Source organism: Canis aureus, chromosome 25 (genome assembly GCF_053574225.1).
Source record: "Canis aureus isolate CA01 chromosome 25, VMU_Caureus_v.1.0, whole genome shotgun sequence".
In the NCBI taxonomy this organism is placed as follows: domain Eukaryota; kingdom Metazoa; phylum Chordata; class Mammalia; order Carnivora; family Canidae; genus Canis; species Canis aureus.
Genome location: NC_135635.1, coordinates 7,159,671 through 7,231,759, shown reverse-complemented (window position 1 = coordinate 7,231,759; position 72,089 = coordinate 7,159,671). Strand labels below are relative to the sequence as shown.

The window sequence follows — 72,089 nt, the reverse complement described above, 5'->3', positions numbered from 1 at the left end:
TAATGAATGCAGGAGGCTTCCCAGAGGACCCTTGGATTTTGCTCTACAGGAACCGTAAGTAAGAAAGGGGGGAAAATATACTTTTAGCAGAAAGCATGATTTATTTTTCCACCTGTCAGACTATTTCATAACCCAACCAATGCTTTCAAGAAATTGTTTACCATTGCCTATGCAGATGGGTTTGCATAACAAGGCTTCCACACTGGCAAATATTTATCATAAGATAAGAAAATACATCTGACTTCCACAGGCTATAATGTTTTCAAGCAGTTGTTCTTTAAAGAAATGTTTGACTCATGCATTTGCACTAACATGCCTTGATTGCAGCTAAAGAAATATGAAATGAAATGACAGGTACTTCAGCTGGGAAAAAAAATAGAAAAGCAGTCACCCCCAAGGGGCATCTTATATGTCAGTTCAGACTATGCAGCTTGAATGATGTAAAAAGTATTCTTCACCCTCTAAACAGATCCTTCATTCCACTGTTCGGTCCCACACCTCAGTTCAGGGAGAGGCATGATGATTTCAGGAGTGAACAGCTACCCAATGGTAAAAATGACTCACAAGGCAGCAACGTGGAGATGGGATTGTGAGAGCTACAGGATGGAAAAACTTGGTAAGAAGACACTAGAAAGATAGGGAGAAGGGAGAGCCACTGAAGAGCCCTGCAGGCAGTGTCGGTGGGCGGGGTGGGCTCGGGTGTCAGGGAAGAGCTGGGGAGGAAGTGGTTTTCTGTTTGTCTGCCAGCTGCCGGTTCTGACCGTTAGGCACCTGCTGATCAGTCCCCTTCTCCTGAAGTCTCTGAGGTCCCTGAAAAGCCAACCCTGATGGAGGAGGAGAAGCAGCGACACAAATGCTCATAGTTTTTAAACAAGCTCAAGATCTGTTTAAAACTGATCCCGTTGCCTCTACCCTATAGCTCCTATTTCTGCCTTTCCATGTGGTTACATCTTACTGTTTTCCTATATTAAAAGGTATTCAAGCCTCCCTTGAAACCCCCCCGATGAGCTCTGTTTGATTAATTCCCTTTTCTCCGTCTGTGCTCAGGGATCCGGATGCACCGGGGCAAGGCCAGCTCGCCATTTGCTAACTCAGTGACCCAAGTTGCCTCTGTTTCGTTTAATAAACAGGCAGCCTTTCAGCCTGGGGCCAGTGATACATCTAAGGCTGCAGCGCACCCCAGTTTGTTTATGAGGGATGTTTTTGCCTGCGGTAAAATGTAGGCATCAGCTATTGATTCCTTCTGAGTCTATTGAATGGACCGAGAATCAGGAAAATTTTTTAAGCTCTTCAAAAATGCTCATAGAGGTGTTCTCTCTGTGTCTTAACATACTCAAGGAAAGATAGAAATTTCTTCCCCTGCTATGCTTGCCAATTTCTGTCCCCTTCTGATTGCCAACTGGAAGGAGAAGATATTGCCCATCAGTGCTCAGCGCAGAGAGCGCACTCCGTATAGGGTCCTCATTTCAGTGACTCCTTTCCTAAGTCTTCATGATTTACCTTGAGAACTTTACATCATATTTGTACATCTGCAGTAGTAACTAAGTATTCTTTATCGAGCATCTGTAATGTATCATGCTCAGAGCTAAGCACTTGACATTCATTAACTCATTGATGCTTCGTAAGTACACCTTGAGGTAGATACCACTAATACTCCATATTATGGATATCCAAGAACACACGTCTATTAAGTAGAAGAATTAAAACCTAAATTTGTCCTACTTCGTACAGACTTAACCATTTAGAACCATTCTAGGAGTCTGTAGGACTATAGATTATAAATTACTCTAGCTGTTGTAATGATGGGGGTCCAGGATACGCTACCCTAAAATATGGCACCTTGGTATATCAAATATTTTAAGCTGAAGGGGTTTGAGAAAAGAGAAGAAGCAAGAAGGTCACTTTGATCTCTCTATCTTTCTCCCCTAAACAGATCATAAAACCCTCCTGTGAGATGTGCCCTCCCTATACGTGAAGGAAAAGAGTGTCCTTATCTCTCCAGACAAAGGGACATGGAGAAGGACCCTAGCACACAAGGCTTGCTGGTTTCCCCAGCTTCCTACACTTACTTCATATGCTTCCATCTATCAGGGCTCTCCATGACTATTCACTCCTCATCAAATCTGGTGTAAAAATACTCAGGTCTAGCTGATTCTTTGGGTCTTCACTTCTTAGGAAGGCTCCCATGTCACATGAAACTCACAATAAACAAATCTGGATGATTTTCTCCTCCTAATCTATCTTTGTTAGCTCAATTTTTGGACCCAGCCAGGGACCTTCAGAAGGTGGAGAAAAACTTTCCCCTCGCTGCAGTGACCCCATCTGATCCTAAGCACAGCACTCCAAAGTGGGTAGTATTGTGTCTATCTTTCAGGTGAGAAAATTGATGCTCCAAGAGTTTAAATGGCTTGCCCAAAGTAAGATTGCTAGACGTAAGGGGAAGAAACACAGGATCCCCAGTTAAATTTATTTCGGATAATAACAAATAATGTTTTAGTGAAAACACATCCCCAATACGATTCATTATCTGAAATTCACATTTTTCGGAATGTCCTGAATTTCCATGGCAACCTTAGCCCGAAGTCACGGTACTGATGCGAGGCACTATTGGACAGTAAGACAGGGCTTTTCACCTAAGCCCAGGGCTCTTTCCACCACCCTGAGGAAAAGGGTTTAAAATCCCTACCCAGATTTGCAAATCATTATAGAAAACTGCCACCATCAGATACTCAAACAGCCATGTCAACTGCTAGTTGTCACTATAGCGACATGGACTTTGTGGTAGGTATGCACCTCAATCCACACACCCTGAAATAAAAAAATTTTTTTCTTTACAACTCAACTTAGTTTCTATTTAAAATCGCCCTCCTGGGACAGTGGAAGCACTACTTCCTGACCCTCTCCCTGGGATGTGGCACTATGAGATAATAGAAAAAATATATATTGATTTCTGTTCCTGTTCTTGGCACGGAGCTCCTAAGTGGAAACTGAAGTGATAAAAGCACTTTTGTTCTAATGTTTGGTCTTTGACCCCAGTTCCTGACATGGAGTTCCTAAATTCCTTGAATTTTCTGAGTCATAGTGTCTTTTTGTTCTAATGAGGTGACTCTTGGTGGGCTACTGAATGGCTCCTGGGTGAGTCTGGTCACCAGCAAGACCAAGCCGTGATTAGAAGCTTGGAATTGGCAGCCTATCTCCCCCACCACCACTCCCTCCCATTCTCCAGAGAGGAGAGAGGGGCTGGACATGGGGCTAATCATTGAGCATGCCTATGCCCCCAAAGTATGAAATCAGGAGAGCTTCTGGGTTGGTGAACACATCCACATCACATACTAGGAGGGTGATACTCCCTGACTGCACTGAGACAGAAGTTTCTGTGCTCAGGATCCTCTCAGACCTCAGCCTACATACCTCTTCACCTGGCTGTTCCTCTGGGTCCTTTATTTATAAATAAACAATAAACAGGTAAAGGTAAGTAAGTGCTTTCCTGAGTTCTGTGAGCTGTTCTGGGAAACAATCAAATCCAAGGAGGAGGAGGTCATGGGAACCTCTTGATTTGTAGCCAAGTCAGACAGAAGTTGTGGGTCACCTGGAGACCTTCTACTTGTGATGTATCTGCAGTAGGCAGTCTCGTGCAACTGAGCCCTTAACCTGAGAGATAGGATACTATCTCCAGGTAGCAGGTGTCAGAACTGAGTTGAATCGTAGGACGCCCAGCTGACATCAGAGAATTGCTTGGTGTGGAAACCTGTCCACACCTGGTGTCAGAAGCGCTGAGTGCGAAGTGGTGTGAGAGTGAAGGAGCCATGCCGGAGGGCAAGTGCAGGCTTCCTGCTCAGCCACAGCTCTGGAATCTCACCAGTACCAGGTTGCTGTGGGCCAGGGCTCCCTCTGGTGACTGTCATCCGCTCACACAGGGTGCCGCCTATGCAACCCTTCAAGTCCCATGGCCCTGATGCTGCAATGACATGGAGGTGCAGGCCTTTGGGGAGTTGCTCTGGCAACTCTCTCTCTCCAGGAGACTGGCCACCCTGCGGAGCTCTGCCCGGGGAGCAGGCCACAGGCTCTCTGCTCCCATCACCTCTCACCCTCTCACAGGGAGTTTTCTTTTTCTGGTCTTTGAGAAATCACACCCCCCTTCAGTGTCTGGCCAGAAACTTTTACCCATCCTTCAGAAACTTCTCGCTGTTGCTTGAGGTTTAGACTTTTGAAAACCACATTCGAGAAGATTCCCACACCTTTGTATCTCTACCACATGCCCTTCCCTGTGGTATGGAGCTCAGGACCAACTCATTGCCTAAATGGGAAAGAGAAGTGAATTCCAGGAGAGAAAAATATCCTTTAGTATCTTACAATAATCTCCTGCCGTACATTACAACATAAGAGTTACGTTTCTGCAAATAAAATATTTATATGTTATGGTTTCTTTGTTCAATACGCTGCTGGCTGCAGCTCCATAATTAAAATTAATACAATCATCTTACACATTGCAGCCAGACCAATTTCCTAAAGGCAGAGCCATCAGATTACTTCAGAGCTCAAATTCCTCTAAAGGTTCCCCTTTGTCTCCAGAACACAGTCCAGGCTCCTGGGTGTGGTGCTTGAGCATGTTCACAACCTGCCCCCTTTTGTTTTCAACTCTAGCTTCCACAACTCGACACGGCCCCTCGCGATCCCACTACCACCTTACCCTGCCCCCCTGCTGCCTCCCCAAACTTGTCAAACATAACTCTGGGGTGCATATCCCACCACCCACAGCTACGCCAGCCTGGACCAACCAGTCGCAGTCCACGTCAACCAACTCTCCCTCCAACCGCATCACTCGGTGTCCCTTTAAAGCTTCTGAGAAGAACACTTTGCTATTTCAAAACATGGGGGATGGGAATCACACACACGCTGGCACACACAGTTGTTAAACACATGCAAGTTGCTTTGCTTTGGAATTATACTACCTCATGGTGGTAACACTCGTTATGCCATAAAAATGAATGTCTCACCAATCCTGGATCAAGAAAAAGTGAGAAAGTAAGGTTTGGTAGAAAAGACTGGAAAAGAAAGGCTCAAGCCTGAGATATAACAGGCACCTTTAAGACCATCCCACCCATCCAGCACACCCTTCATCTCACAGCTGAGGAAATAGCTTCCACCACCCCCACCGCACCCCCAGACAAGGTTCTTTCTGCCTAGTGAAAGGCGATACTCCATACAATGTGGACAACCCACCTGCTGAGAAGCCTATGGAAACTCCTAGGCATAATTAGTGACAATCCAGAAATGCACTAAATGGGTGGATGTGATGAATGACACCAGAACAGACACACTCTGAGGAAGGCATTGAGGAAGAGGGACAGTTTGCCCAACTGTGTCCTTCCAGGCCTTCACTCTTCAGATTTGCCCCCAGTCAAGCACCATTGACCAGAGACTTCCTCCACGAAGCTGTACGTGGGTAGTTCTTGAACAAATGCTTGCATTGATCATTTCCCCCCTGGACATGTTAAGAACAAACTGCTTTTTCTAAGCAGAGAAAAGGTCTCCCCTGAAATGCATCATCTTCTCAGGTGGCTGGAGAAACACCCATCTTTAGATCAGAATCTAAAACTCAGGGGAAAGGTCCCTACAAGAAAGGCAACACTTGCATTTTCCCTTGGCCTTGTCCTTGAAGAACTGAAAGTGTCAAGGAAACCTGGTGCTGACGTCTGGGAAACCAGAATGAGGCCTTGGGGAAGAAAGAAGGTGCCTTCCACATGGAGGCAGTCTCAGAGCTGGGACTAAGGGACTTGGGAGGGCCCAGCAGAATGTTGCAGGCTACCCAGGTGTCATGAGACCTGGACTGTGTGAGCTGAACTCTTTATACCTCTAATATCTGCTTCATTTATATTCGATATTTGCTCTTAGAGTTTGGCAAAGTCCTCTTGAAAATGCCAATTTGTCCAAGCTCTGCTGAGGGGAACCAAGGAAAGAGGTTTGCATCTGTTCATGGGTTCAAGTTTTCAAGCTTCATCCCTCCACCCTGGGAGCCAGGCCCAGGGGTGGCAGTGGCCATCCTAGAATGAGTGCTCCAAGGAAAAACCAAGTCACATCCCGTGGTCCCACCACATGTCCCCATCTGGCAAGTCCCTTCAGCTCTGTAAGAGAGACCCCCACATACCTGGCCCACAGGAGCATCCTCCCCACCCGCAGCTCTACCCACAGGTGTTGCGGAAAATAGCAACAGGTCCCAGCCCTGTTAACAGCTGGCCCTCAGCAATATTCTCAATCCTGTACGTAAATCTGAGCTCCCACACTCATTTCTTCCCCCTGTAAATCTCTAGCTGCTACTTATTACATGTCAGTCTTTGTTGAGAGTCTATCTACTCATGCAAAAAAAGAACCAGACAAGCATGAAAGGCAGAACTTCAACGCTGTCCTTGGAACTCTGGCTTCACAGCCTGCGGAGGGAGGTCCTGGAATTGCTGGTGGGCGAGGGCTTAGCTTCAACATTATCACTGGTGCCACTGGCTGAACAATATCCCAGTGGCAGGAAAAAGAGAAACACTAACCCTCAGACCCACAGAGCCTGGGGGAGCCCAGACCACAGCAGGAGCCCTAGAGCCTCCTTTTCTGGAGATCCAAGTCTTAACTACTATTCCAAAAATAGGAGCTAAAAAGCCAGAGGGCTCCCTAGTGGACTGGAGATTTAATTTAGATAGCACACGCAGAAGGAAGCATGAAATCTGAACCGACAGTAGATAAAGGGCTAGTATGTTTCTTCCAATACATGACCCAGGCTCTAAGTGAGTGAAAGTGATCTCAACCACCTCAGATTATTAAAGTCACTCACTGGCATCGTTAATCACAGTGTGCTTGCTGCTAGAGGGCTGTCGCCTCCCCTATAAGGAGGAACCTGATTCTTGGGCTGCAGGGAAGTTAGACAAGAGCTCCTGGGTGCACGGAGAACTTGGGTAACGTCCTTCTGGTACCACGATGCCAGTGAGGACCCTCACTAATGCCTCTCCTTCAACTTGGTCTGTTGATTTGGGTCATGGGCATAATCGCCTGGACATGGTTCGTTAATGAAACCTTCTGAAATAGGTCTCACCTGAGCTGTCATTGAGGCTGCCTGCCCTCCCCCTCCCCCTCATCCCTAACATTTTATTGCATTCTCATTAGAGTCACTCCCAGTAATAATAAAACACAGCCCTTGTTGCCACTAAGTCGCAAACCCAATGCCAAGCACTTTAGATGAGTTATTTTTATTTAATCCTCATATCAGCTCTGAAGTACATGCTATTATTATCTCCTCTTCACAGACGAAGAATCTGAACTTCGGAGACCTTGGGTCATCAACCCCACAGCTGGGATTCAAACTGCTAGCTTTTCTGACTCTCAAGTCTACATTCTGATGCAATACCGCCTCTCTAGACTACAAGCACAAATGCAGAAACATGCCATTCATTCATTCACTAATATTTATTGAACAACTACTCCAGACAAGTCTAAGATATTCTAAGGGCTAAGAGTACAGTAAACAGGCAAGGTCCCTGTTTGCAAGTAGTTAACATTCTAGAGTTAGAAAATAGAGAAGAAACAAATAACTGGTAAATAATAAGGGTCAATCGGGTGGTGATAAATACTGAGACTGTAACCAAAGAAGTGGATATACTGGCTAGAGAATGACTAGAGCCTGGGGGTGGCAGGGAGGGAGTTTGTTCACTTCAGTCTGAACGATTAGGGAAGACCTCTCTTAGGAGGTAACCCCTGAGCTGTGGCCTGCAAGGTGAGGAGGGAAGAGAGCCCCAGGCCAGGGCCCAAGGCATGTTTGAGAAACAGAACTGAGGCTCACGTGGCTGGTGTGAAATGAATATGGAGATTCTGATGCTGAGCGTGAGAATTTATGTTCAGTGTCAGGAGCCAACACCATCTCCTTGACCACTGAATCTACGGCCCTGATGTGTTCAAGATACGTGTCATGGTCACTGAACAAAATGCTTGTTGCTTGGGGGAGGGAAAGGGCGAACATCACCCAGCTTCCAGTTCAAAGGAAGAAGTTACACAATGGTCTATCCTGGAGTGGACTGTACCTGACACTGACCCGCGACGCAGAGTCCTACCTCCCAGCTCGTGGCACACTGGGAGCACCTGGCTGGCGGCTGGACTCCCTAGAGGCGCTGCAGAGGGCACACCAGAGCCCACTGGCGTGCATGCAACACAAGCAGTAGGAGACGGGCATGCTGCTGCTGGGGAGGGGGGGTGCACACGTGTGTGTGTGTGTGTGTGTGTGTGTGCGCACGCTGCCCCTCCTCATAAACTACACAATAGCTTCTTTGTTTGGCTGCACGTACAATCTCCTTTAATCTCTGGAGGACACATGTGTGTAACATACAGGAGGAGGCCAATTTCCTGTGGACTGTGGTCCTCATTTCCGGGTGACAGATCCCGAAAAGTCAAGGGATGAGCAGAAGGGAACTTGGCAGAGAATCACACCAGCCTCACAAAGGATGAGAGACCATGGGTTTAAGCCAGCCTGTACCTAACACCGTTTGCCGGACTCACGTGTTGCCTTCCCTCATACTGCTTTTCTCATCTGTGACACGACATCTGATGAAAAAGGTTTTCTGATTATCTCCAAGCCACAGATTCACTGGAGGAAGCAAGCCCACAGGCCACCTTAAAGGGTTATCAGGTACATTTTATTTTGCCAAGAATCTTATCAGCCTGTCCAGATAATGCTTCTACTCCTTCCACTGCTCTAATAGACAGCACATAAATAAGGTCAAAGAGACAACTCTTGGACTAGAGGGACAGCACCATCCTCAGGGTCAGCCCGAAGTGTGACTGTGACCTGAGTGAATTCTGGCCTCCATGCTCTACTTCCTTGCCATTTTTTTCCTACCACGCACACCATCACCGCTACCCCCATGTGACCATATGCTGTACACTATAAAAGGCGGGTGCAGAGAGGCAGTGCAGCTTTGGAAACAGATCTAGTTTTGAATTCCAGTTTTACTACTGTCAGCAGTGTGATCTTAGTCCAGCTATTCAACGTCTATGTGCCTCAGTGATCCAATCTGTAAAATTAAAAGAACAGTGTTGAGAAAATTAAAATTCCAAAGGCACCAGAACACCCAGCTCGGTATATCTTTGGCATAATTTGGCACTCATCCTTCTCCCTCTTGCCCTTCCGCTACAACCCAATGCCCATTCCCTTGGTTCCCTAAGGACACTGGCCAGAACAGAAGGAAGATGCTCACAATTTGTTCTCACGAAGATGTTAATATTCAGTAACAATTGTATATGTTTCTCTTCCCAGTAATATATTTTTTAAAGATTTTAGTCATTTATTAGAGAGAGAGAGAGCATAAGCAGGGAGGAGAGGCAGAGGGAGAGGGAGAAGCAGAGTCCTCACTGAGCAGGGACCCCGATCCAGGGCTCAATCTCAGGACCCCAGGATCATAATCTGAGCTGAAGGCAGACACTCAACTGAGCCACCCAGGCCCCTCTTTCCAACTGGCAAGATTGAAGCCACAGCCCAGAATTCCTAGCTCAGGAATTGCATGCTACACGGTCATGCTGGCTGAAGGTAAGAGAGCCTTCCCTACTATGATACATCACGCCACAAAAAGCCTACAGAAAAAGCAAACCAGGATATTTGTGAGTTTACCATGATCTTTTTTTTTTTAATTGGAGTTCAATTTGCCAACATACAGCATAACACCCAGTGCTCCTCCCATCAAGTGCCCATCACCCAGTCACCCCATCCCCCCACCCACCTCCCCTTCCACCACCTCTTGTTCGTTTCCCAGATTTAGGAGTCTCTCATGGTCTGTCACCCTCACTGATATTTCCCACCCCTTTGGGATTTTACCATGATCTTGTGCCCACTTCCACATGGTGCAGCTACAGTTCAAGGTGCAGCACCTTCATTCAAATAGAAGAGGCTGACTGAGGAAAGAAACCACATACAACTTTGGAAGCGAAATCTTAGACAAAGCAAACTTTTATTGACTCTTCGAGATAGATCAAAAATTCATTAACTCAGAAAAGAACGAAAGTCTCTTCACGCAGTTCTTGGGCCAGATTCACTTTACTGCTGACTTGAATAAATGTTGTGAAAGCTCAGCCTGCTCTCAAACAGCGAACTAGCCTCTCTGCTTTCACATCTCTCCCTCTTTCTGTCTGGAAAGCTCTTATCGCCCCTTCTGCAGCTGGCAAAATCCTATTCATCTTTGAAGGACTAGTTCAAATACCATATTCTCTGTAAAGCTTTTCAAAATCTTCATCCAACCATCCAGCAAAATTAGACACACAATTCTTTATCTCTTAGTGTTTTGTTCCTACCTTGAGAATAAGGCTTTACCGCAGTTTATTCACACATCACGTTGTAGTACAGTGAGTGGTTTGTGCTCTGTCCCCCATACCAGACTGTGAGAAATCAGAGGGCATGAGCCCTGCTTTACTCATGTTTGTGTTCCTGGGATCATATACTGTGCCTGGCATATAGTGGGCCCTCAGTAAATGATGATAGAATTGAATCCATTAAGTTTGGGGAAAGTACTGAATCGCCCCAGGCCTCAGTTTCCTCCTTTATAAAAGGTGACCAAGATAACTATAACAAAAGGTCATTGTTCAGATTCTGTATGTCAGATGTGAACAATTATCTTATGCCCAACGTGGACCGCTATACATAATTAGTTCGCTAGGAGTTGATTAAATTCATCCAATCGGTAAAAGTTATTTAGACACTGTCTCCAGTGCATTTCAGTAAACAAAACAGGCAATAACCCTGATCTCATGGAGTTTATATCTCATAGGGAGAAAACAACTAATGACTAGTAAACAAATATACAAGAAAATAGTAGGAGGAATAAATGTTTTGAAGAAAATTAAACAAGGTGTTGATACAGAAAGCTACTTAGGTAAGAGAGGTGGAAGGGAAAGCTTCTCAGAGAAAGTGAGGTTTTAGCTGGAATCCACATGAGCAAAGGAACCCTATGAAGATCTAGGAGAAGAGAACTCTGGGTTGTGCAACAGCAAGTGCAAAGGTACCTCAGGAGGCAGGTACAAGATAGAAATATTGAGGAGGAAAAATGAGGTATGATGGGATCATTTTGACTTAATGGAGGGATAGAAGGGATACAGTTAGAGAGGTAAGCAAGGGGTAGATCATTTGGACACTTAACAGACTAGGATACAGAATTCACATTTTATTCAAAATGAAATTTTAAAAAAAACATTTAGAGGTTCTTAATCAGGGTAGTGACATGAAGTGATTTGTTTTTTAAAGTTTACTATAATAATTGTGTAGAAATGGATTGTAGGGGCAAAAACAGAAGCAGTGAGACCTGTTACTCTTACATGTAGTAGTCTAAGAAGGAGATCCTGACTTGACCTTGGCTGATGAAAGTAAAGATGGAGAGGAGAGGATCTGAATATATTTCAGAGACAGAGCCAAGGGAACTCACCGATAGAAAATGAGGAAAAGTGAGGAACCAAGCATGATATAGAGGTGTTGACTTGAGATGCTTCTCGGAGAGATTAAGTTTGAGAGTACACAAAATATTTTAAAACGATTAGTAATAGGTGAACTTTTCCCTAGTTCTCCTGCTAAATACAAACAAAAATCCCTGGATATTACTCATAAATCAAATATAAGAAGATTGAAATGTAGAGATAATGAGGCAACCTCAGATCAACTAGGGAGACTGGGGCCCAAAGAACACAGTGGTAAATACCCTGGGCTTTCTTTTTGCATCATATACTCAAACATGTTGCTGAAAAGACCAGCAACCCAGAAACACCAATGGGCCCTGACCAAAATAAGGCCCCCAAAAGTTTGCCAAGAACCAAGAAAGGAGCAGCCAAACAAGGCAGAAACTTTCAGGTAGTAGCTATTCTTAACTCCAGACAAACACCATAGAAAAGTCTGTGACTTCACTCTCATTCATACCAGCAAAAGTCAAATAGGGAGCCTAGACTCCCACCCTCATGAGGCTCTAATGAGGAGCTCCAAACAAAAGGGGGCTGGTTTGACAGAAGGACAAGTAGGGAGTCAGGAATTTTATCCCCACTGGCCAGTAACAAGCATCCCAACCCCTCGTGGTATCAGTGGACACCACAGGGCAACTGGACTTCTACCTCCACCCAGCAATAATGAGGTGCCCACTCTCCTTCCCAGATGGGATGGTGTCAAAGGAGACCTAATAGAGAATCAGGACTTTGACCTCCACTCAGCAATAAGGAGACTGCCCCAGGGCACTTGGGTAGCTCAGTTGGTTGAGCTTCCCACTCTTGATTTCAGTTCAGGTCATGGTCTCAGGGTTTTGGAGTGGAGCCCCATGTCAGGCTCCATGCTCAATGGGGAATCTGCTTGAGATCTCTAGCCCTCTTCCTCTGCCCTTCCTCCCTGCACATGCTTTCTCATTCTCTAAAATAAATGAGTAAATCTTTAAAAAGAGAGTGAGAGACTGTCCCTATCACAGTATCAATGGAGACCACGTGAGGAAATGACACTCCCATCTCCACCCATCAGTAATAAGGAATCCCCACCCTCACCCAGGTGTCAGCAGAGGCTAAGTGGGAAACCCAGAATTCTATCTCCACCTGACAGTAATAGGGTGGTGGTGCCCCCCACACACATCTCTGTCAGAGAAGTGCCAGATTAAATCAGTTTGAAAAATATGATCCAAATAAGACCCAGACTTTCATACGTAATATGAATATCCCCAGGTTTCAATTAAAAATAACTTGGGTCCTCTTCCTCTAGCTGCAGGGCTAAAAACTAGTATTTATACAAGACAGAAGAAAAAGGTGTCATTCTGTAAAGTAAACATCATCATCCTGGTCCTGGCTGTTGCTCTCTTCTGACTGGTTTTTCACCATAACTTCCTGGGCCTGAGCAGTTTGCTAAGGAATGAGGTTTCAGATTCAGGAATTGTGGGGTTTCAGCCTATTGTCCCAAATGTTCCCCGACAAGCTGTAGATGGGAGAGAAGAGGAGATTCCTGTGGTCATTGCTGCATGTGAAGATAGGCTTGGAGGCGCCACTGCAGCTATGAACAGCATTCAGCACAACCCTCGCTCCAATGTGATGTTCTACATTGTACTCTCAATGGTACAGCAGACCATCTCTGGTGAGCTCTGCTTGCCTGACAATTCTGCTTTTAGAGGATGCTCTAGAATAGGCCAGCTGCCAATCCAGGAAATGTTTTTTTCTGTATGTATATACTTTTTTTTATTATTGGGACTATATCACATAAAAATTGCACGTTTTCCATGTGATTGTATCATAAACATGTTCCTAAGATGTAAATCAACTGTGCCATACACACATTGTTAACTCAAGCTGATACTGTTTTGGAAATAAGAGTTTCTCTGTGAAAGAAGCAATATGTTAATTTACATCCTGTTACAAGCTCCTTATCTCATGATATATACCTTGAGTAGGTCTAGAGTGGGATGGGATGGGGGAGCAGTGGCACAGTCATGTGGTGACGTGAGCACAGATACTAGATCCAAATCCTGGTCCAGAGTGATTACAGCCCATTTCCACATCTTTAAGTATGGAGTGAAAATATCCAACTTAAGGATTATTGTGTTGCAAATGAGAAAATATATAAAGAACACTAAGAACATAATCATTCAGCAGATGTTCCTTACTACAGTTGTGACTAATCATAGAATCCTAAAGTGAACAAGATCTTGAAAATGCTCTGAATTCAGATTTATGAAGTTTAGTCAAAGAAATATCTTGTCTAACAGGCCAATAGTTGTCAAAGTTCTAAAACATTTCTGTCCTTGTGGCTAGTTTCTCTACATGGTTCATGTTTAGTTTGTGAAAATTATTTTCCCCATAAAAACTCTGAAACCGGGATCCCTGGGTGGCGCAGCGGTTTAGCGCCTGCCTTTGGCCCAGGGTGTGATCCTGGAGACCCGGAATCGAATCCCACGTCGGGCTCCCGGTGCATGGAGCCTGCTTCTCCCTCTGCCTGTATCTCTGCCTCTCTCTCTCTCTGTGTGACTATCATAAATAAATAAAAAATTTAAAAACAAAAAAAAACAACTCTGAAACCATCTAAAATAATGTAAAAACAAGTAATGCATTTGAATAGCTACAGGAAAAATGTGCAGTACATTAGAGAAGATGGACTTTTACCTTAGATTCAGGTGGAAAATTAGTTATTACAGTGAATTAATGAGTGTAATAATGGGGCGATTAGCACTTTTTGTTGATAATTAGCTTTCACTACCATATTTTGACTTTTCTTCACCATGTATTTGGAGAGACAAGAGTTGGACCACATGTGGTGATAGGATATTCTCAACTACACAGGGTGCTTTTCTACCACATTGATCCCAAGCGTGAGCCTGGTGGGAGCACTAGCCATCACCACAGAATGTTGGTTCAGGCAGTGACTCTGATGGGCATACCCTCAACTGCAGATGAAAGAAAAGGCTGTAGTTTGGGGACATGGTTATATAAAACTGAAATTTGGTGCTTTATTTTCATCAGATCCTGGCTCAGCAGCAGTACCTTGAAAAGCATCAGGTACAAAATTGTGAATTTTGATATTAAACTTTTGGAAGGGAAAGTAAAGGAGGATCCTGACCAGGGATAATCCATAAAACCAGTGCGTTCCATGCATCCTTGTTTGTACTTGGGAGTACAGTTGACTCTAGAACAACACAGGTTTAAACTTCGAGGGTCCACTTACATGCAGTTTTCAATACAGTAGATTTTTTTTTGATACAGTACTGTAAATATTTTTCTTTATCTTAACATTTTCTCTAGCTCACGTTATTGTAATACAGTATATAATTTGTAACGTACAAAATGTGTGGACTGTTTATATTCTAGGTAAAGTTTCTGGTCAACAGTAAGCTATTAAGTTTTGGAGGGAGTGAAACTTTTTTTTGACTGTCCAGGGGGCCGAAGTCCCTAAATCCTGCATTGTTCAAGAGTCAACTGTATTAGGAAATGGATGGGTAACTGGGTACACTGTAAATAGCTCTTTGGGGACCAAGGCTGGGCAGTTCTAACATACCTACAGCTGTCTTCTCCTACATGGGTATGGAGAGCATTCTGGGAGTTTCTAATAAAGGCATAGCCACCGATGAATCCTTAAAAAAAAATTAAAATTAAATTAACATTTAAAAAGTAACTTGGTACACAAAGAAATAGGAAGTGCTCAAACTGAAAAGAAAAGGACAATAAATGCCAACACCAAAATGACAAAGATGTTGGAATGATATGACAAGGATTTTTAAGCAGCCACAATTAAATGCTTCAACAAGGAATTATAAACATACTTAAGGCAAAAAAAAAAAAAAGTGACAATCAGAACATGTAAAGAACCAGGTGGGAATCCGAGAACTGAAAAATATAATAACTGGGATAAAAATCTCAGCAGATGAGGTCAAAAGCAAGATGAAGCATAGGGGAGAAACCATGAACTGAAAGAACACTAGAAATTTCAGAATAAATGAATTAATAGATTGGAAACCTTGAAAGCAGCCAGAGAATAACGACAACTTACCTGTAGGAAAATTACAGTGACAGCGGATTTCATATCATAATCCATGGAGACCAGAAAGAAGAGGCACAGTACTTTTCAGTTCTGAACAAAAAAACTATCAACTAAGAATCCGAATCCAATAGACTCACTGGATTCCAGTGAAAATATCTTTCAGGAATGATGTGGAGATCAAAAAACTCTTACATAAAGGAAAACTGAGGTCTTACCAGGAGACCTGTCCAAAAAGAATGATTAAAGAAAGGTCTCTAAATAGAAAACAATAGGCTTTCCTTCATTATTTTCTTACATTTTTTCCTACATTCCTACATTTCCTACCATTATCTCCTGTAATAGGCTTTCTAAATGATGTTTGAAGATTGAAGCAGAAACTATAACATTGTCTAATATGGTTCTAAATATACATAGAGAAGACATATAAGATTGTTACAAATAGGGGAGGATAAAAGGAGGGAATATTTCCACACTTCACTCAAACTGGTAACATAACAATATAAGTAGACTGCAATTAGTTACATATATATAATGCAATACCTAAGGCAAGCAATAAAAGTGTTATTTTAAAACATACATTTAAACAAAATATAGAGATAAATCAAAATGGAATTTTAAAATACGTTCCAGTAACACACAAGGAGGCAAGAAAAAGAAAACAGAAATGAAAAACAGTAAGAACAGAAAACAAAAAACAAAATGGCAAACTTATATTCTAATATATCAATAATTACATTAAATACAAGTGGACATAAATATAAGTGTAATATAATCAATAATTACATTAAATATAAATATATAAATTAAAAGCCAGAAATCGACAAATTGGATTACAAAACATGACCTAGCCATAGTCTGTCTACAAGAAACTTACTTGGAATATAATGATATAAGAAGTTTGAAAGTAAAAGGATAGAAAAAGGCATATCATGCAAATATTAAAGGAAAGCAATCAAAGGAGTGCTTATATTAAACAAAGTGACTTCAAAATAAAGAAAATCACTAGAAACAAGGAGTGAGATTACATAATGACAAAAGGACCAATCTACTAAGAAGACACAGCAATTCTTTTTTTTAATATTTTATTTATTTATTCATGATAGACATAGAGAGGGAGAGAGGGAGAGACACAGCAGAGGGAGAAGCAGGCTCCATGCAGGGAGCCCGATGTGGGACTTGATCCCAGGACTCCAGGATCACGCCCTGGGCCAAAGGCAGGTGCCAAACTGCTGAGCCACCCAGGGATCCCCAAGACACAGCAATCCTAAATGTGTATGTATCAAATAGCACAGCTGCAAAGTATGTGAAGCAATAACTGATAGAATTGAAATAACAGACAAATCTGCAATTATAGTTGGAGACTTCAACACTCCTCTCTCAACAATTGACTAAATAACTAGACAAAAAATTACAAGATATAGAAGAATTCAACACCATCAACCAACAACTTGGGCATGTATAAAATACAAATCATTTTAATTTTCAGCAGAATCTATAGCTTTTTCAAATGCTCACAGATCATATACTGTATTCATAAAACAAATCTCAAGAAATTTAAAATAATTGAAATTATTTCAAGGATAATAAAAGAGTACTACAAACAACTCTACACATACAAATTTGACTACTTTTAAGAAATGGATACAAATACAAACCACCATTATCATTCAATATGAAATGATAATTTGAATAGCTCTATAGTTCAAAGGAAATTTAATTTGTTATCTAAAAACTCTCAAGAAATAGATAGACAGACCCAGATTTTTACTGGAGAATCTGATCTAATGTTTGAGGAAGAATCAGTACCAATTCTACATAATCCCTTCCAAAAAAATATAAGAAGAGAGATTATATCCCATTGTTTTATGAAATTAATATTACCTTGGTTCCAAAACCAAAGACAGTACAAAGACAGACCAAATACCCCTCCTGAATATAAATATAAACAATTCTTAACAAAATATTAGTAAATGGAATTCAGCATGATATCAAAGAATTCTATACCATGAATGGGCTTTAATCAAGGAATGTAAACCTAGTTCAATATATGAAAAACAATCAATGTAATCCACTGTATAAAAAGGCTAATAAAAAAATTTGCCTGGTCTTATCAATTAGTACAGAAAAAGCATTTCAAAAAATTTAACACCCATTCTTGACTTTAAAAAAACTACTGGCTTGTGCAGTCTGTTAAGCCTCAACTCTTGATTTCAGCTCAGGTATGATCTCAAGGTCATGAGATTGAGCCCCACCTGCCCCCAACTGGGCTCCACCTTCAGCATGGAGTCTGCTTGAGATGCTCTCTCCCTTTCTCTCTGCCTCTTGTGCCCTTCTTCTCTAAAATAAACAAATCTTTTAAAAAGTTAAAAATTTACAAAAATAGAAATAGGGGATGGAGGGGACTTCCCTCAGCTTGATAAAGACTATTTACAGGGCAGGATGGCTCAGTGGTTGAGCCTAGGTTTTGATCCTAGGGTCCTGGGATCAAGTCCCACATCGGGCTCCCCGCATGGAGCCTGCTTTTCCCTCTGCCTATGTCTCTGCTTCTCTGTCTGTGTCTCTCATGAATAAATAAAATCTTTAAAAATAAAACAATTTTAAAAAATAGTATGTACCAAAAAAAAATACATCTAGCATTAAACTTAATAATGAAAGACTGAATGTTTCCCCCCTAAAATCAGGATCAAGGCAAAATGTTCCCTTATACCACTCTTATTCAGTATAATGTGAGAAGATCTGACCAGTGCAATTAGCCAGTGAAACTTCCACAAAAACTTCTCAAGATGGATCATAGACCTGAATGTAGAACACAAAACTTCTAAAGCTGAAATGCAAAGAGAAAAAAACGAAAAAGAATATTCCAGAACTGTGGGACAATTACAGAAGGTGGTGTAGTATACACAACAGGAATACCAGAAGGAGAAGAAATATTTGAAGTGATAATGACTGTGAATTTCCCAAAATGAATGATAGACACCTACCCTACCCTTTCCCTGGTCCAGAGCTTCTGAAGCATTCTGGAATACATTCCAGAACACATTCTGATTAATTTGCTAGGGCTACCATAACAAACTACCACAGACTATGTGGCTTAAACAACAGAAATTTATTTTCTCACAATTCCGGAGGCTAGAAGTTGGAGCCTGTAGGGTTGATTTCTTCTGGAGGACTCTCTCCTTGGCTTGCAGAAAGTTGTTTCTTCCATGTATCTTCATATCATCTTCCCTCTGTGTGTCCTAATCTTTTTTTTTTTTCATAAAGACAACAATCATATTGGATTCGAGTCCACCCTAATGACTGCATTTTAACTTAACTATCTTTTTAAAGACCCTATCTCCAAAGACAGAACATGAAGGGGGTTAGGACTTCAACATATGAATTTTGGGAGAACGCAATTCAGCCATAACACCTTCTTCATGCCCCTTCACACAAATTCTTTCTATAACTCCTTTCACCTTCAGCTTTCCAAAATGTGTTGATATCTCATTTCCTAATGCCCTGCTGCCTTTCTTTTTGCTGTTTATGGTTTATTCATTTGTAATCCTTTACTAGTATTTTAGTAAGATCTGAGGAGAGAGGGGAGGAAAAATGAATGTGCTTAAGCCATCATCTTCATCCGGAAGTTCCCACCCATCCTCTTAATTACCTCTAAGAAGTCTTCTTGCTGATATCAGGCAACATCAATCTCTCCTTCCTCTTAACTCCTAATCCATTTAATACAAAACTGTCATCTGCTTCAGTTATTAGCCTTGTGAGTCCACATCTAGGTTTTTTTTTTTTTTTTTTTTTTTTTTTTTTATTTATGATAGTCACAGAGAGAGAGAGAGAGAGGCAGAGACACAGGCCAGAGGGAGAAGCAGGCTCCATGCACCGGGAGCCTGATGTGGGATTTGATCCCGGGTCTCCAGGATCACGCCCTGGGCCAAAGGCAGGCGCCAAACCGCTGTGCCACCCAGGGATCCCCACATCTAGGTTTTAAGCTTCTTACAGCGATGATGGCTTTTTATATTTCTATACTGAAAATCCTGCTCAGAGATTAAGTGTTCATTATTTGCCTGATTAAAAAAAGATTAATTTTATGAATTTAAAATATGACCCTATTCCTATGACTCAGATTCAGTGTTTTACTATTGTTTTAATGTAGTGAATCAATGAATACATTACATCATGGATTTCACAACGCACCATCCTATTATACACACCAGCTTAAGGGAGGAGGTCGAAGAGTTCAAATCCAAGTCCCCCAAAACAAAAAGCACACTGCCATCTCCTGGATCAAAGTTAATAATGCAGCTCTTTAAAAAATGACAATAATCCAGCTCCAGCTGAGCAGCAGATCTACAAAAAGTAATTATACATGAAAATGAGACTCTGCTTTCCTTCTAACAAACATTATGGGCAATGTCATTAAGATCAATATTGGTCACTATAGTAACAAAAATCTTAGTCCCTGAATTCAGATCATTTACATCTAGTTAAGTTGACCTGTTAATATTATCATCCAAGTTCATCTAAAGAGCCTTATTCCTTTGTATGATTTATTCTTTTCCTGAATTTCCACCAGGTCTAGTCTCAAAATTCACCATGTGTTCAGTTAATGACAGCTTTGTTCTGCTTTGCTGTCAAAAGCAATGACAAATCAAGTGTGATGAAGAAAAGTATGGCAAACAGGCACTGACTTTGAAGCATTGCAGACTGCCAAAGTCTCCAGTTTACCTGACAGACTATACACTCAATTTGAACATTCTGATTTACTCTGGTTACCCAAACCAGGCTTTCTTGGATGCAAAATAAGGTAAGGAACGGTGAGTAAAAAGGGCTAAGGAAAATCCCAGGTTTTCCAGGTTCCCACTGTAAGACACAAAACTAACTAAAGTCAATAGCAACATTTGGGGAATCACAAGCATTCTCTGCATCCCATGTATACTGGGTTTTTTAATTCCTATAGGAAGGTTCTTCTATTGCTCTGAGAAAGACAATTCGTGTTTTGGTCAAGCAAATCTAAGGTTAAGCACCTACACATTCTTCCTGGGAAGTCCTGAAAGCAGGTGTGATCCAAGCACAGGAGCAGAGGCTGCAGACTCTGAGGCTGAGCCTTCAAATGTAAAAGCCACCTTCATGGAGTGAACCTGTGCAGAGGCTATTACAGGAGGATACCTGGTTTTTGCTTCATCTGGCATAGGCCAGCTGGGAGAGGAGAATTCTGGATTGAGGAAGGGCTGCCATGTAAGGAAGCAATGGACTCCCAGAGCTGGGATGCTTGATTGAAAGTTCCCTCTCTGTCCTCTAATGCTCTGATGCCAGCCTCAAGTGTTCCCACCGGGTCTGGTTGAACTTTTGCCTTCTAGTACCACCTCCATTTGGGAGGTTAACAGAGAGGTCTGTGCCTACACTTGGGGTTGAGCAGGCTTCAGGAGGAGCGAAAGCCAGAAAAAGCTACTAGGAAGCCATGGCCAGAAAGCCTGCAGCAGCTGCCCACAAAAAGGATGAATTTGCACGTGTGTGCACACTCCCTGGGGTGGGCTCTGATGGGAACCAGTGGAAGAGGATGCCTTCCAGGGACACAAGTAGGAGGCTCAGGCTATTGTTTGGGGTGGGGGGGGGGGGTGGCAGGAATCAAAGAAATGGATGACCTACTAGAACTGGAGCCCTTGGAGGTCTTGTGGTGACAGTTACAGAAGTCTATCTGAAGCTGGATTCTGCAACTTGTGGGCTTCAGATGGCCTTGTGCTTTGGTTTGCAATAGGGCTGAAGGCAGATGGGGCCACTTACGGCATCCTACTGAACTTTACCTTCCACTAACCTCAATCTAGCTATTACTGGGGCAACAGAGTACCTAATATGGAACAGACTCAGGAGAATGCTTACCCTGGAGATCCATTATACGCACATCAAGGTTGTGAATCCACGACCTCAGTGTCCCCAGGCCCCAGGCAAAACTCTGAGCCTGAGGGAGGTGGACAGGATTCATTTGCCTTCCTCTTCTCCTCCTCCATTTCCCTAGTTAGATCACTCTCTTCACTTCTGGAACTTCACTTCGCTACTTGGAACTCCACCTGGGCTTTAGCCTCCCAAGCCTGTCTTTGGATTCCTTTAGCATCCTCTCTCCAAGGCCTGAGGGTAGTATGGATTTTATCAGTTAAAATCATCTCTGCCAAGGGACCAATTAGCTCTTTCATATTATAATGCCTGGGCCAAGAGGTCCAGGATAGGTTGTTCAAGCACTGCAGGAAGACAGTGGGGAGATGTATTTGGCAAAAGGGCCCCTCTGGTACTTGTTGGTGACTGTCTAGTCCAGGCCCAGGGCTGAGAACATGACCAAGCCTATAACCAAGCAGAGTTTGTACCACTTTTAGACTCTAGGGTTGATACTGCCCCAGGTCTTAGATGATAGGCTCTTAGGGCAAAAATCAGGTCAGTAGCAACTTCAACTGGAGAAATAGACTGGCACATCACTTAATTGCTAGGCAATAAATAGATGAGTCCTTCCTTCCCTTTGGTCCTCTTGCCATCCTAATAAGCTAATTCCTGCCCAGTGGACAGTGACTAATCACAAAGAACTCAAGGATGTTTAGCACTCACAAAAGGCTTGACACAAAGAGTAGAAAAGAGGATTGAACATGGTATAATCTTCAGGGTATTGAACCAATGACCACAAACTATGACAAGCTCTTCTCAACTTGGCCTTCTCCTGTGGCAAATGCACCACTTTACCACAAACTAAGATCTGCCCTGACTTCATAGTTATTATAGTTTTTGCTCTGATGTTCTAGAACATGCATATCCCAGTGCGAAATAAATACACAAATCATCATATATTTACTTACTTAAATGGACTCCTTAAAGCAAAAATCAAAACAATTCATTGGGGATCCCTGGGTGGCGCAGCGGTTTGGCGCCTGCCTTTGGCCCAGGGCGCGATCCTGGAGACCAGGGATCGAATCCCACATCGGGCTCCCGGTGCATGGAGCCTGCTTCTCCCTCTGCCTATGTCTCTGCCTCTCTCTCTCTCTCTCTCTCTCTCTCTCTCTCTCTCTGTGACTATCATAAATAAATAAAAATTTAAAAAAAAATTCATTGATGATGGAAAATGCGAGGCAAGGAAAGTAGAAGAGAAACGGACCTGAGTATCATATACAGCTCTTTAGCCATTTCCCACCACATGTACACACACATACATGCATGCACGCACATGTACCTCTCCCTTTTCTGTCCTAAGGACAAACATTTCTACACGCTCCTTTCTGATTGCGTTTTGTGACATCTCTTCCCTTCAAGTCTAGTCTGCTATTTATTTTAGATCCAGGTCCTGCGTGCTAAAGTATTGAAGGGGAGAATGCCCCCCTACACACACCCCACATCCTCCTAGTCCCTAGAAAGACTTCGTGACACTCTAGAAAAAAGGGACTCTACTTGGGATAGGAAAGATGGAAGTTCTGATGTGGCCACAGTTGGACACTGACTCTGACATGTGCTCCCTGGCTGGACATTTATTTGTCCAGGGGCCTCACAGGCTCCCTGCATGACCAGACCCAGGGATGCCAGACAACTATGGCCAGGACAGAATGAAACCAATGGCTCATAACAGAACCAAATAAACACTAACATTCTTTCCTGTGTGCCAACTACCCAAGCCAACCACTATGGTGCCCAGCACAGAGGAGGTCTGCAGGACCTGTGTGTTAGTCAACAGAATGAACTGGAGAATGCATGCAGGACCAGACTTAACAAATTGTTGGCCATACTCCATTCCTTCACCATATCCTCCTCCCAGGTTCCAATACTGGACAACACCATCAAAGGTCAGACCCTTACTTTCGCTAGAAGTGCTAGGAGGAGACTTCTACAGACACTGAAGAGTCAACATCTTGCTAAGAAATTAAAATTCATTCATTTGGATTCCTGTCAGAAGCTGTCTGTCATGTTTGTGCTATTTTCTGAAGATACAGTGGGTGGCAGTGATACCAAAGAAATGCCAGCTGCCAGCCTACTTCTCCAGCCACCCTGCTTTTTGTGTCATCGTGAAGATTGCGTGGCCTTGACTATAAAGTAGAAGGAAGTGTTCAAGTGTCTAGGTCAGACTAACCTCCATGTGACTCCCAGCTTCACAGGACAACCTCTTTCTGAGCCGGTTTCTGACTGCGATAATATGTGCAAAGCCCCCAGTACAGTGCCTAGCACACACGAGTGCATATAAATGGCAGCTAATCTTATCACAAAGCCTGTTGGAACTGTGAAGACCAGTAAAACAGAGTTCCACATGAGAAACAAAATTCCTATTCCCTTTCTACACTCATTTAGAATTCAAAGAACACTGGAGGGGGGTTGTGGAGTTCTCTGAACATAATCCTACGAAATAGAATTAAAATAATCCCCATTGATGATGATGAAAAGGTCTTTAATGCTGAGGCAAGTGCTTTGAGCCAGTTAAAAGGCTATTCACCTGGGCACTTCATCTCATTCCATAGTCCTTGAATTCATTCATTTATTCAGCAAATATTTACTAACTTCATATTATGTGCCAAGTAATGTGCTTTGGAAGCCAGCCTTTTGAAAACACACTGCATGTCTATAATCCCTCTGATATGCAGACTAACTCTAGTTCCCAGCGAGTCCACACTCCATGGTTTGTAGCACTAAAAGTTGAGTCATAACATCGTTACTGGATTCCATGAGAGGGGACCTGATAGAAATTTCTAGAACCACCACAGCAGTTACATTGCTATTTACATGACTTTGGGCAAGTAATCTGACCTAAGAGCTGCCCTACATATAGTTTCAAGGGTCACAGAGGATCAACGGATTGTCAAGAAAACTACACCGCACCAGAGCACAATGTGATAAAACCTCTATCCTCTACTATGGCCTGATTCTTCAGGACAGAGTTCCAGATGTGTTCTAAATGGTATTGCCAATTCCATCCCGGTTCCTTATCAGTAGGATGAGTCTGAGTCATCCATCCTGGTGTGTTTCCACCACTCTGGCTCCAGAATGGCTATTTTTACAATTCTCCTTTTGTAAGACCAAATGAACAGGTTGGCTTCTCCTTGGTGTTGGTGGACAAGTCAGAGCAACAACTATCTGGAGCTTTCCTCACCTTTCATTTGATCAACGTTAATTGAGTGCCCACTCTGAGCTCTGCTCCATGCAGGGCTGTCTCCATCCCGAGGGAGGAAGCAAGCCTGGGTAACCAGAGACTCATTACTAGAAGAGCTAGATCGGGTCAGAGAAGCATTTGTTACATTTCAGAGACCTATTAGCAGCTGAGAATCTTTTATTATTGATGACATTTTTACATATTTTTCACTATTTCTTACAGTCTCTACCTCACCTTTATTAATCTTCTCATTTTATCCTGTTCACCGGCCCCACACCACCCAAAGGACACCCTAGTTTTATGAAACGACTTTTCCCCCACCATGAGCCTCAGGGTCATCGTCTGTGTGTTCATCAGCTTTGGTGATTTTAAAGGTCAGTCGGTAAGAGCAGCAAGGAGTAGATTAAAACAGAACTCAGACATATCTTCCTCCCTGAAGAGATAATAAATCAAAGGAAGGGTTCTAATGAGGTAGATTTATAGTTTTATCCATGTCGTTGGCATGACTGTCTGCTTCCTTTGATTTTTCTTCTCGGACTCCTCAGGCTGGTATCTCAAAAACGTGAAGTTCAAATGCTACAGTGTCCTCATAGGAAATACAAGAGCTTCCAGGACAACTACCGGCTGACAACTCTACTACTTACTGTTCACCCAAGGTATCTCCAGAGGGAACAGGACTGGACCTTGTTGTGCTTTCCGGGAACTGTCACAGCAGTTTCCATTCCACCACTTTATCGTCCATCTGCAACCCCTGGCAGCTAGGATGCTGTCACCCAGGACGCTGTCACCCCTCTTCCACCCGACCAGATCCTCTGTGCCCTTCCAGGCTGCTCAGAGCCCACCTCCTCCACCCAGTCTTCCCTGCTTTGCCCTGTACCTCCAGCTCCGGAATCATCAGGTCCCTCCGCTGGGTCTCTCATCACACACAGCCTCACTGGCTTTGCGGCCAACAACACAGTACCGGTCACTGCAAAATCACAGTCCTGAATCCGTGAGCGACAGGGAATTGTGTTTGACCTCCCAGGTTTGCCTAACTGGCTGCAATCAGAGGTGAACAACAACTAAAGGAGTGTCTTCTTAGATATGCTCCCCTTGGATGTGTGCCTGGGGTGGGGGTGGGGGCGGGGGAGGCGGGCACGGCAGCCAGACACACAGAGATCAAGCCCTCTGCACCTCGGATCTGCAGTGCCCTCCACAGCTGCATCCAGTGAGACACCAGGACAGGGCTGTTCACACATACAAGCTTTATTTGTGTTGTTGGCAGGGTGCGTGTGTGTGTCTTTTTGTCTCTGTTATTAAATATAGATATTTTAAGATAAATACAGATGAGTAATACTTACTGAATAAAATTACCCAAAGGTCTTTTTTGCTTAATTTCAAATTCATAGTGAGCATCAGCTAAAGAAGGTTTCCAGATACTTGAGGTGCTCCTACTTTAGGAGCAGCCATTTCCACGACAGGGATGTAGAATTCAGACCCCTCGCTAGCAGGTTTGAAACAGGAATGCGCACAGCCTGCTGTATAAACCTAAAAGTGCTCCATCTTGTTAAAAGTCTATGGCTAGACAGGCTGTTGTTAGGGCTCATTTAACGTGAAGCTTTCCAATTCCCATGCTTCAGGGGAATATAATTGAATTTTTAAACCCGTATATAACTCAAACAATCATGTTAAAAAGGATTACTGATCAAGTCCTTTGGTTGCCCCAAATTATTACTTGACAAAATATAACCAAACTGATTTTGGAATCCTATGTACAGCTTCATTTTCCTTCTCCTTTTCAACTGATTCCTCTAAGAAGTTGTGAATAGTGTAATTATCTAGTGAATCAGAAGTTTTGCTTCATTTTTTAATGCCACCTGCTTCGTAACTTTAGAAAAACTGAATCTCTCACATCTTTTTCAAAAGCAAAGCTCCTGAAAGTCAACTTTCCACACCATTTCAGCTTTTTAAAAGAAAACAAGGTTTCTTTACCTCTGAAAGATTAGCTGTTGTGAAACATTTGCCACCCAAGCCATAGCAGCAGCAGCCCCAAGAGAAAGGAGGAGATGACATACAATAAAACAAATCAAAAATTTCTTCATGGAGTTGTTTCAGTATCACTGAATCTTACTGAGAAACCCACCGCTTAGCAAATGGTATGATACATCTGTAGCTCCCTAGACCCAGGATTTGTGTGATTTGTGGGTCCTACATTAAATAATCACAGTGAGAAGAAATGCACCAATAACAACATAGATCCATCAAAAACATGAACTCAGCCTCTGTCTTAAACAAGGCCAATGCTTGCACCAACAACATATAAGACAACATCAGGACTTTCATTTAGCTTAAAATCTAGTATGGAGTCAGGATATGCTTGCATGAAAAATGGGTGAAAAATGAAAGGAAAACGTAGTCAATCAACTCAGACTCTTTCTCCCACTTGTCACCTCCCATAATGTATGGAATTGCTTAAAACCCCCAGGGCAAATCAAGGTGCTCCTGACCACGTCACATGATCTTCAGCTATGCCAATCCCTCTGCCTAGACACTTGCCCTCCCAGCTGTGCACCTGGACCATCGTTCTCGTACATCAAGTCTCCTATCACCCTCTGCGCCTCCTCCTACCCTGTCCCACCCTGATTCAGAGCTGTCCCCTCTGTCCCCTCGATGCCCTCTCCGAACCTCTACCAGGACACTCAGAACACTGTACTACAGCTGCTGGTTCACGACTCCCTAGCTACTACACTGGGAGTTACCCGAGGGTAGAAGCTCCATCTCACTTTCCTTAGTGCTTAGTCCCGTCACCCTCTGTGGTCTCTACCCAGTAAATGAAACCACCATCCCCTGGGAAAAAATTCTGGGCATGGTCTTTAATGCTTCCTTCTGCTTCTCAACTTGTGTATCACCCAAATACCCAGTCCACACCAGGTCAAGATGTTGCATTCTCTGGAAGCATTCACACAGTATCCAGGTGTGCCATTCACTAGACAGTGTGAACAGGTGCTCCCTGGAGGTAAGCCCTCTCCCTCTTATGGCTAGGTTCAGAATACTCTAGTTCAGAATATCATAATCTCTTACCTTAATTACCCAAAAAGGCTTCCACAAGATCCCGATTCCAGTGTCCCCATGCAGCTGTTCTTCCCACAGCAGCCAAAGTAAACTTGACAAAAATCATATTTGAGACTCACTCCTCTGTATCAACCATCACTAGTTTGCCAGCTCCCTCATGATAAATCCAGATGTCTATCATCTTGGCTCTGCATTTCTTACAACTATCTAAGCTCCCACTCCATGCTCCAAATTAAAGCTTGTCAAACATGTCTTGTATTTGGCATTGGCCATTCCTGCTATTTCCCATGACCCGCTGGCACTACCTGTCATAGCATTTATCATACTGTTTCTTTGTATCCTCCAATGCCACTTTAAGCTTTGTGAAGGTAAAATCCATTTTTAGTGCCTGGCATTACAAGTGCACTCAATAAATACTTGTTAAATTAATAAATGAATGAAAGAATCAAACAAAAGTTTCATTAACATCAAATTTTTTTAATGTCACTTTAAACAGAATTCTGACAAAGGTCAAACATTAAGAAAATGTAAAAATGTAATCTGAGCCTTGGTACGGTGTTCAGAAATGCCTTCTGTTAACACAGATTATAGATTTGTAGGTCGGGAGAAAAATCCTTCTCAAATGCATCAGCACGAATTACTGATAGTGAGGACTTGGGTATACTTTACCCATTTGTCGAAAGTAAAGCAAATAAAACAAAAGACTGGGAGGAAGCCAATAAATGGTAGGCATGGTATTTCTGTCAATCATGCAATAATGATTTAAATGATGCTATCAAGTATTACAGTGAAGAACTACATTTTTAGAAAGAGATCACTTGGGAAAGTCCTGCTTTTGTATCTTTACGTCAATTAATGACATTACTATTAACCAAAGTAACTCAGCGCTATGTACCAGGCACTGTAATAAATGCTTATATGTATTAGCACTTTTATCTTTCCAAGAATCTTTGAAGTAGGCACTTACTATTTTTCTAATTTTATGTAAGAGGAAACTGAGGCTTAAGGAGGTTGAGCAATGTGTCCAAAGTCACAAGCTAGTTCAGTGCAAATAGGATGTACACTCAGGTCATGTGAGTATACAAAATGATTCTCTTTACCATAGTGCTATTTTGCAGTAAGGCTACAATATGATATTCCCTAAAGACTATACTTTATTTCAACAACTTTTAGGACAGGAGGGTAACTGTAGTAATAATAACAAGAGTAACTTAGTAAGTGCTTACTATGTATCTGAGCGCTGTTGCAAACACAAAGGTGTCCATTCCTTTAATCCTCCCAGTCATCTGATGAGGTAGAAAGGATCAGTATGCCAACTCCCAGCTTAGGAAACCAAAGCACAAAGAAGTGATTGGTCCAAGGCCTAAAGCTATTTGACGCCAGAATTCAAATATAAGAAGTCTGATTCCAAATCCTTTTGTGTCTTAACCACTAATGTGAAATTGTCTCTGGGGAAAAATAGGTTAACAAGAAAAAACAGTAATAATAATTAATGCAAATTCTAAAGTATATCTTGGGATCTATACTTCTGTCCAGTCTTCACAGAAGTAATAAATACTGCAGCTTGGAGTAGTTCAAAGAGCTGCAGACTACAAGTAGAAGACAGCACATTCTGAACCTGTCTTGCTGTTTTTTAGCTCTGTAATGACCCTCTGAATCTCTTATGTTAAAAATAGCAATCAGTCAGCAATAGATGAATGGATAAAGGAGAGGTGGTATATGTATACACTGGAATACTACTGTTCAGCCATCTAAAAGAATAAAATCTTGCCATTTGAAGTGACAGATGGAGACAGCATTGTGCTAATAATAATGAATCAGAGAAAGACAAATAACAAATGACATATCTGATTCATATGTGGAATTTAAGAAACAAAATAAATGAGCAAGAGAAAAAAAAAAAGAGAGAGAGAGACAAACCAAGAAACAGACTCTTAACTATAAAGAATAAACTGTTTACCAAAGGGGAGGTGGGTAGGAGGATGGGGGAGACAGGTAAAGGGAATCAAGAGTACACTAATCATGATGAGCACTGAGTAATGTACAGAAAAGCTGAACCTCTATATTATACTCCTGAAACTAATATAATACTATATGACGACTATACTGGAATTAAAACTAAAAACTTAAAAAAAATGGCAATCACACTACCTGCCCTGACTACTTTGTAAGTTTCTTCTAAGGATCACATAAGAAAATAGATGAAAGAACTTTCTTGCCTTTGGAAAGTTTTTCTGTATAAAATCAACTTAATGACTTGGGAAAAATTCAAGTCATTCAAAATTCAATACTTATAGCTCATGTATAAGCTATAGATAAAAGGCTCAATTTTATTACCTTTTCATATGCCATGATACATTTAGCAAAGCATAACACTAATAAACTCTATGCTAAGTGCATTGTAAAATACTAAAGCTATACAAGTTATGATCATTTCAATAATTTATACCATGAATTAGGGAAATTTTCTTTGTAAATAGATTATTACTCAAGCAATTCTAAGCATACATATGATGCAACAAAAATAACCAAGAGAATAAAATAAAAGTCTTAAATTTGACAGTCTTATTGATGCTGATAACAGCTAGAGGATTGTGACCTAATATTTTAACAACCTGGTAGCCTCTAAAATTAGCTTGGTTTTAACGACATTTACAGCAGCCCCAAAATTTGCAATGTGCTATTTTAGACATTTACTGAAGTTGATTCCTAAGGTAAAATTCAATTAAATTATATAAATATCAATTGAGCACCTAACTATGTGCAAAAAAGGGCTGTGCCAGGTACTATGCAAAACAAGAATGAGAAGAATTTTAGTTCTGCTTTCAAAAGTTTACACACACCACACTCATACACAATATATATCCATAAGCTATATGCTAATTACTACTTTAGACAGTCCTAGATTTAAAATTTTTTCCACTTTGCTTTAGATTATTATATGCCTTTAGATGACATATAATGTGAATATCATGAGGGAAAAAAACTGCAGGATGAAAATATAAGGATGCTATGACTCTTGAAGTAAGCCAATTTAAAGAGTATAGTTAGGTCTCCATTCAATGTAAATACTAAAAATACACATCCTGCAACTAAATAGTTCTATGTTAGTAAACTAGCCCAATGATATTATTTTTTAAAAAATCTGTTTATCTACTTAACAATCGCTATACAACTATAACTTTATTCATATGCTAATGAAGCAACCTTGTCCTGTGGCTACAAAAACTTATGAAAATATAAAAATAATGTTAAGATTACAGACACTGAAGAATGCATCTAGATTTAAAATTTGAAATGACATAAAATACTGAACGTTACAAGTATACATCATTATATTTTTATTTTTGGAAAATGACTTATAAATAGTTCACTTGAGTACATTTCTCATGACTTGACTCACTGTACAGTTAATTAAACTGTGCCTAAAGATAATCTTTTCCTGTATGATTCATTTTCTTAAAAAGCAAAATACTTTATTTTCAATTAAAAAATTTACATGAAAGTCAAAGACAGTAATTTCACAGTAAAAATGAAAATCAACCACCATATCTTTTCTTGAGTTCTTCAATAGATTTATCCTTCAATCCTGATTTGTCTATGTGATTGAACAATACATGTGCAACTGAAAAAAGAAAAAAATGTTATTTTAATCTTCATTTTATAAAAACTAAGTGAATCGAAATTTAAAGAGAGTAATCTGACTTGTCAAATAAAACCTTCTATATTAAAAAAAAAACTTTTATATTTTAAAGCAATAACCATTAGGATTATTTATAAATTCTACTTCAGATATTTATTTATGTATTTATGTATTTATGTATTTATGTATTTATTTATTTACTTCAGATATTTAAATAGCTAATCTGAGAAAATTATACAGAAATCTAATGTTTCTTACCAAAATATTTTGTAAAAACATTTCCCCTACTTTCTCAATAACATTAATCTTGCAGATTAAACTTAATTCATTCTATACTACCTTAAACATTTTTGCCCTTTGTAACAGCTATATTTACTTAATATTTTAATTAACTGTTTTTCAAACTGAAACCATTTTATCTTAGAAGAAAATTTTGTACCCACTACTGTAAATGGAAACTTAGTAATAACATTTACAAAATCATGTTAGCTATACATTTTTATAATATCCAATAATATATATAACTATTAAAAATAAAACAAAACTTGCCTATAAAACACCTTTCCTACCACTGAATGGTCCACACTCAACACTTTGGGAAACTCTATAATTCAACATGAACACTGGCTACCGGTCGTTAATGATAAGGAAAGTAACAACAGCAAACAGCGACTGAATGCTTAGTTGCAGTTCAGGAACCATTCCAGGTGCTCCCCCTGTTTAGCTCAGCTGATAATGGTCACCCCACCAAGACAGTACTGCTGTACGCCAGTCTAAAGAACCAATTCACATTCTTTAGTACATCTGCATTATCACATGACAGTAGCAAGAAATTCACTTATTCAGTGCATTTACACAGACAGGTTGCTATGCACTAAGCACTAAGAACAAGGTACACAAAGTTCCTGCTCTCATGGAGTTTTCATTCTATTAAGGGAAAGAAAAACAATAAACAAATACATGAAATATTTGCAGCTAGTTACATATTATGAAGAAAAATAAAGAAGGGTAATAAGCCAGAGGGTGATAAAGGGAGGCAGGCAGTTATTCTGAGTAGGTCTGTGGAGGAAAAGTATCTCCAAGGTGGTAACTCTTAGGTGGAAACTGAATGAAGTGAAGAAGCAGGCAAGGGGAAGATATTCTAGGCTGAGGAAACGGCCAAATGCAAAGCACTGAAGGCCAATAAGTTTACCAGCTTGGTATACCAAAAAATATAAAGTCTGTGTGGTAGAGCAGAGTAATTGAAAAAAGGTAGTAGAAGTTGTTAAAATTGTAACAAGAGAAGCTAGTATTTTTCAGAAAACTTCAGTATTTTCAGACTGTTTCCGAGTAAAGATAAAACAGAAACATCTTTTAGTTTAAACTCTATTTTAAAAACTTATGTAAAATGACATGTCCACTTCTTTTTTTTTTTTTTTCATGTCCACTTCTCTTAAGTATAATGTAGCATATATTTTTCTTAGTAATTCAGACTCATTCACTATTGCTGCTAGAAACAAGAGAAGGAGCCGGACCCGAGTATGTTTAGTCTAGGAGACAAATGAAAATGGTGCAGTTTCTGCTATTTTTAAGACTAAAAACCTGGTACTCTTGCATTCTAATAATTTTTATTTTTCCTAAAACTAGAGTAAAGCCCAAAACTCTTAGTAATTGAAGTTCCTGCACAGTTTGATTTTACCTAAGGTTTCCCTAAACTGACACTTCACGGGAAAGACCGTGCTGCAGAAATAAACAGGGAGTATAATTCTGCAGGCTCATCACTGCCAATTCTCCCCCCGACTCTACAATCCAGCTGCACTGTACTTCTTTTAATTTTCTTCTTTTTTTTTTTTTTTAAGATTTTATTTATTTATTCATGAGAAACACAGGGGGCGGGGGGGCAGAGACACAGGCAGAGGGAGAAGCAGGCTCCATGCAGGGAGCCCAATGTGGGACTTGATCCCGGGTCTCTAGGATCAGGCCCTTGGCTGAAGGTGGTGCTAAACCACTGAGCCACCCGGGCTGCCCTTCTTTTAATTTTCTGAAGTCAATCTGCTCTTTCCTGCCTCTGAACTTCTGCATACATCATTCCCAGGGTCTAAAACTCTTCCCTACTCCTTTCATTTAGCAGGCTCCTGTACTTCTTTGAGGATTCAGCTTCAATCAAATATACACAAGGAAATGGGTTCTCAAAGAATGGGGTAAACCTCCCTGCACCCATGCCCAGTGACATGCTTCTGTGGGAGGTACCCTTCACATGTTCCACGACAGCAAGCTCTCAACCATTACACTTTAAGGCATTGTCAAGCAGTAGAGTCCAGACTATAAAGCCAGAATGTATAAGTTTAAATCCTGGGTCTGGCTTCCTACCTAGGTGACCTTGGTCAGGTTCCTTACCTCTCTGTGCCTCAGTTTCCACCTTTGTAAAAGGGAATTGATAATCACACCTTTACCTCATAATGCTGCTGTCAAGATTCAAAGATTTGATTTTATGTAACTGTAATTCAATTTAACTTAATTGTAATTTAAATTTAACTGTATCTTATACACAGTAAATATTCAGTAAATGTCCACTATCATGTGCTGAGTAAATAAAGGAACATGTCATAAAGAGATCTGGAAAAGCTTTCTTCACAGAACTTACTTTTTTTCTCAGGTTCTGACATAAACATCACTGCCATATCAAACCTTTTTAGTTCAGAAAGTTTTTGTAAGATTTCAAAGATGAGTGATGGCTCTTCTTTCCTGAAATAATCCAAATATAAAACAAATGGTTAATTAAAAGTAGCTCACACAATTCTGTTTTTCTATCATAATATTTCTAATTATACATAAATAAGTCTTCATTTATCCTTTTTCCCTGGATACTGTCTATATTTTAAGGGCTCAAATGAAGAGCTTTATCAAGTCAATTGAAGAAATTATAATATTCTTAAACATGAGGTTTATTAATTTGCTATCACATTTGTCACTTCACCTCCCTTTCTTTAAAAAAAAAAAAGTTGGAAAGTCCTTTTCCCTCCTACCTAATCATTTCCCTTTTTTTTGCTTGTACTTGTCACCTCTTCACAACTTCTGCAATGGTGAAATTTACTAGCAAGCTAATTTTGCTATACAGAAGGTAATAATAGGACATCAAGGAAAATGACTTTGCCAGATCACTAGAAATAGGGTAACATTACAACACACAGGTATAACAAAAAAAATTCCACTTACTCAATGTAAAAGTCATGCAGAATTTTAATGATTTGGTTGAATACATCTGGATCTAGATTTTTCTGAAACAACTTAGGATACATGGATGGCTCAATTTGCTTGGAAAAGACATAAAGAGAAAATTACAACATGGCAACATTCACATATCACATATTATGTATGCAACAACTGCTTAGGGGAATATAGGGAAGAGTAACTATTATGCACTAGTCCTTACTGAATAATAATGAGGTCACACTGCAATGTAACTGTGATAGAAGAACGAAAGTCAGAGGAACTCTTAAGATAATCACTCTGTTCCAGGCAGAGAAAAATCTCATGTTTCCTGAGACAGGAAACTTCAGAGAGCTCTCAAGGAGCAATAAAAATAACTAGACAGTTTAAAAACCAGAATTACATAGGATAATGCAGTTAGAAGTAATTGTGTATTTTCTATGCAATAGAAAATTATAAGGGATTATTACTATAATCACACTTGAAAAAGATAATGCTAAGATCCATTATTTGGTAAATTTCATAAGATCTGATTCTTTTTCTTGGAGCAAATAAGAGCTCATTTTCAAAAGAATGATGGTCTAAATATTGCAAGTAGTGCTTGGGGCACATGGAAGGCACTCAGTGTATTTTAATTTCTTTCCCCATCTTGAAGAATGAAGAATTAAGTTTAAGTTCGGATTTTTGAAATGAGCATTTAGTTATTTTACCACAGATTTAACATAGAACCTATTTCCAAAGGTTTCCTGGTTGCAAATATTTCAAATGGTCTGGCCAAGGTTATACATGCAGCAGGCAAGAGTTCTACAATCATATTATTCAAAAAGCAAATACAGTACTATTATCATACAGTAACAAAAGAAGTTCTTTGATCTTTTACTTAAACTAGAACTACTAGCTTCCTCTTCCTTACCTTCAAATACTGATACAGCATATCTGGAGAATTTTTCAGTTGTCTGAAATCAGATTCAAGCTGGAAGGAGTTAGCAGGAACTGGAGGAAGAGCAGCAGTGACAAACTGAGCAGGTGTTCTGTCTATGTCTACAGGAATCTTCTCACGGAAAGACTGACATACACCCTGTTTCAACTTGACTTGAGGTCTAAAATATTTCAGAGGCATCAAACAGTTTAGAAAAGAACCATAAATAGATACAGCTTACATAAGGAAACATCAATAGTGAATTTTCAATTTCTGACTTTATTAATATATTTTTGTAACTGTTTATAGTCTATATGTAGTAAATTCTTTCAGCCGGTAATAACATATTTTCGGCAAGAATAGATATGCTTTTGCCAATTTTCACATGCTGCCTATGTAATGACTATTCTCATCTGTTGGGACTAATTTAGCCTGGCCACCTTTTGAAGTATACCATTTCTACAACCTGCATTACAACGTATCACAGATACAACTCAGCCTTTCAGAAATCTGAATTATCAAAGTTTGAAGATATTCCAAGATACCAAGAGATGCTTCCTCTTTTTAAAAGGTCTGCCCATTTAGTGTTTTCCCAAATTACTAAATATCACTATCACTTTAAATAAAATCACTAAAATTCAACATTAAAAAAAAAACTTTAGTAGGATTGCTGAGTGGCAATACAAGAATGTATGAATTAAGTTTCAACATCCCCAAATAAACCTAATTAATCTAGATCTTTTATATTCTCATCATTAACCAAAAACATGACTATTTCTAAAAATTCTACACATAAAGAGTTCACAAATAATCTGAAATATTAGTGGTTAGAATAATAATGAATAAATTCTACATTTATGAAGCTTCCTTTTAAAACCTTAAAGATTTTTGCTGAATTAAAAAGTGAAATGCATATATTGCAGTTCTAGAGTAAAAATGCACAAAATCAATTTGTTCAAGATACCTTCTTACCTCCAAATTCCCCACTCTGGTATAGGAACAGTGATCATACCTTAAGCAAAACCTCTCCTCCAGGTAAGTACAAATAAAAAAGAAAATCTAGAATGTGAAGTTGAGCAGTTCAAAGAATTACGGTAACACGTACAAACCAGAAGTCTCGGTAGTAGTATCAATTTTCTAGTGAACTATTACCATTCTCGATGAGTATCAAGAATTTTCTTCTGGGGCACCTGGGTGGCACAGTCAGTTAAGCGTCCAACTCTTAGATTAGGCTCAGGTTATGATCTAAGGGTCGTGAGACTGAGCTCCACATCAGGCTCATGCTTAGTGCAAAACCTGCATAAGACCCCCTTCTCCGTCTCCTGCTGCCCCTGTCCCTCACTCTCTCTCTTTAAAATAAATCAATCTTAAAAAGAGTGTTTCTTCTACTCACGGCTGGGTTGAAGTATCACTGATTTCTTCTACTTTCAATACTTTTGCTTTGGGAATATCACTTGTGGGCAAAAGGTCATCTTGGCTCGAATTCTTCTTACTTGGAGCACCTGCATTTGCTATTCCATTTGCCAGATTAGGATTACTCTGTGGAGCAGCAGTAGTGCTTTCTGGCACATCAATAGTCTGTATCAAATTACCAGTTTCTTCAATAATAACTTTCTTGAGTGGTTTCTAAAATAATTAAAATCAATTTTTTAAATCCACATATAAAGGTTTCCTATTTTAGGGTCACAAATTAAAAGGTTGCAGTGTTCTCACAATTACCATCTGCTTCATATTTAAAGAATGTACTTAGATTTTATTTTCATAGACTAACAGTTTTAAGTAAATTCAATCTGATGGCTAGACAGACAGGAGTCACACCGAGAATACAAAGAATAAAAAAGAGGCAGCCCAGGCGGCTCAGCGGTTTAGCGCCGCCTTCAGCCCAGGGCATGATCCTGGAGACCCAGGATCGAGTTCCGCGTCGGGCTCCCTGCATGGAGCCTGCTTCTCCCTCTGCCTGTGTCTCTTCTTCTCTCTCTCTGTCTCTCTCTGTCTCTGTCTCTCATGAATAAATAAATAAAATCTTTAAAAATAATAATAAAAAAGATGCCTAGCACCTACCATATGTTAAGTCTGAATGCAAGAAAGAAGAAATGTATGTATATATAATCACAAGGCAATGGGATGCATACTATAAAAGGTGAAAGCATAACATACTAAGAGAACACAGAGGAAGGAAGACAAACACTGGCATCAGGAGAGTCTTCACAGATAAAGTACAGATGAATGGTAATGTGGAAGGGCACAGCATGGTCAGTAGAAAGATGAGAAGTCCAATTGGACTAGTGCAAGGGGAGGAGTGGTGGGGATAAAGCCTGAAATGAAAGGCTGCTTAAAGGCACCTTATAAAAGAGCTATGCACCACGTCAAGGAGTTTGGGCTTTATCCCAGAGGCAACAAGGCCAAGAAAAATTATGGCCAAACCTACAGTGGGCTAACTCAAGGGAAGCAGAACAAGGTCTGGCAATAACCAGTATTCTGTAGGAAACAGACTAACATTAAAACCTAAATGGATTTAAAACAAAAAACACTTAAGCAGATTTTCTAAATATGTAGCTGCTGGATAAAACCAGCCTAAGATTAAAGATTTGCCAAATACATTCACAAAGTTGGTAAGACTTGACCATAATGGTTTCTAATTTAATAAAATAATTAGGGTTCACTGTTTATTTCAATCATTATAAATGTCAAACATGTTTAATTTCTTCTGAAGTTTACATATAATACTATTATTTTTAATAAACTTTTCTTCAATATACTCTAAGTGTTCATTCCAACTGTATGGTTGAATTTTAAATTAAGAAGTTATAAATATAAAAACTTTTGACATATATATCAAAATCAGTGTTAAATCCAGATATTGTATTAACATAGCTAAGAGAAGACCTAACAGTAACAATCGAGCGTTACTGGATGAATGAACATAAATTTTAAAAGCTATTAGCAAAACTGTTAACGGAATCCTACTAGCAGTTCTAGTTAAAGCACAATCATGTTAAGCGGAAGCCTTTGCCTTGCTGAGAACTCTCAACAGCAAGTTTCCTCTGAAGATATTAACCAAGAATGGGCATGTGTTAGTGCTGCACAACAGACTATAATTTCCGACAGGCAATAATCACTGGATTAAATCAATACAGTCCTATGTAAAACCAAACCCTTTTACTGACAACAGATATGTAAACATGATCTTAATCTAAAAATTTCCTAATCAGTGGTCTCTATTAAATGTAGACCAGTGGGTACTGGGAGCTACTGAGGGCTACCGAGGGATGGGAGGGATGAGGGGATGACAGTATGCTGGTTAGCAGGAATAAAACACAAAATGTATCACTACAGAAAGATTTAAGAAAATATGATGATTAATCCTTTTTCAAAATTAAAATTTAGATGCATAACATTTTATTTAGCTCTACGTTATGATCATTTCAAGAAAAGGAAGAGAAAAATAAACAGGGAGAAAGAGAAAGGAAAGGACTGAGGAGGAAGGTGAAGTTTTGCTATAGGAAAACAGAAAAATGAAAGTAAAACAAAATAAAGCATTTCAGCAGAGACTATAAGATAAGGAGACCCTTCATTTACTACCCCCTTCCCGGGAACCCCGGGTCCCGTGTGATCTACATCACTGTTCTCCTACACTCTCTCCAGAGAAGATTCACCAAAAGTACTCCCAGGATGTCAGCATCCTGGTCTTGAAACATAGACTTCCCTGGCCTAGGCTCTCAATTGACTCAAGTGCTCCTAGGACACTCTCCACTTCCTGGGCCTTCCTCCCTTTCCTAACCACTTTCCCCAGTGGTCAGGTTGTCTCACAAATGTGTGACTGAGACAGAAATTCATATTCATTTCACCTAAAACTTCCTTAGAATTAATGGATATCATTTCCTTTGATCGAAACTAACCTGTGAGTTATCCTCAAGGAGAAATGGTAAGGATCACACAGGGATTAGATAACTTGCCCAAAATTTCAAAGTTTATAAAGTGGGGCTCAAATCAACTCTTAAGAACATTATGTTCAATTGCATCTTCTATTTTTTAAATAATGCCCACATTTTTATTATAAAAATAAACAGCAATTTTCCCTCTTCCTGGTAAGATACTGATTTTGTTTGGGATCACTTACAGAATGGTTTGTGTCCCAGATCCTTCATTGCAGAGAGGTGTTCTATTTGAGATCTTGTCACGAAGACTTAAATAAATACATGTTGCATTTTCAAATTACTAACATTAATTGATTTTTAAAGTGAGGGAGAAGAGAAGCCAACAAATGAATAAAAGCTCCTAATTCTGGGCACAGGACATCACATATACAGATATTTGATTTACAACATGGCTGTGTTTTTATAATTACGGACAACAAGGTCCGTCAAAGCCTTTGTTAAAGGCTTTTCTAAACCTTGTGAATCATTCTTTTATGAAAACCTCTTACAAAGATGTAAAAGCTTAAGCCACTTTTTAAAAACCATTTTTAATTAAACACATAAACTTTATTGAAAAGAATAGCAGCACATTAACATAATCTATGAAAACAAATACAATATATAAAAACAACTAAATTTATGCCTGCTCCTGAAGTAAACATTGTCTCAGAAAATCCAATAAAGTCACAACAAGAACACTGGGGGGCATCTGGCTGGCTCAGTCGGTAGAGCATACAACTCTAGATCTCAGGGTCATGAGTTGGGAGTCCCTACGTTGGGTATTGGAGCCTATTTAATTTAAAAAGAAAAAAAAAGAACACTAGAAAAGCATTAAATTGGGCAGCCCCGGTGGCGCAGCCATTTAGCACCACCTGCAGCCTGGGGTGTGGTCCTGGAGACCTGGGATCAAGTCCCGCATTGGGCTCCCAGCATGGAGCCTGCTTTTCCCTCTGCCTATGTCTCTGCCTCTCTGCCTGCCTCTCTCTCCGCCTCTGAATAAATGAAAATTTTAAAAATTAAAAAAAAAAAAAGAAAAGCATTAAATTAATAAATTCTGTTACTAACCTGAAATATGAACTTGACAAAAGACTTTGCCTTTCTTCCTTTGCAAAAGGAAGATAAAATATCTACTCTGACTTCCTTATAAAATTGTTAAGGCTCTCAAAGCATCCACCATGCATAAGTTACTTCCAGAAGACTGAGAGAGGATCATGACCAGTGAGGGGCACACAGGGAGATTCTGGAGCTGACACTTTTCAATTTTTTACCTAATTGGTGATTTCATGGGTGTTCACTTATAATTTTTAAATCTTAATTTGTCTCACTTACTCTTTTGTATACATTATATAAATGTTAGAAACTACCATTGATATCATATATCTAAGTATATATATAAAGTTAGGTAGTAACTTTAAAGATTCAGCAGAACACAAATTGCTAAATTCATGCCAGCTACTTTCTGTTCTAACATTTTTGCAGGGAAAAAAAACTGGCTTTGTTGGACTTAATGAAAAATAATACAGTGTACAAAAACAATGTGCAATGTATATTTTTAAAGACAATTTGCTTATATTAGAGTTTTGCCTTAGGTGCTAATTATTTTTTTAAAAAAAAAAGATGTAGATATGGTATTGAGTGTTTTATAATGTAAGGATAAACCTGGCTGAGGATACTGTAACCATCCTCAAGTTTCTCAGGACACACATATGATGGGCTGTGTCATTTCCCCATACTGAGCTGGAAAGCAGGGGTTTCTTGCAGAGAAAGAATGAGGTGGTTTACAGAAAGACAGATGTACACCACTCCTGCAGATGTGCATTGTACAAAGACCATATGCTGGGTTCTCTGAGCCAAGAGGCACACCTCTGACTTTCTCCCCAGCTGACTGAGCCCCAAGCAGCCCGCAGTTGTTTGATGAGTTAGGAAACACCTAAGCCAGGGTCCTGTGGTGTCTTCACCAAGTATAGGACAGGTGTCCCCCTTATCCTTGGGGATCACCTCAGCATGTGGGAAATGCTCTGCTGCCAGTCAGGGACCTGAGAGTAGGAGAGAGTTTAAAGCAGTGGAGAAATGAAAGGAGGGTCTGTTTTATTTCTGCATAGTCTATGCAAATCAAAATAAACCTCCATCTCTTCCAGGGCCTTTATGAGATCCAAAAGCTGGTGCCTCTCCCCTGGGAACAGTAGCTCTGTCTCTACGAAGGACACAGAAAAGGACAAGGTAAATGCTGTGGCCATTTTTAGTTGTACTTCTTCTGGGAAATCATCTTTTTTATACATCCCTCTCTCCTGGTTTTACCTCTGTTTTGTGGGTTGTGTGAGATGTCTGCTATGTTATTTATTTTTAAAGTGCAAACTCAACCCTACAGGCTTCTCGATTTTCAGCTTGTCATCTCGGTTATGCTTCCAAAAGCCAAAAGTACTTAAAGCCTGAGGACCTTAGGGAGTTGATTATATATTTCTAGGAATAACACAAACAAGACGAAACCACCCTCGACGCTGAAGCCTCCTGGCCTGGCTGACTCCTTCCAGAACTCCTCTATGCAGGATTGTTGTTGTTGTTTCCACCTTTCCTGTTTCCAGTGAGGTGGCCGACCTGTTTAGAATGTCTGCGGTAATCCTCACCACTGGAAAAGGTGAGATGCCATCCCTCCAACTTTACAGTGTGTGCTTTGTGCAATTTTGAATGGTCTCAGGTAAGGGAAATTTCCTAACTCATCACTGCTCCACCTCCTTGGTAAATGTGCTATACAGAATCCCACCAGTTGTACCCTAGGTAAAAATATTCTGAATTGTTAGAGGTGACATATTTGTAGAAAACATACACTAGAAATGAAGTCATGAAGAGAGAAAAATCAGTTAACTGCAGGGCCAGATGCACACAAAGTCCTTCGGCTGTGTTCATATGAGCAGTTTCTGCTGTGCCCTGAGTCACTGTTAGAACTGATACTGCCTCTCATAATACATCATTAGGAAAAAAAAAAAAAAAAAATACATCATTAGGGTTTAATACTAGAAATCAAAACACATTTGTGTTATTTATTCTGTTGTTCTGTTATTTAGAATTTTTGCCTCCTTTTTCCATAAAACGTAATTACTATGTGTCTCATGGTGTATTTAAAATAAGACCTACCTACCTATGAATTAATAAGACAAACATAGCTGAGCTTAGCTGACATTTATAAGTAACATACTCCTCTCAGAAAACACTCAGTTTCCCTCCAAAACTCTAGGAATCTCCATCTCCCAGAGGTCTCTGAGGCCACAGAACTCCCAGAGAAAGTCCCCTTTATCAAGAAGGGAAGCAAAAGGTGGTCATGGGCTAGCAGGTAGAACTTTTCCATAGCAGTGATTATGATTCCACGTGTGGAGAATGGGCTTTTTATTCTCATTCTTTTTGTTCTCAACAAATAACCATCTCCTGCAGCCACGGAGGAGGAGGGACGTAGGGTTATCCTAAACACAGATGCCTGCCTGTCTGGAATATGCTACCTTATTAGTTTATAACTTCTGTTAATCCTCTAGGATGGAACCCTTGCCATTCTACATTTGCACACATGGGCAGTGACTTGTAGTGACAGTAATTTAGCCTCTTGGTGTCTATTCCCTCAAGCTGTATGTGGCACCCAGTGGGATGGAGTGCTTTCTGGCGTGATCCTGCTCTCTTGGAATCTGGTGGGGTAGGAAAGGTGGCAGGTCACACCTGCTCTTTTGGGTTTCAGCTGTTGTTGGTATTATTGGCTCTTTTGTCTCTCATATCAACACAGCTTTCACTTCTGCTCTGCAAGTCAATATGGTTACAAGAGGACCTCCTCCTTTACCAAGGCCATCCTGCGCGTCCTACTGCATGGGCCCCTTCCTTCATCACCACCCAGGGCTATGAACCATCTCTGCCTCCTGCACCTTGGTGGTGCTGGGGACGCACCTACCACCTCCACCTGATAAATGATCTGAGCAGTGGATCACATTCATCCTTATTTCTGTTGTTGTTAACCTTAGGTACTGATTTTAGATCTAACCCCACATAGGATGCAAGGCTATTGTAATAAAGTCATAATCCTATATGAAAATGGTACTAGAAATTAAAAATAATTATTATAAAATGTAAAGCTACCTCAAATTCCTTTAATATCAGAAAATATATAGGAATGTTTAAATTCAAAAAAAAAAAAAAAAAAAAGGAATGTTTAAATTCGGGCAGCCCGGGTGGCTCAGCGGTTTAGCGCTGCCTTCAGCCCAGGGCCTGATCCTGGAGACCCAGGATTAAGTCCCATGTCAGGCTCCCTACATGGAGCCTGCTTCTCCCTCTGCCTGTGTCTCTGCCTCTCTGTGTGTCTCTCATGAATAAATAAATAAAATCTTAAAAAATATATATATTTAAATTCATAGTGCTAAATTAAGTCACTGAAAAAGTCATCCCAGAATTCTAAAGAGCTGAATTTCCCCCAATTTTATTATGTCAATAATCCTAAGAGCATTTTTTAAAGATTCTAAAACGAGTTTATTAATTCAACAGTTTGCTTCCAACTCTTATTAATATAACACTGATATAGGGGCACCTGGGTGGCTCAGTGATTGTCTACCTTTGGCTCAGGGGTCCTGGGATCGATCAGGCTCCCCACAGGGAGCCTGCTTCTCACTCTACCTATATCTCTGCCTATATCTCTCATGAATAAATAAAATCTTTAACAAAAAAAAACTGATATTAAAAGGAAAAAAAAATGAAAGAAAAGTGCTTTACTTACAGTTGACCCAAGATGAGATGGATTATCAATAGGTTTTATCACATTTTGCCTTTGTGTAGAATCAAGAAAAACATCATCCCAGTGTCCTTTCTCAATTAAGTCCTTGAAAATAAATATGTAAGCATTGACTACCAAATATTCTCAAGTTAATTATATAACAGATAACGTGTTTCTGTTTCAGAAAATAAGGCCATATTTTGGTGAAGAGAATACATTACCTTTTTAATTTTGGAAAGTTCAGTTACTGCTTGCTTATTTCCAGGTTCCAAAAGTAAAACAGTCTCAAAATCTAAAGTGAATTTTTAAGGAGAATGAATTAGTGAAAATACTTTACAGAGTTCAAGACATGACACATTTAGTTAATAACCCAGATTAATCTCTAGAAGTTTTAACTCAGGACACTAGGAAACAGGTGAGCAATAATAAGAGCTAAACATTGAGTGCTCTTCTAGTTACTTTATGCAACTTTTCATGTCACCCTCATCACAACCCCACTTTCCAAATGATACAACTGAAGCCTAGAGGTCCTCTAACTTACCAAAGTTCACACTATTAATAAATGACAGGGTTACTCACCGAATGTAAGTCAGCATCTAAGAGAGATATTCCATGTAATGGAATATCATCTGGCCTTAAACCTTAGACATTATGCTAAGTGAAAGACACCAGACACAAAAGGACAAATACTGCATGATTCTATTTATATGGGGAATCTAGAATAGTCAAATTTATAGAAACAGAAAGTAGAATAGTGGCTACCAGGGGCTAAAGGAGAGGGGAATGGGGACTTCTTAATCAGTAGATTTTCACAATTGGATGATGACAAAGTTCTGAAGATGTTTGGTGGTGACGGGTGCAAACAGTGTGAATGTACTTAATGCCACTGAATTGTATACTTAAAAATGATTAAGATGATAAATTTTATAGTATGTTTATTTTGCTACCATTTTTTAGATGCACACACTACAGCTGAAGCCAGGCTTACAGAGAAATTCTCAGATTTAAATGCACATATCATTAAGAAGGAAGGCTGAATATCAATTATCTAAGTACTGAATGCAAGATATTAGAAAAACAGCAAATTAAACCTAGTAAAATAGGGGCGCCTTGGTGGCTTAGTTGGCTAAGTGTCTGCCTTCCATTTAGGTCATGATCCCAGGGTCCTGGGATGGAGCCCCAGAGTTGGGCTCCCTGCTCAGTGCGAAGCTTGCTTCTCCTGCTCCCTCTGCCCCTTCCCCTTCTCATGCATACATGCACACGCTCTCTCTCAAATAAATAAAATTGTTAAAAAAAAAAGTAAAATAAAATAACATAAACCTAAACACAATTGAAGGAAAGAAATAAACAGCAGAAATAAATGAAACAGAAAACACACACAATAAAACCAAGCTGGTTCTTCAAAAAGACTAATAGAATGAGTACTTAAAAGACAGGTCCTGGAAAAATAAAATAACTAGTACTGAGACTAAAAAGGAGCATCCTTGTAGATTTCACATTATCCTCTAATCCTTAATGGCTGATTCTTTCTTTTTGCCTTTTCCTTCTCACCTCTAATTCAAATTACTCATTAACTCTGATTGACAGCTAGCCAGATGAGACCACACACCATTCAAGTAAAAGATAATCTGGTCCACCACGGAAGCTACATTCCTTCAAATATGCAAACTACCCTCCATCTGAACCGTGAAAGAAAATTTACTTCTGCGAGTTCTATATCCTTGAACTATGGAAAAGCTACACAAGTCCCTGCTTCTGTAACTTGGGAGTCTCATGAGGACAAGTGATAGCAGTTATAAAAATAGTCATACCTTGTTTGGCCTCATTTAACTTTCCCAAAAATGTTCTTGCTGTTCCTCTTCTGGCAAAAGCTTTAGAGTATGAGCCATCTAATAATATAGCTTGTGTGCAGTCCTTTTCAGCTTCTTCATATCTATCCAACATGACAAAATTAACAACTAGAAAATGCAGTTTATAGAGAAACTTCACATAAACTGAGTCTCTAATGTAAAAAGCAGTCACAGTGTTTTAATTAAAAACTCCCAAATCTGTCTTTGACCCTCCTATATGTCAAAATGACATTAATGAATTACTGTGAATTTATTTGGCATGGTAATGGTATTGTGGTTATCCTTTAGGGATAAGATGTCATAATGGGGATCCCTGGGTGGCGCAGCGGTTTGGCGCCTGCCTTTGGCCCGGGGCGCGATCCTGGAGACCCGGGATCGAATCCCACGTCGGGCTCCCGGTGCATGGAGCCTGCTTCTCCCTCTGCCTGTGTCTCTGCCTGTATCTATCTCTCTCTCTCTCACTGTGACTATCATAAATAAAAAAAAAAAAATTAAAAAAAAAAAAAAAAAAAAAAAAGATGTCATAATGTCTCTGATATGCTTTGTAATGACTCAGACAGGGGGATAAATACTAATTATAATGACAAAAGTATGGCTTGTTAAAATTAGATGATTTGGTTCATGGGGCTTATTATATTACATTTATGAAATCTACAAAACTTTCATAATAAAAAAATCCCAAAAAAAGAGAATCACCTATGATTACATTCTCCCCCAAAGCCTAGATGAATGCCATCCTATCCTCAAAACAAAGACCTTATAAGAATGAAGTAAAAATTTCTAGTGAACTTAAACATGTCTTAATTCTCTTTAATTCTTTAATTCACTTTTCAACAAAAGAAAGGATATGTATCTGTGCAAATATGTGTGCATATGTTCCACCAATATATTTTCTACTTTGCTGATTATATCATTCTCTCATTCAAGACATGTGCATGCCCCCCCCAGTTTTCAGGGTAAAATACTTTACTGACTCTCCAGCACTGTACCCTGGGTAATAGCCATAATTATCACTTGCCTTTTCCAGAAGTTACATTAACTTTTCTACTATTGTGCCTTTAAATCTGTACTAGAACATTCAACCTTTCATCTCACTTACCCTAACCAACAGAATATATCGCTAATTGTGTCTGTTAGTTTAAGTGAGGATAAATATACAGACAAAATTTACTTCTATGACAGGAATTCCTAACCTGAAGTCCTTTGAGAGATCTGAAAAGTTGGATGGGAAAAATATTACATCCTTATTTTCACTAACTTTTAAATAGGATTTAGCTCTTCTTTCAATTATAACTGTAGACAACAAACCACAGTACCAAAAGTAGTAGCTATGACTTTGCCCCAATAAATATCATAGATACTTTCATATCACATTACAACTATTACAGACATCTCAAAATATTACAGTAGTAATTAAACCTGTTATTTGTATATGATCACAGTATCCCTGTCTATAAATGCTCCTAGGACCTAACTGTCCAACCATAAACAACTAACTCTACCCCTTCTAGTCATTCAGATACCAAAAAGTAAAGTCATATGCTATCACATTGGTAACACAATCATCTGTGTTACCTTTTTATTTCCTATCCACACTTATTGGTTCATCACCAGGTGGAAGATGTCATGGATCAGCCCAAATTTAAATTTTCATATTATGAAAAAAAAAAGAAAAAAAGAAATTTTCATATTATGTCTTCAAAACAAATTTAGCTTTAAATCAGCCTCTATTTTAAATGTAGTTTCTCATTTTGTTGTGTCAATGAAGTATATATACCACTAGATATAGTGTGCAAACTGTAATATTTTACATTTGTAATTTCAAATGTATAATTATGCATTCAAATATATTATTGAGAAAGGTTCCCCATCAGCCAAATGGGTCAATGGCACCAAAAAAAGTTCAGAATCCCTATTTTAAATAATTACAGGTTTTTTTTTCTTAAATCCTGTCACTAGTATATAAAATATTATTACAACAGATATAAAGAACTGTGAGACAGTTTCTGCCATCAGATATTACCCTGCTGATTGTCCAACTTAGAACCCCTAAGAGTGCAGCCAGAAACAGCTGATTAGTATCACAGGACCAAGTTTTAGCTGTATATATAATCAACCAGCTGATCTCAATGGCAATAACTCTCTTTTGTTATGTATGTATGGATATGCATATATAAAATACTGCCAGATAAGAACTTGAAAATAATTTTTAAATCACTCATAAAACTATTAAAGAAATGTTAAATTGTGTAATGCCATACTATTACAAGTGGAAAAATAATAACAAGAGCAAACATTTACTAAATATGTGCTGATGATACTCAGTTCTTCGTTTAAATTTAATGCTCAAGAGTAAATAAATTATATTTTAATTTATTATTTATCTAATATGCCAACTTATGGTAAATTTCATTTTCATCCTAAAAAACATTAACTATAACGGAGACTTACTTCTGAATCTTTAGATAGGCCATTGCTCTGTTAGCTGGAAGAAGGGCATTAGTGCCATCTGCTGCTATCCCTCGAGTATAGCATTCAATTGCTCTTTCATATTTTCCCTCTTTGAAAAATCCATTCCCCTATCATTTTGGAGAGAAGTGTAAAAAAGAATAAAAAAATATACAAAAAATTAGCTGAATTCAAATCTTAAGTAAACACTACAAGAATACCCATCAATATTATATCAGTAACTAAAATATATTTTAATGTTAATAATCTAGTCCATGATACATGTTCTAGAATCTGTTTAGGTTGTTTTTTTATAATGGCATTATTCTCTTTTCAGTACTAAAAAAAAAAAAAAAAAAAGAAAGAAAAAAAAAGGTATACCTCTATACTACTTTGCACTATTAACCATTTTTCTACTAATTATTATACAAAGCCCTAAATTTAAAAACACACTCAATAAATACAGACCCAAATATTATACTCTTTAGTTATAATGGAAGCTGTACAATAGAATTTCATAACTCAAATAATTTTTGTGAAAGAACAGAGTACCAGAATTGTACAGCTCATTCCTTGGTTAACATCAACAGGGCTAAAATAGGATAAATTAAACCATACTGGAATGTGTATACCAGATTTCACTCTAACATTTATAATCAGTCAGGTTTATCACAATTAATGTCATTCCAAAAAAAAATCTTCTGTGGGTCCAAGAAAAGCTAAAAATATGTTAAACTGAATCTTGACTTGGGATTTCTAAAGGAATTTTGATCAGAAATAGTCCAGTGTGAATGGAAAAAAATTCTCTATCAAAATGAACTGTAACTTATCTCTGTGTTAAATGTATAACCACCTACATGTAAATATGTTAAAATACTCAAAAGTAATTTGCTCCCTAAACTGTTATTTTTTTAAATTATGTGTTAAGTCACCAATTACTCAAATTTTGAATTAGTAAGCTCCGGAGATTTTTAGTATAACTTTCAGTTCCTACTGAAGAATTTTAATATTACAGAAGATAGAAACAGGATACAAGAAATGAAGAGTAAACTCAACAAAACATGTATAGCTTGAAATCCCTCTGATTTACCAGATCTTTCTCTGAAATGGCTTGCTGCTTATTCTGTTGCTCTTCAATTTGCTTTTCCTCTCTTTCAGTTGATTTAATCATTGTATCAGCTTCCTTTGGATATAAATTTTCTTTGGATGTTAAAGCCTAGGAGACACAGTAGTTAGCTAAAATAAAACAAGTAACGCAAGATGCATATATATTTAACTTTAAAAAACTAAATTACTCAGGTGTATTAGAATTTGTCAGTTCAAATTAATATTGAAATAATAGTTTTTACTCTAATTCAAAGTCTAATTCAAGTTAAAAAACAAAATAGTGAATCTAATATACATCTTATTCCAAATAAAATAAATCATATCCACTAGTGGTAGTTGTTCATTTATTTATTCAAGAAATATTGATTGAATTTCTACACAGGCCAGGCACTATTCAGGTAACTATTTTCAAAAATAAACAGATAATTAAGACCACATCACCAAATTTCTCAAATTTAGCATAGTCATTATTTAACCAAATACAAAAATACAAAAATATATAACAATTCCTAATTATAAGCAAGCTGATAGATTTGTCAGATTTTACTGCAATAAATCATGGCAATATTTAAAAGCACATTTTTCCCAGTCATTGTCATTTTTTTCTCAGTTTCAATGGATGGCAAAATGATTGTAACTGACTCAACAGCAAAATGAAAGGAATATGTAACTGTACAGTATCATTTAACAGCAAATTTTATAGCTAAATTATAACTATTTTCTCACTGTTAAAAATTAGCAGTTTTTTCTAAAACATTAAGGATGGAGCAACTTAAAAATTACAAAATCAAAGAAATATATGAAAGTTTAGTACAGAAATCAAAGCACTAGCCAAAAAAGAAAACTTAGTGGGATAAAGAGAAATAATTCTATCATCTGGGAAAATATAAAGCAGCAGCAGTTCACAGACCTCAGATGACTTTTTTTTAAGATATTATTTTAAGTAATCTCTACCTCAATGTGGGGCTCAAACTTACAACCCCAGGATCAAGAGTTGCATGTGCTACTGACTGAGCCAGCCAGGTGCCCCTCAGACGACTTTTTAAGAGGACTCCTAAGGATCTTTAAATACCATTCTACTTCCTCTAGCTTGCAAATCTGTTTAGTAAAACTATACGGTACAAAGAATTAAAATTAGAAAAAGTCTCTATTAAGTCATCTATAGTACAAAGACTACACAAAAACCTCTACTTCGTCAAATAAAGGTAAGTAATGCACTTTATTTAAATAACTGTGATTTACCTGATTAATTTTCCTGAGTTCATTCGTTGCTTCAAAGTTATTTGGTTCCAGTTCTAATACTTTTTCATAATCTAAGTAAATTTAGAAGATAAATATTTGAAAGATAGGGTATTAAAAAAATTCTATAAAACAATAATCATTTGCTACATGTGACAAAGAGGCAAGTGTTTTACAGAAAAATTCAGAGTAAGAACTGCTAATCAATAGTATCTCTGTTCTCCCCCAGGACAAGCAAAACCCTACAGAATCCGTGACCAATCACCTTCACCCACCAGCCCCAGGAAGGATACTTGCTATCGTTAAGTTGCATGTCATAAACCCAAGAAGTAGCAGAATCCTATCAGGTTATCAACTTTATTCAGATTTTGTAATTTATAGTATATAAATCTATTTTATGGAATAATAAAAGGCTTAGAATTTACAAAGAAAAATGTGTTAAAAACTTTATGTGCAGTGCCTCTGCCTCAAAAGATCCAACAAGATGTTTTAATCCTTATTTTACAGGTAAGAAACTGAAAATCATAGGAGATCCATAACTTTCCCTTTGGTCACACAGCTAAATACATGGTGGAATGAGAATTTGAACGGAAGTCTGACTGGTGGCAAATAACGCATTCTGTCACAAAGTATCAAGATATTTTTAAATAGCAAAAATGAGCCTTATTCAAATACACAAAGCTCTTAAGGTAGTAATGGTGATTGTCTAGTATCTATGATTCTTTGTATAACATCTGTTAAACTGTTAAAGAATTTTTTAGATAATAAGGACTTGGAAAATATTAATACCTTTTTTGGCATCTTCTAATTTTTGCAATGCAAATCGAGCAGCACCTCGTCTTGTGTAAGCCTTCGTATAACTTCTATTCAAGGCAATTGCTAAATTACAATCTGACTCAGCAACAGCAAATCTGCAATTTAAAAATATTAAAGTTAAAAAATAAATTAATTAATTAAAAATAAAAATATTAAAGTTAATAAAATTCAATTGTTAAACTAGAACTTCATAATTTGTTTCTGAAAATCCCAGAAGGGGATTAAGTTCCCAATTAAAGGTGTGTTTCCCATCTTTTTTTATTTACTTAAAGCTACGAAAGGCATTAATTAGTGATGGTGAGATGTTAAGTAATGTTCCTTTAAAGCAAGGAACAAGAATGTCCACTATTACTGCTTTTCTGTCAGTATTGTGCTAGAGGTCCTGACTAATGTAGTTTCACAAAGAAAGAAATATAGCCAAAAAGACTGGAAAGGAAGGAATAAAACTGACATTCTCGGATGATATAATCATCTACCTAAAATAACTCAAAACAATCTAGAGACACTTAGAAATAATGAAAGTTTGCAAGCTGGCTGCTTTACTTGAGATAAGCAATAAAAAACAGAAATAAATCTAACAAAAGATATGTAAGACTCATACACAGAAAATTTGAAGCCTGTCCTCACAAACATTAAAGAAGACTTAAGCGGAGATATATAGCACATTCATGATCTATAATAAGTCAGAGACATAGCAATATAATTCTCTCCAAACTGAGCTATAAATCCAAAGCAATTATAATCATATTCCCAACATAATTTTTCAAAGAATTTGACAAGATGATTCCAAAATTTACACTGATAAGCAAAAGTCTAAGAATACCGAAGACACTCCTGAAAAATAATAAGGTAAGAAAACAAGCCCAATGCCAAATATCAAGACTTTTAATGCTTTAGCAATTAAAGATAGTATGGAAAAGGCATAGGGATAAGCAACAGATCAATTGGAAAACAGGGATTAAAAAAGAGATCAGTGCAAACTTGACATAGAAAAATGGTGGCATTGCAGATCCATGGGAAAAGCATAGATATTCAATAAAAAGACTGAAACGATTGAAATATTCATATGAAAAGATATGAAACTGGAATTCTACCTTCAGCATATATAAAGATTTAACCGTGAAAAGTAAAACATAAAAACTTAGAAGAAAATACAGAAGACTATTAGCTCAGAGAAGGAAACGTTTTTTTAACAAATCATATTTTTAGAAGTGCTATCCTTTAAAAAAAATCAATAAATTGAATATATTAAAAATTAAGAATTTCTGTTCACTGAGACTTCACAGAGAGAAAAAAAGCAAAGACACAAATTGAGAGAAAATAATCAGTATCCAGAATAAAGAATTCTTAAAAATCAAGAGAAAAAGAGCCTAAAAGAAAAATGACCAAAGACAAAACAGACATTTCACAGGAAAAAAAGAAAAAAATACAAGTGGTGAATAGATAAGATGTTCAGCTTTATTAGCAATTGTGGGTATGCAAATGAAGACCACAATGAATTACCATTTTATATCCAGTAGATTGAAAACAGTTACGAAGCCCGATTCTACCAGTGTTGGGAAAGATATGGAACAAGCATTCTTACACAGTTCTAATGGGAATAAAAACTTATACAACCACCTTTGTACTATTTGTACAATTGGTCATCACCATCTGAAGTCAAACGTACATACATCCTGTGACCTAACCCCAAGAAACATACAAAAATGTTGACAGTATCTCTATTTTAAATCAAGAAGAAGGGATCCCTGGGTGGCGCAGCGGTTTAGCGCCTGCCTTTGGCCCAGGGCGTGATCCTGGAGACCCGGGATCGAATCCCATGTCGGGCTCCCGGTGCATGGAGCCTGCTTCTCCCTCTGCCTGTGTCTCTGCCTCTCTCTCTCTCTCTGTGTGACTATCATAAATTTAAAAAAAAAAAAAAAAATTTAAACCAAGAAGAAAAGAAGGGTGTGAATGGTGGCGGGGGCACAGGTAGGAAAGGAGAGGCAACCAAAAACCCAGCAACAGGAGAATGGATACAGAATAGTACCTCCCTAAAAAGGAATTATATGTAACAGTAGAAATGAAAGATCTATTTTTTTTTAATTTTTATTTATTTATGGTAGTCACAGAGAGAGAGAGAGAGAGAGAGAGAGAGGCAAAGACATAGGCAGAGGGAGAAGCAGGCTCCATGCACCGGGAGCCTGACGTGGGATTTGATCCCAGGTCTCCAGGATCAGCGCCCTGGGCCAAAGGCAGGTGCTAAACCACTGCGCCACCTAGGGATCCCAGAAATGAAAGATCTATAGTTACATGCAAAAGATGAACAAATCTTAGGATTATAATATTCAAAGAAATATGCAAGCCACAGAAGACAACATTACATATATCAAAGCTCAAAAATAAACAGTTACACTATATTATTTAGGAATATATACATATACAATGAATTTTTTTAAACCAAAAGAATGATAAATAGGCAATTTAAAACATCTCAGTTATTAACCAGAGAGAAGCAAGGGTCAGGATATGGAAAGGAACCTAAGGTAGCTTCAGAAATAGTAACAGTAATGTTCTAATTCCTAAGTTGGGTGGTAGGGGCATGTGGGTTTATTTAAAATTATTTTCCATAACTTACACGTACTAAATTGTAGATATATTACAAAATGTAAATATTATAATTTGTCAGGATATTCAAAGACTTAAAAATGTCATTTAAACAGTAAAAACTCAGATACCAATATAATTTGTGTTTTGAAATAATAACAGATAAAAATTTTAACATTCAAGAAACATCTTGATGGTATTTGTCTTTTTTTTTATTTTTTTTTTTTAATTCTCATGATAAGTCAGTTCTCTGGTTATCATAAGACCATAACTCAGTCATGTTCTTCAACATTAAGAAAGTATTTAAAGGGTCAGTATGATGTAAGGATAAAAATTAAAACATATTTTAAGTTCACTATAATGAAAAGTCTCTAGGTTAAAGAGTGGATAAATGATTTTTCAAAATAAGGCAATTAATACCTAAAAGTTTTTACCCAGCTAACTTTCCTTTCTTTTGTGAATTAGGTAAGAATAGCATAACTCAAATTTTTATTGGAGGAACATCTTGGTAACATGAACTACAGAAGCATGGTCTGAGCCTCTGAAACCATTTGAACCATTAAAATGGTTTGAACAAAATAACTCAATAAAAAGAAGTGAGCTGTGAGAATTTACAGTTGAAAAGAAATATATGTTTAATCTTTTACAGATACTTTATCATGAAAGATTTTTTATTCAAATTTTTTTTATTAAGACAAATTTTCTAGAGTAGTTTTAGGGTCACAGCAGTACTGAGGGTAAGGTACAGGTATTTCTCATCTGTACTCTCTGCCTCCACATATCATAGTTACCAATATCCCACATCAGAGTGGTACATTTGGAAAAGTGATGAGCCCATGCTGGCGTATCATTATTATCCCAAGTCCACAGTTTACATTACAATTTATTCTTGATATTGTACATTCTATAGGTTTGAAAGAGTATAAAAGGGCATGTATCTATCATTATATTACCACAGGGTATTTTCATTGCCCTAAAAATCTTCTGTGCTGTCTATTCATTCCTCTACCACCCCTAACCCTTGACAACCACTCATCTTTTTACTGTCGTTACTTTGCCCCTTCCAGAATGTCATACAATTGAAATCATGAAATCATACAGTATATAGACTTTTCAGATTAGCTTCTTTCACAAAGAAATATGCATCTAAGTGGGGAGCTAAGATGGCAGCGTAGGCTTGCCTCATCCTTCCAACTCAGCTAGATAAATATCAAATCATTCCGAATACCCACGAAATCAACCTGAGGACTGACAACTAGACAGACAGAAGAGGCTACATCGAGGAAGGTAAGAAGTCCAGAGATGTGGTTTGGAAGAGAAACGGATGATCTTGGGTGCTGTGGAGGGGAGACAGCCCTGGTTGGGGTGGCGAGGAGAGAAAGAGAGAAAGAGGAGAGTGCTCAGGGATACGCACAGAGAGAACAGGTCCCCAAAGCCATTGGTTTTAAAAATGAGAGGAGCCGATTTTTATGTTTTCGCAACCAGCAGGGCTCAAAGCCTGGAGTTTCAGAGGTCAGGCTTGGCTGGGATACAGCCCTGAGGGTGCTGCCCTACTCCTGGAAAGAAGGCAGGAAAACCAACCACCCCCAACCCCCCCACAGAAAGCATCATCTGTGGTTCCCTTAAGGCACATAGGGAGAGACTGTTCACTCTTCTTGGAGCACATTTGAGAGATGGCATTCGCAGAGATGCCTGTCGAGGGACAAAAGAACCAGCAGGCACCATTTCCCTCCCCCCGCCCCTTAGCATAGTTGCAGAGATACCAGCTGAGGGCTGCTAACCTGGACATTGACTGTTTAGCCTGCTTTGCTCCAAATCCCATGTCCCTGCACTCTGGCATGACTACCTTTCTTGGTCAAATCTGCATTTGTCCCAGCACAGCAAGACCATCCCCAGGAGATGAGCGCAGGCCCTTGCCACTGCAGTCTCTAAAGTTTGGAGTTATAAAAGTCAGCAGGCTTGGCTGGGACAGAACATAAAGTATACTGCCCTGCTCTAGACAGTCAAGCAACCGGGAGACAAGACAGCATGAAAACATCCAAGGGGAAACTGTTTGCACTTCTAGGAGTATTCCCTGAGGGTAACAAGGACAGAGACCCCACTCAGGGACAAAGGTGCCATTTCCCTCCCTATCTTTAGCATAAATCAACTTCAGTAAATAGCACAGCACCAATATTGTCTGCCTAACCTGCTTAAACCAATCCCGCCCCCCTGCATTCCACTGGTACTGCTTTTCTCAGGCAAGTGTGCCTAAGTCCCAGCACAGGAGGCTCCTTCCCCAGAACACCAGCAGAAACCCCCATACATACCACATCTACCAATTATAGGCTTCAGTTCTTGTGGAAGTAGCATCAGGTCTCATTTAACAAGCAGACCAGAGCACACCAAGTTAAAACTTGCCTCTCTCTGGCCAAGGTTCAAACACTGCCCACAGCAACCAAGGAGAACCTCTGCAGGAGACTAACCTGAGGGATAGAGCAGCCCAAACACAGCAGCAGAGTGCACGTATCACACACCAGAGATACTCCCTGAGCACCACACCCTGGACACTATATGACCTCTTCTCCATAAAGCCATTACTCTCAGGAACAAAAACACATAACAGGCTTTTCTAACACACAGAAGATAGAGTCTTAGACAAAATTCCAACACAGAGGAATACATCCCAAAAGAGAATGAGAACAGGTTATGGCTAGAGATCTAATCGAAACAGACATAAGTAATATGACTGACGAAGCATATAAAGCAACAATCAAGGATACTTGCCGGGCTTGAGAAAAGCATAGAAGAAATCAGGGAGACCCCTACCACAGAGATAAAAGAGTTAAAAAACAATCAGAATGAAAAATGCAATAATTGAGATTTGAAAAAGACTGGATATAATGACCCCAAAGATGGAAGAAGCAGAGGAACAAATAAGTGATACAGAAGACAGAGTGGAAAATAATGAAGCTGAAAAAAAGCGAGAAAGAAGAGTTATGGATCACAAGAAAAGGCTTAGGGAACTCACTGACTCCTTCAAATATAATAACATTCATATCACAAGAGTGTCAGATGAAGAAAAGAGAGAAAAGAGAAACTATTTTAGTAAATAATCACTGAAAACTTCCCTAATCAGAGAAAGGAACAGACATCTGAATCCAGGAGGCACAGAGGACTCCCAGCAAAATCAACAGAAACAGGCCAACGCCAAGACATACTGTAGTTAAATTTGCAAAACACAGTGAGAAAGAAAAAGCCTAAAAGCAGCAAGACAAATAAAGGTCCCTAATCTCCAAAGGAAGACCCATAAGGCTAGCTGCAGATCTCTCCACAAAAACCTGGCAAGACAGAAGGGAGTGGCATGATACATTCAATGTGCTGAATGGGAAGAATATGTGGTCAAAAAGACTCTATTCAGCAAGGCTGTCATTCAGAATAGGAGAAATAGTATTTCCCAGACAAATAAAAACTGAAGGAGTTCATGACCACTAAACTAGCCCTGCAAAAAATATCCCACTCTTTGAGTGGGAAAGAAAGACCAAAATTGACAAAGACTAGAAAGGAACAGAGAAAATCTCCAGAAACACAACAGAAAATGACACTAAATTCCTATCTATCAATAATTACTCTGAAAGTAAAATGAACTAAATACTCCATCAAAAGACAAAGGGTGTCAGGATGGAATAAAAAAAAACAATACCCATCTATGTGCTGCTTACAAGAGACTCATTTTAGACTTAAAGACACCTGCAGATTGAAAGTTGAGGGGATGGAGAAACATTTACCATGCAAATGGAAATCAAAAGAAAGCTGGAGTAGCCATACCTATACCAGACAAACTAGATTTTAAATCAAAGACTGTAACAAGAGATGAAGAAGGGCACTATATCATAATAAAGTAGACTATTCAACAAGAAGATCTAACAACTAAAAATATATTTATGCTCCCAACATGGGAGTGCCCAAACATATAAGATAATTAATAATATAAAGGAACTCGATAATAATACAATAATGGTAAGGGACTTTAACACCCCACTTACAGCCATGGACAGATCATCTAAGCAGATAATCAATAAGGAAACAAAGGCTTTGAATGACACAGTGGACCAGGTGGACTTAACAGACATATGTAAAACATTCCATGCTAAGGCAGTAGAATACACATTCTTTTCAAGGGAACAGATCACATACTAGGTCACAAATCAGGCCTCAACAAGTAAAAAAAGACTGAGGTCATACCACACATATTTTCCAACCACAACACTATGAAACCTGAAGTCAACCACAAGAAAACATTTGGAAAGAACACAAATATATGGAGGTTAAACACCATGCTACTAAAGTATGAATGGATCAACCAGGAAATCACAGAAGAAATAAAAGAATACATGGAAACAAATGAAAATGAGAACATAACAGTCCAAAACCTTGGGGTACAGAAAAAGCAGTCCTGCAATATAGGCCTACCTTAAAAAGCAAGAAAAATATCAAATACACAACCTTACTTTACACCTAGAAAGGTGCTAGAAAAAGAAAAAAAAAATAAAATAAAACCAAAAAAATAAAAAAAAAAAAACAAAAACGAAGCCTAAAGCCAGCAGAAGAAGGGAAATAATAAAGATTAGAGCAGGAATAAATGATATAGAAACAAACAACAACAACAACAACAACAAAAAAAAAAAAAACCAGTAGATCAATGAACCAGTAGTTCTTTGAAAGAATTAATAAAATTGATAAACTCCTAGCCAGACTTATCAAAAAGAAAAGTTTTGAAAGGACCCGAATAAACAAAACAGTAGACATAACAACCAAGACCACAGAAATACAAACAATTATAACAGAATGTTATGAAAAATTACATGCCAACAAATTGGACAACCTGGAAGAATGGATAATATAAAACTGAAACAGGAAGAAAGAAAAAACTTGAATAGACTGATAGCCAACAAAGAAACTGAACTAGTAATCAAAAATCTCCCAACAAACAAAAATCAAGGGCCAGGTCATTTCACAGGTGAATTCTACCAAACATTTAAAGAAAAGTTAATACCTGTTCTTCTCAAACTATTCCAAAAGAACAGAAATGGAAGGAAAACTTTCAAACTTATTCTGAGGCCAGAATTACCCTAATTCTAAAACCAAAGAGTCCACTAGAAAAGAGCACTACAGACATCCCTGGGTGGCTCAGCAGTTTAGCACCTGCCTTCTGCCCAGGGCGTGATCCTGGAGTCCCAGGATCGAGTCCCACATCGGGCTCCCTGCATGAAACCTGCTTCTCCCTCTGCCTGTGTCTGTGCCTCTCTCTGTCTCTGTGTCTCTCATGAATGAATGAATAAAATCTTTAAAAAAAAAAAAAAAAAAGCACTACAACTCAATAACCCCGAAGAACATGGATGCAAAAATTCTCAACAAAATACTACCAAATTGAATCCAACAGTACATTAAAAGAATCATTCACCATGAAAACGTGGGAATTATTCCTGGGCTGCAAGGGTGATTCAATATATGCAAATCAATCAATGTGATACATCACATTAATAAAAAAAAAAAGGATAAGATCCTCTCAATAGGTGCAGAAAAAAACATCTGACAAAGTACAAAATCAATTCATGATAAAAATCCTCAATAAAAAAAATCCTCAATAAAATAGGAATAGAGGGAACATACCTCAAAATCACAAAGGACATACATGAAAACCCACAGCTGACATCATCCTCAAGGGGGAAAAACAGATTTTCCCCTACAGTCAAGAAGAATTGAGCGATGTCCACTCTCACCACTTTACATAGTACTACAAGTCCTAGCCTCAATAATCGACAACAAAAAAGAAATAAAAGGCATTCAAATCAGCCACTCCTGCAGATGACATGATACTCTCCACAGAACACCTAAAAGCCTCCACCAAAAAGTTGCTAGAATTGACACACAAATTCAGTGAAGCCACAGGATACAAAATCACTGTACAGAAACTTGCTGCATTTCTATAAACCAATAATGAAGCAGCAGAAGGAGAAATCAAGGAATTAACCACATTTACAATTGCACCAAAACCCATAAGATATCAGCAATACACCTAAACAAGAAATGAAAGATCTGTACTCTGATAACTAGAGAACACTCATGAAAGAAACTGAAGAGGACAAAAGAAATGGAAAAACATTCCTGCTCGTAGATTGAAAAACAGCTATTGCTAAAATGTCTCTACTACCCAAAGCAATCCACACATTTAATGCATCCCTATCAAAATACCATCAGATCTTACAATCCTAAAATCTGTATGGAACCACAAAAGACCCAGAAGAACCAAAGCTATCTTGAAAAAAGAAAAGCAAAGCTGGAGCATCACAATTCCAGACTTCAAGCTATATTACAAAGTTGTAGTCATCAAGACAGTATAGTACTGGCACAAAAACAGACACATAAATCAATGGAACAGAATAGAAAACCCAGAAATGAACCCACAACTATATGGTCAATTAAACCGATAAAGCAGGAGAGAAAGAATATCCAATGTAAAAAAAAGAGAGTCTTTTCAACAAATGGTGTTGGAAGACTGGACAGTAACATGCAAAAAAATGAAATTGGATCACTTTCTTACACCATACACAAAAATAAAATCAAAATGGATGAAAGACCTAAATAAAATAAAAAGCTTCTGCACAGCGAAGGAAACAATCAACAGAACTAAAAGGCAACCCACAGAATGGAAGAAGATATTTGCAAATGACATATCTTATTAAGGGTTAGTATCCAAAATATATTAAGAACTTCCGGGACACCGGGGTGGCTCAGCGGTTGAGCATCTGCCTTTGGCCCAGGGCGTGATCCTGGAGTTCTGGGATCGAGTCCCACATGGGGCTCCCTGCATGGAGCCTGCTCCTCCCTCTGCCTATGTCTCTGCCTCTCTCTCTATGTGTCTCTCATGAATAAGTAAATAAAATCTTAAAAAAAAAAAAAAAAAAGAACTTCTCAAACTCCACACCCAAAACCAAATAATCCAGTTAAGAAATGGGCAGAAGACATGAGAAGACATTTCTCCAAAGAAAACATACAAATGGCCAACAGACACATGAAAAAATGCTCAGCATCACACATCGTCAGGGAAATACAAATCAAAACTGCAATGAGACACCACCTTACACCAGTCAGAATGGCTAAAATTAGCAACACAGGAAATAACAGGTGTTGCTGAAAATGTGCAGCAAAGAGAACCCTCTTGCACTGTTTGTGGGAATGCAAATTGGTATAGCCCCCTTGGAAAACAATATGGAGGTTCCTCAGAAAGTGAAAAATAGAACTACCCTACATTCCAGCAACTGCACTACTAGGTATTTACCTAAAAGAAACAAAAATATTGATTTGAAGGGGTACAAGCACCCCGATGTGTACAGCAGCATTATCACAACAGCCAAATTATTGAAAGAGCCCAAATGCCCATCCACTGATAAATGGATAAAGAAAATGTGGTATATATGCAATGGAGTATTACTCAGCCACCAAAAAGAATGAAATCTTGCCATTTGCATCGATATGGGTGGAGCTAGAGTATATTATGCTAAATGAAATCAGAAAGAGAAGGACAAATACTGTATGACTTCACTCACATGTAGAATTTAAGAAACAAAACAAATGAACATGGTGCCGGCGGGGGGCGGGGGGGAGGGGAGACAAACCAAGAAGCAGAACCTTAAATATAGACACAAACTGAGGGTACTGGAGGGGAAGTAGGTGGGGGGATAGGTTAAGCAGGTTGGGTATTAAGGACACTTGTGATGAACAGTGAATGTTGTATGTAAGCAATGAATCACTAAATTCGACACCTGAAACTAATATTACACTGTATGTTAACTGAAATTTAAATTAAAATTTGGAGGGAAAAATATGAAGATCCTGTCCCCATTTTCAAGGAAAGAGGAAAGTTATCTTTTTATGATGTATGATTCCCAAATGCTAGTCTGTATGCAAGTGCTGGAATCTGGGACAAGTTTTTACCACTTTCTGATAAAAACTGGGAAAAGACAGGCCATGTAGTAAATTCTTATAAAGCCAAACTGATTTCACTTAAAAGACTGTTCAAAGATTATGTCCTTAATACTTCCAAATAGGGGATGCCTGGGTGGCTCAGCCGTTGAGCCCCTGCCTGAGTCCCAAGGATCAAGTCCCACATCGGGCTCCCTGCATGGAGCCTGCTTCTCCCTCTGCCTGTGTCTCTGCCTCTCTCTCTCTGTCTCTCATGAATGAATAAATAAAATCTTTAAAAAAAATAAAAAATACTTCCAAATAGCCTTTTGTTCAAGAAATTAATGACAGCCAATGGCTCTATGTTTTACTATGCTTAGTTACGAAAATAAAAAAGAAAGAAAGAAAGAAAGGAAGAAAGAAAGAAAGAAAGAAAGAAAGAAAGAAAGAAAGAAAGAAAGAAAGAAAGAAAAAGGAAAAGGAAAAGGAAAAGGAAAAGGAAAAGGAAAAGGAAAAGGAAAAGGAAAAGGAAAAGGAAAGGAAGAAAGAAAGAAAAGGCAAAGAGAGAAAAAAGAAATATGCACCTGAAGGTTCCTCCATGACTTTTCATGGCTTAATAACTCATGCCTTTTGATCACTGAATATTCTGTCATTGTGTGGACATACGAGATTTTTTTTTTTAAATCAGTCTCCATATACATATAAAATAGTCACATACGTTATGGGAATCCCTTACTTTTTCAGTCTAAAGTATGCTGATGCTCTGTTTGTTGGCAACACAGGATTATAGGGATCAGCATCCATGCCTTTGGTATAGCATTCGATTGCTTCATCGTATTTTCCTTGTTTGAAGTATTTATTGCCCTGAAAAAACATATGAGTCAGATATATAATGACAGAGAACTGCAGAGCCATTTTCTTTCAATATTATGCATCTCTTTCTAACTCGTTAGCTCAAGTGTTCAAGGTTAACAGGAAAGAAGAGAGAATTAAGCAAAATGGTCTTTCAACAAATGCTGAAATTCAGTAGTCATTGTATGAGCACAATCCAAAAGCCCTGGTAGGAAAATGAGTAACATACCTAGCATTATGTACTTCTGACTAACAATAACCCACAGAAAGGTAACAAAAGAGAGGCATCAAGATGAAGCTTAATCTGAAAAGAGTTCCACCTTTTTGTAAAGCAATATATTTAATTTTATAATGAGGCTTTCTGAAGAGGGATGTTTAGTAACATTCCAAAAAGTAATCAAATATGGCCAGTGATATGGAGGAGTGGAATTTAATATTCATGTCAAGGTTCAAACTGATTTTAAGTTAGTCGACTACAAAAAATCCTAAAAGAACTCTGTACAGTCCACACATTTTACATCATTGAGGTTTAGTAATAATACTAATCTTATTTTTACAGTTAAGAAAACTGAAAAACAAATAATTAAAGAACTTGTCAGAAAAAAAAAAAAAAAGAACTTGTCACAGGATCTGAACCCCTACAACCCGGTTTCAGAGCAAATATTCCTAATCAACAAGCTTTACTGCTTCTAGATACAGATACACAGCTAATAACTCAAAGTATGAACACCTCTCAAACTACACTGAAGAAATATTGGATCCACGTGATTTTCTACATATCCTGCTTACATGAAGGAAACTAATGCTAACCTAAAGAATACCTTTTCTTTAAGAGCCAGAGCCTTTTGTGAATCTACATGAATCCCATCTTCTTCTGACTCTGATTCTTGAGACACAGAATCATGGGTACTCTCTTCTTTATCAAGCTCATCAAGGATACTGTCCTGAAATTTAAGTAGGAGAACAGTGCTCATAATTACATGACCATTAAAATAAAAAAGAAAACATTTTTTAAAAAGTACATTCAATAGAACTTAGGTTGTTATGATCTAAGGACATAAAGGCCTAAGGTTGCTTTCAATCCAAATAACCTCTCATTGTTAGGATTATATCGAAAGAAAAATGTACCCTTGTTTAGAAAACCAAGATCCAAACCACTTAAAAAATCTAGCTGTGGACTCATGAAGTAAGCTAAGTCAATAGAGTTAACAAATCACCCCTAAATCACAAACTATTAGTAACAAGGTATTTATGGCTGAACATAAGCGAAGTTTGGAAATAACCCCAAACTAATGTAATAAACAACCAATAGACAAAAAAGGGTTTCTATAAAAACCTTTTTCTTCCTTATTCTTAAAACATCAAAAACTGCTTATAAAGCCCAGTAACTCCTAATCCTCACAAAAGCCTATGAGGTAAGTGTAATTCCCCATGTTTTTTACTGGAAGTAACCAAGACACAGAGGTTTGTTAACTCAAGGTCACGGATTTGAACTGAGGCAAATCTGCCTCCTCTGAAGAGCTCAATGACCATGTTATACTGTCTCTCAGTGAATTCCCAAAATACAGCCAACTCTACCAAAGAAAATACATAATATGCTAGTCCAACAAGTTTCAATCTCCTTTGGATCACATACTCCTTTCATGGTAAGTCATCTCATAAACCTCATCAGGATTCTTTTAATCATATTCTTCATATAGGATAAAATAATGGTTTTTAGTAAAAGACTTTAAACCAGTAAGTATTAAAGAGTTCCTTAAAGCTCATTAAAAACAAAAATTTTAATTATATAAACAAGATCTTTTTTGCATTTAATAAATACCATACTATTTTGTCAGTTAGTTGTCACTAATTATTGACAACTTAAAAAATAAAACCTATGCTCAGTTTCACTGAATGAACATTGAAAGAGTGAAACTCAGCTATGTGTTTTGGCATGAAGATTCTTCAAATACCACTAGCCAAAATTATCCAATACTGCTATGCTTGCATGTGTAGACCACTGCCAGCGGCAGAACACTAAAGCAGCTGCTCAGATCTGAACTAGAGTGGAATGGTAAGTAAACACCTACATCTCGTATAGATACACTAAAATGACATCAAGTAATGTAATAGGTCATGATGGCATTTGTTACAAAAGCAGGAGTTCAATTAGTATCTGCTGAATGAGTAAATGACTGTGTAGGAAGAACCTCTCTAAGAAATGATCTGAGGATGATTCCTTTCAGGAAAAAGCATTATAAGAAGATACCACCTTATGAAAAGGAAAAGCTATATAATGAGGGATAAGTCACAAAAAAGTGAAAGTAGACTATATAATACTCAGCAGAGAAAAAAATTATGTTCAGAAAGTATCATTTCCCACAGCAATAAATCCAAGACCTAAAATCATATCTCTCTTACATTAGGACAATACTGAAGCAGATGGCAAATTATTTAATTAGTAGTGCCACCTCTATCTTGAGTCAGTTAGCCTCGGTTTCATTAAGAAAAATGCAATTAATTTGGAAAACTATTGAGCAGTATCTTCTAAAACTAAACGTATATATAAAGTGACCTGGCAAATTCCCTCCCAGGTACTTCTATGCATCAAAAGACACATACAAGAATGTACATAGCAGGTTTATTCATAATAGCCCCAAACGGGAAACCCAAATATATGTAAATAGGAAAATGGATACACAAATTGTGATATACTCACACAATGGAATTCTGATCAGCAATGAAGAAGAACAAATTACCGCTACTGATAATATGGATCAATCTCAGACAAAATTACCCAAATAAGCCAAACACAAAAGAGTGCATACTGTATGATACATTTAAATAAAATTCCCAAACTGGCAAAACTGATCTATAATATTAGAGATCACCATAGTGGCTACCTTTGGGAGGTAACCAACTGAGAAGCAAGGCTTCTGGGATGCTAGAAATGTCTTACATCTTGATGTGGTTGGTGGTTTCTCAGGTATATACAAGAGCAAAAATTTAAGAAACTGTACACTTAAGATTTTAGCACTGTACTGTATATACATTACAACCTCAAATAAAAATGTTAAACATAGGGATGCCTGGGTGGCTCAGCAGTTGAGTGTCTGCCTTCAGATCAGGGTGTGATCCCAAGGTCCACGATCAAGCCTCACATGGGGCTCTTTGCAGGAAGTCTGCTTTCTCCCTCTGTCTATGTCTCTGCCTATCTGTCCTGAATAAATAAAATCTTAAAAAAATAAATAATAAAAATGTCAGATATAAAAGTGCAAATAAAATAATAAACATAAAAATCAGAAGAGTGGTTATCTCTGGGGGTACAGGGAAGGAAAGAAGATGGGATGGGGAAGGAGCACACTGGTAGCTTCAACAGAATTGAAAATTTTTCTTTAAGTTAGATGGTGGGCTCACATACTCATTTTCTTGTTGTGCTTTAGAATATGTATCTTCACTTACTTTTTTGTATGAATCGATGCATAATAAACACTTTTAGAAAGACTAAACAGGAATATATAGTCCAAATCAACCCTTAAGGTGGGTCAGAGTCTAGACTGAAGCTGGCCAACAGACCCCCTTTTGCAGGCTGGCTACAACGGCCGCTGGAAGCACTATGTAGAGGGTTATGAGGCAGAGTACTGGTGGTAATTCTTCAGTTACACCGTGTGTATGTGTGGGATATAGGAAGCACACTCTACACGTTGGCTATCCCTGGTTTAGAAGGGTGAGGCCCACCTTCTTAGGATCAAGATGGGCCCACTTTTATTGTCCCACAGCCACAGCCCAAGACTAGACACAAAGGCATTCCCTTTCAGCCAGTATCCAACAAATTCTTCAGCCTATAAAAAAGATATTGGCAGAGTCATTCCTTTCTGGGAGTTCTTACAATCTTCGAATTCTGGCTACTTAGGGGTTAGAGACGGTGAGGAGGAGAGATGTAGGTGCAAGTATAAATGGGTAGCACATGAGAGCTCTGTGGTGATGCAGTATTTTTGTATTCTAAATGCAATGGTGGTTACTCAAATCTACATGTGATAAAATGGCAGAGAACTATACATAAATTGTGCCATATCAATGTCCTGGTTTTGATACTGTACTATAATTAAGGAAGACAGAACCACAGGGGTAAACTGACTGAAGAGTACGCTGGACCTCTATGTACTATTTTTGCAAAAAGGAGAAAAAAAGAAAAAAGAAAAAACAGAAGAAAAGAAAAGAATCCTGGCTGTTTTAGCTACTACTCACTGAAAAGGGGCTACGGGAGAAAAAATAATCTAATTAACTGAAAAGCATTATAATTAAATTTGGATTTATGTAAAATAATCTAGAAGAGAAAGATAGAAGGGTAAGAACTTTACATTATTTTTCATTTAACCCATGACTCTTAGCTAACTCCAAGACAATTTTATTCAAATACTACATAAGTAGATTAACTTACCACATCAAGTTTTGCCCATGCCTCATAATCATAAGATTTTATCCTGTTTTTTGTGTTTTCATCTTTGGTTTTTTTAGAAGACTCTTTAGGTTTACCTTTTTTCTTTTTCCTAAAATTCCCATTTCGGATAGGAGGTAAATTCTAGGGATGGGAAAAAATAAACAATGTTTGAGCACTGCTCTGTTACCACTTTTTATAACTAGCAATATTTAAGATTCTCACTAAATTACATTTTCAGGAAAGTTCTTTTTATTTTTTAAGTGCTTAAAAATACCAATTTACCATCTTCACTTACAACAATTCATGCTTGAAAAGTTTAATTCATTCTTTGACAAATGTTGAATATGATATAGTCACAAGGAAAGTATTAGCTAGATATTTTAATTATACATTTAATTTGCAGTCCTAAATTCAAACTTCCAAAACTGCCTGCTCTTCAGCATTACTACAGTCAATAAGCAGTAGTATCATAGCAAATTGAACTGCCTCCACTTCACCAATAGGAAAAAGTTACCGTCTTTAAATGCAGTCTTAGGGCAACATTTGGTTGAACCTACATAAGTAATCTACATTTTATGCCAATACTAGATGTTAATGTATCATTAAATATATAATTATACACGATCTGTATTACATATATACACCCCTAAACATTGTATGATGCTATTTATTTACCTTAAGAATTATCACATGGTCTTCCTTTCCATAAGTACTGGCTACGCCTTAAAATGTCTTAATAGAGTTAACAGAGTTCTTACAAAGACTTTAAAAAGCAGAATTTTTCCAAATGTTGACAGGCAGCCAATCACTTCAATTTCCGTTTTTTCACAAAACATTTTAAAACGCTGTTCTTTATTTTAAATAGTTTTGCAGGACGCTACAGTAGGATTTAATTAAGAAATTTACCTCTTCAGGAACACCATTCTGTCTTCTTAGTTCCATATCCTTCTGTTTAATATCTTTTTCCCAGTTTTCTAAATCCCTCATAAAGTCCTGTAATTCTTCTGCATTTTGTTTCACCTGTAGTTGTAATTCAATTGCTTTATTTGTCGAAGTCATTATGGCCTGCAGAGTTCTGACCAATCTCTAAGAAGAATTAAACAGAATTATGTTTTGTTTTTGAAGCTTAACTAATGACTTTTTTTTACCACTTCATAAATGGCAACAATACATGCATAGAGGAGAGCCTAAAGTGATGCTGAAGAAAGAAAACATCAATATATTATTTTTTAAATGAATCAATGTTTGCTTAATGAACAAATGAAAAACAGTCCTGTCTGGGCATCACTGCAATGCAATATGAATGGAAGGCAATGAGAGAGAAATCACTAAAATTAGCAAGTAGCCCATGGTAGCAGACTCTCTGCTCATCTCTAGTTTATAAATTAATCTTAATTATCTCCTCTATTCCTTTTCAAAATTTATTGCACTTCTGCTGAGCGGCAGGCCCTGTAAAAACAAGTAAGACAAGGTCCCAAGTCTAGTGGAGAAGGAAACAAAATAATGAAGTACTGAGCCACAAAATATCATGGTAGGCAGGGTTTCTCAACCTTGGGGCTATTGACACTTGGGGCCAGATAATTCCTTGTGGTAGAGGATGTGTCTTATGCATTGTAAGATGGTTGGCAACATCCCTGACCTCTTCCAACTAAGTAGCGATATTCCTTCTCCCCCCAAGACCGTGACAATCAAAAATGTCTCCAGACATTGTCAAATGTCACCTGGGAAGCATAACAACTCCTGGTTAAAAACAACTGTGCTGGAGACACATACACATGCTGTGGGACTGAACACAGAGGACTGGAATAAAGCAGATGGTGGATAGGGTGGTGGGTTCAAGAAAAGAGTCCCCAGAGGTGCTATAACCAGCTAAGTTTCAAAAAAGCCAGCCAAGTGATTAACTATGGAGAGGCGGGCAGGCAGACTGAAGGACTAAGAAAGAGAATGGAAGAGAAGGCTGAGGTGGCTATGGGACAGATCTCAAAATGCCAAGCCATCAGGTTTGACCCAGGGTCTAAAAGCTATGAAAAAGTATCACAGAGGTAAAATAAAAGGTACCTGATTACTGATTCAACTGAGCAGCTAGAGAGCAGAGTATTTAACCAGTGTCCTAGACTTCAGGTTCAGAGCCTGTTGAAATCAGCAGTGTCATTTGAGTCAGAATCACAATTTTAAAAGGAAAAAGAGGGGGGTAGCCCCAATGGCCCAGCAGTTTAGCACCGCCTTCAGCCCAGGGCCTGATCCTGGAGACCTGGGACGGAGTCCCACGTCAGGTTCCCTGCATGGAGCCTGCTTCTCCCTCTGCCTGTGTCTCTGCCTCTCTCTCTGTGTGTGTCCCTCATGAATAAATAAGTAAAATCTTAAAAAAGGAAAAGAGGAGGGGTGCCTGGCTGGCTCAGTTGGTGGAACACGACACTCTTGATCTTGGGGTTATAGAGTTTGAGCCCCACGCTGGGTGTGGTTTACTGAAAAAAAGATTTTAAAAATCTTTAAAATAAAAAAAAAAGGAAAGGAAAAGAGGTTTCAGGGTTGGAGAACACGAAGACAGACAATATTTCGGTTTGAGATCTGTTGAATTGAGTCCTTATGGGACATCAGGATGACCTATCCGGTAGATAGTTACACAAGGTAGAGATATAAATTTAGGTGTCAGTAGCATAAAGGTGGAAGTTACAATCATGGATTTGGACCTGCTTAATCACTGTGACTCCTGGGTTGGGTTGGGGTGGGCGGCGGGGAAGAGGAGCCTGCAAAACACTACCATTTAAGGAACCAGCGGGGGAGAAGATGCCAATACAGGAAAAACTGGGCAGCAACATCTAGAGAGCTGGGAGGAAAACTTGGGAGAGTACGGTCCCGGGAGAGAACTTTCAAGAAAGCCTTCGAGGTGAGAGAGGCTAGCAGTGCCTATGGACACGAAGGTGGCATAAGGGTGCATTGCATTTAGTCATATAAAGATTTATTGAGAATTTTAATGAGATGTAAAGAAACAAATGGAAATATAAAATGAGCTGCTGAGTGAATGAGATTATATGGGGATCAGCGTAATTCTGTCTTTAACAATCTGAGATTGCTCCTGACTGTAGTCCGGTGGAGGAGGGAGGGCCAAGAGAATCAAGGTGAAGGAGATAGAGGAGAAAGGATGAAGGATGGGGCAAAGCCTCCAAAAAGGTGGGAGCGGGGAGTCAACGCTTAAGGGGAATGCGGGAACCGAGATTAGAAAAATCACTTTTGGGGCAGCCCGGGTGGCTCAGCGGTTCGGGCGCTGCCTTTGGCCCAGGGAGCCCCGGGATCGAGTCCCACGTCGGGCTCCCTGCGTGGGGCCTGCTTCTCCCTCTGCCTGCGTCTCTGCCTCTCTCCCCTCTCTGTGTTTCTCATGAATAAATAAAATATTTAAAAAAAAAAAAAAAAGAAAAGAAAAAAGAAAGAAAAATCACTTTTCTAATGGCTGTAAATGCAGACAGGTCTTCCGACCCCTTGTCTGGCCTTAGAACCTACACTAAATCTGGGCCTCTTTTCAAGCAGTGCCCAAGTCTGAGCACATAGGTCCGTCACTACAACAAAACAGGGCGGTTTGGCGCCGCCTTCGGCCCAGGGCGTGACCCTGGAGACCCTGGATCGAGTCCCGCGTCGGGCTCCCTGCATGGAGCCTGCTTCTCCCTCCGCCCGTGTCTCTGCCTCTGTGTGTGCGTGTCTCATGAATAAATAAATAAAGTCTTTAAAATAAATTAATTAATTAATTAATTAATTAATTAAAATAAAATAAAATAAAATAACAACAACAACAACGCGGAGCCGGAGTGGGGCGCAGCGAACCAGAAGCCTCCAGGGCACACCCACGCCGAGCGGAGGCGGGCCCGGCCCCCCGCCCCCCGCCCCCCGCGCTCCCCCACGGAGGGAGGGTCCGCGACCGCAGCGCCGCGCGCGGGCCCGAGGGGAGGGGCGGCCGGTAGACCAGAGCGCCCACCCCGGGCGCGCCGGCCGAGCCCCTTCCGGGACGCTCCCCGGGACGCCGCCGCGCCCTCGCCCCCCGCCTCCCCCGGGGGCCCACGGCCGCGCCAGGCCGCCCCCAAGCCTCGCCGCCCACCGCAGCCAGCGATAACGGCAACGCCGGCTCACCTGACTCGGCCGTTAGCGCCCCCAGGGCCGGTGCCCCGGGCCCTCAGCCACGCTCGCCGGCCCCGCCTTCCCGGCTTTCCCACAAGCCCCCGCGGGCCGTCGCCCCGCCCCCTGCGTCCCGCCCCCGCCCCGCCCCCCCGGCGTCCGGGCGGAGCATGCGCAGAAGGTCAGGCTTGGTGCGCCTCGCCTCGCGGGTGGAATTAGGAGCCCCGGCAGGTGGTGTTGTTTTGTTGTTTTGTTTTTTTTAAGATTTTATTTATGTATTCATGAGAGACACACAGAGAGAGGCAGAGACACAGGCAGAGGGAGAAACAGGCTGCATGCAGGGAGCCCGACGCGGGACTCGATCCCGGGTCTCCAGGGTCACGCCCTGGGCTGCGGGCAGAGGCTCAACCGCTGGGCCCCGCCCCGGGCCGCCCCCGACAGGTGTTTTTTTTTTGTTTTTTTTTTTTTTTTGAACTAAATGAACCCCTTACTGTGGTATTTTCTTTTTTTTTCTTTTTCAATTTTTATTTATTTATGATAGTCACAGAGAGAGAGAGAGAGGCAGAGACACAGGCAGAGGGAGAAGCAGGCTCCATGCACCGGGAGCCCGACGAGGGATTCGATCCCGGGTCTCCAGGACCGCGCCCTGGGCCAAAGGCAG

At 39.1% G+C, this 72,089-nt stretch overlaps 1 protein-coding gene across 1 annotated transcript; it reads right to left on the bottom strand.

Moving 5' to 3' along the window:
* Positions 1-30,967: 30,967 nt before the first annotated feature.
* RPAP3 (RNA polymerase II associated protein 3) lies at positions 30,968-71,553 on the bottom strand. Its single transcript, XM_077870328.1, has 17 exons — positions 71,444-71,553; positions 68,231-68,410; positions 67,325-67,465; positions 63,723-63,845; positions 62,786-62,913; positions 51,493-51,614; positions 50,707-50,777; positions 49,448-49,573; positions 48,361-48,488; positions 45,871-45,992; positions 44,281-44,351; positions 44,063-44,164; positions 36,795-37,027; positions 35,396-35,582; positions 34,489-34,586; positions 33,917-34,017; positions 30,968-31,275 (listed from the first exon to the last, which is right to left on the bottom strand). Exons 2-17 carry the CDS (start codon positions 68,381-68,383, stop codon positions 31,190-31,192), a joined length of 1,992 nt encoding a protein of 663 aa, XP_077726454.1. The 5' UTR covers positions 68,384-68,410; positions 71,444-71,553; the 3' UTR covers positions 30,968-31,189.
* Positions 71,554-72,089: the final 536 nt, after the last annotated feature.

Bases quoted from the DNA above. Each gene is read 5' to 3' on its own strand.
- RPAP3 (XM_077870328.1), bottom strand. From the start codon at position 68,383: ATGACTTCGACAAATAAAGCAATTGAATTACAACTACAGGTGAAACAA. The intron at 49,574-50,706 runs GTAAATCACAGT...TGTGTCTCCTAG, and splicing joins AACTCAGGAAAATTAATCAG to GCTTTAACATCCAAAGAAAA. The intron at 34,018-34,488 runs GTAAGTGGAATT...GGATTATTTCAG, and splicing joins CTGCATGACTTTTACATTGA to GAAAGAAGAGCCATCACTCA.